This window comes from Cygnus olor, chromosome 1 (assembly GCF_009769625.2).
Source record: "Cygnus olor isolate bCygOlo1 chromosome 1, bCygOlo1.pri.v2, whole genome shotgun sequence".
In the NCBI taxonomy this organism is placed as follows: Eukaryota; Metazoa; Chordata; class Aves; order Anseriformes; family Anatidae; genus Cygnus; species Cygnus olor.
In genome coordinates this window covers 105,165,797-105,237,885 of record NC_049169.1, presented here as the reverse complement: position 1 = coordinate 105,237,885, position 72,089 = coordinate 105,165,797, and the positions used below count along the sequence as shown (strand labels likewise).

The 72,089-nt window shown below is 39.2% G+C and overlaps 2 protein-coding genes and 2 long non-coding RNA genes across 7 annotated transcripts in view; 2 read left to right on the top strand and 2 right to left on the bottom strand.

The window, feature by feature from the left end:
- C1H21orf91 (chromosome 1 C21orf91 homolog) overlaps nt 1-2,716 on the top strand; it is an 18,488-nt gene extending 15,772 nt beyond the window's left edge. For both annotated transcript variants that reach the window (XM_040576142.1, XM_040576135.1), the window contains exons 4-5: nt 1,153-1,215; nt 1,689-2,716. In XM_040576142.1, coding sequence (XP_040432076.1) covers nt 1,153-1,215; nt 1,689-1,849 — 224 coding nt within the window. In that variant the 3' untranslated portion in view covers nt 1,850-2,716. The remainder of the gene's footprint in view (nt 1-1,152; nt 1,216-1,688) is intronic.
- A 25,226-nt stretch (nt 2,717-27,942) lies between these two features.
- On the bottom strand, nt 27,943-29,577 carry LOC121079200. The gene is made up of 3 exons (XR_005824930.1): nt 29,545-29,577; nt 29,160-29,273; nt 27,943-28,504 (listed from the first exon to the last, which is right to left on the bottom strand). It is a non-coding gene; the product is annotated as an uncharacterized LOC121079200 (long non-coding RNA).
- A 74-nt stretch (nt 29,578-29,651) lies between these two features.
- On the top strand, nt 29,652-48,260 carry LOC121079198. The gene is made up of 3 exons (XR_005824928.1): nt 29,652-29,837; nt 41,426-41,548; nt 48,182-48,260. It is a non-coding gene; the product is annotated as an uncharacterized LOC121079198 (long non-coding RNA).
- Nucleotides 29,671-67,649, bottom strand: CXADR (CXADR Ig-like cell adhesion molecule). 3 transcript variants are annotated; one of them, XM_040576101.1, is made up of 8 exons: nt 67,507-67,649; nt 52,662-52,831; nt 51,278-51,482; nt 50,736-50,891; nt 48,591-48,713; nt 48,128-48,266; nt 47,620-47,806; nt 34,450-35,052 (listed from the first exon to the last, which is right to left on the bottom strand). In XM_040576101.1, exons 1-8 carry the CDS (start codon nt 67,583-67,585, stop codon nt 35,011-35,013), a joined length of 1,101 nt encoding a protein of 366 aa, XP_040432035.1. In that variant the 5' UTR covers nt 67,586-67,649; the 3' UTR covers nt 34,450-35,010. The 3 variants fall into 3 exon arrangements, with proteins under 3 accessions (XP_040432046.1, XP_040432035.1, XP_040432024.1); XM_040576112.1 differs by lacking the exons at nt 34,450-35,052; nt 47,620-47,806 and adding an exon at nt 29,671-29,837 and having other exon boundaries at nt 48,182-48,266; XM_040576090.1 differs by lacking the exon at nt 34,450-35,052 and having other exon boundaries at nt 46,564-47,806.
- Nucleotides 67,650-72,089: the final 4,440 nt, after the last annotated feature.

The window sequence follows — 72,089 nt, the reverse complement described above, 5'->3', positions numbered from 1 at the left end:
AGCTTAGCGATATGGTTTAGTGGAGTGCTTAGTGTTAGGTCAGAGGTTGGACTCGATGATCTTGAGGTCTCTTCCAACCTAGAAATCTGTGTCTGTGTCTGTGTCTATGTTTTAAAATTAACAATACAGAAACTTCTGGCGTTCAAAAATCCCTGAACAAAAGCTGTGTGATTGCGGTATGGTCCCCGCCCTGAGGTGTGCAGTGAGCTTTGCTAAGCTGCAGCACTCAGGGGCAGGATTTACAAGGTCTTAAAGTTTGTTTCAGCATCCCGTAATCTCCTGTGTTGGCCAGGCTTGTCAGTTTTTACCATCCTGCCCTGGGGCATTTCAGCAGTAGATGTGGCACCAAGCTCTGCCCACCACACCTGGGTTGAGGGACTTCTAGGAAGGAGGCCTCTGCTTCTTTGCTTGCTACTGTTGATTGAGATCTATGTAGAATACTTTCAAAATTCCCTCCTTTGAGGTTTAAAGTGCATTTTCTCTGAGGATGAGCAGCGTGCATGTCTTAGAATAGTCTTATATATATAGGAGGAGTTTTGAATGATGCAGAGGGTCTTTTAGTTCTCACTAGGAATGTAGCAGAAGAAAGTGAGAAGTAAACTTTATATTTTTTTCATTGTTTATCACCGAGTTACAGTATGGAAACTGTATACAGTATTTCTATATGCATAAGGCACAAAACTTTATAGGTAACAGATGTAGCTGCATGCTGAAAAGTCTGTTCAGAAGCAATTTTCTAAGGGCTTGCAAATGAAGCAGGACTCGCTTCAGTATTGTCCACTTGCCTGCAATTAAACAGATGTACTTGCAGGGATAACACTGTGGAAAACATGTTTTGCTGTCAGAACTTAAGTCCAAGAAGTGTTAAAAGGGGACAAGCAATTCTGATTCTAGACACTTGTATTTTGAGTGCCTGAGCTTGCATCTTCTTGATGCCAAGGAAGGGGCTTTCCTATGGAATAGATACTTGTCTATGTCAGCATAAGAAAATTTTCAAACTTTCCAAAATTGCTAATAAACAATGTGGCCTCTAATTTACTGTCACACACCTGTTGATCATTTGAAAGCAAATAAAAACAATTTGATAAAATGGCAATCTGTTTAGAGGTACTTATGTTACTTTGGAAGTGATAATGGATTTTATTCTTACAGTGAATATGATGACTCCTGGAGAGTTAAAGCAACTTAATGAAAAACTTCTCAAGCAAATCCAGGGTGAGAATTTTTTGGTACTCTTTGTTTTGCCTTTGTGCTGCTTTGTGGTAAATAAAATCTTGTTTAAAAAGAATCTGTAATGGCTTTGCTATCAGTTAAGTTTGGAATTGAGATCTCATTACATCTAATTCCTACATAAAGCAAGAAGTTTCTGTGTGCTTTTATTGTGTAACCTTACTGGGTGAAACAGATTTGCACTTAATGTGTATTTTTGTTATATATGTATTTTTTGCCATGGATTCAACTTCGTTTCAAGTTACAAATTGTTCCACCTTGACTTGGGTCACCTAAAACAAAACTGGAGATCCTGTTCAGTTTACAATGCATATACCAAGCTGTGCTGGAACTAAACAATGTTCTTGTGAGTGAGCCACTTAAATATCTGTGCCTTTTTAATAGTAATGTTCACCATTACTTGTTATCCCTGTAAAAGTAGAGTGATGAAGTGCATTAACCTAATAATGTTCTTGCAGATGTGTTTGAGGAGCTGACGCAGCAAGTCCAAGAAAAGGACTCTTTGGCCTCAGAACTGAATGTCCGTCACATTGCTATTGAGCAGCTGCTGAAGAACTACTCCAAATTGCCATGTCTACAAATGGGCCGTGCAGGAATGAAAACAAATGTCCCCATATAATGGGGATACAACTCGTATCCCCTGTATAGCTAACTTTCCCTGATGGCTTTGGTAACTGCTACACAAATATTTAGAAGCTTTTGAGGAAACTTGGGCAGCTTGCTCTTTGCATTCCTAATCCATAAGGAGTCTTATTCCACTTTGGTTTTAACAGAATAGGCAAATATCATAGGTATTAAAATCACTGTAATAAGGCCTATTCCCACTCTGGATTTTTTCTTTTTGCCCATAAAGACGCATGACGCTTGAACTGACTTTTGTTTTGTTGATAATAAAATTGTTTCTAACAAGGAATGACCTGAAGCCTGTAAATCTGCCTACTTTATACAGAGGAAAAAAATGAGTTTTGATCAGATCTGATCATGTTACATCCAAGAGAGCTTTAAGGGAAGAACAGTATTAATGAAACACATTTTCTTATTTATTACAAGCAATATTTTATTATTGAAATTTTATACTAAATATTACTATTTTAGGTACTTTTCCAGATCTCTTTATAAAATGTTTGAATTACTCTGTGTAATGTTTATACCTTGTGTATGATTGTTTATCCTTTTTCAGGTCAGTATCTTTCATGATACAATTTAAAAAAAAAAAAATCTTGTTTCCCAAAGAGATGAATTTCACATGTTAATTCACATGAATTTCACATGTGCATCACTTATTTTTTATCAAATTTATAAATGAAGTGAAGAACTTAGTTCATGAGATGTTTAAAAAAAAAAAAGAGAAAAAGCACAGCACTTCCATTAAAGAAAAAATCCATACTTCGGATTTAATACATAAAAGTTGTTTTTGTATGTGTGAAATTTTCAATGCTGAAAAAATGATTTCAAAGAAACTAAATAAATTTGTAATACTACAAAACCGTGTTGTGTTTTCTATAACGTTGGATCCAAGTGTGATAGGACTTTCATTTTTACATTCTAAAAAAGCAGAGACTATTCTGTTTTATAACTTGTATCAGTTAATATCAGTTAATCATACTGAAAAATTCAAGTTAATCTTTGCTGAAAAGACTGGAGAGTTATATTTGTATAAATGAAAGTTAGAGAGTTAACCTGAAAAAGTCAGGGATGGAGGGCAGAGACTCCCCCTTCCCCCAAATGTAGTCTTTGTGCTTTCAGACTTTAATGACTTCAAGTGAAAGCAGGGAATGTTTAGTGGGAAGAAAGGTTTAGATTTGGTTTTAACTTAAACTTTAGCTTAATTTGCGCTTTTATTTTTTGATTGCTCTACCTGACATCTGAACTACATAGGACAGGTTTATTAATGCTTTCCTTGTAATGCAGTTCTGGATGGGCCCTCTGAGGATTTTGGAGCAGCATGAGAGAGGGTGCAGGGACTTGAACTTGTCTCTCCAAGTATTTAGTGGTGTAGGAGGGGAAAATACGGGTGGTTGTGTATTGCTTGCATGCAAAAGTGGTCCTATATAAGTAAACGTGTACTAGCTAATCTGTGATTGTGGTTGTCAGAGGATGGGTTAATCTCCATATGCAAGTCTATTAATACAATACTAAGATGGCTGCAAGTATAATGTGAGAGCAGAAATACCATCATTGCTTACATCTGTGAAAACAATCATCACAATCTGAAACAGACTGAATCTAAACATTCCCAGCTGTCTGATTAGACTGTGGTGAGGATTTGAATTTCTGTTCACATGGTAATGAGGGGCTCTGAAGGAGTAAGTTGTACTTCCACTCTTGATGTTTCCTTCTGTAGGAATTAGAAGCATAGCATCCACATGGAGTCCTTCCTGCTATCTTTCCATGTATTTTATTTTTGTTACATTAGATTAGCTTTTTGATGAAAGCAAGGTGAGGGGAATTATTTTGTTTTTAAGGTAGATTATCACAAGGAAGGATAACTTCTAGGGCCCAGAAGCCATGGAAACACATGTACTGTTTTTATACTTTGCCCTTGATCTGACTGTGAGTCAGGGGAAGAGGAAAGCAGAATCACAGAATCGTCTAGGTTGGAAGAGACCTCCAAGATCACCTAGTCCAACCTCTGACCTAACACTAACAAGTCCTTCACTAAACCGTATCACAAAGCTCAACATCTAAACGTCTTTTAAAGACCTCCAGGGATGGTGACTCAACCACTTCCCTGGGCAGCCCATTCCAATGCCTAACAACCCTTTCTGTAAAGAAGTTCTTCCTAATATCCAACCTAAACTTCCCCTGGCGCAACTTTAGCCCATTCCCCCTCGTCCTGTCAGCAGGCACATGGGAGAATAGACCAACCCCCACCTCACTACAGCCTCCTTTAATGTACCTATAGAGAGCGATAAGGTCGCCCCTGAGCCTCCTCTTCTCCAGGCTGAACAATCCCAGCTCCCTCAGCCACTCCTCATAAGACTTGTTCTCCGAATCCCAGCATATGTGCTTAGAAGAAAACCTACCTATAGGTTAGCTGCTGCTGCTGTTTCTTAAGCCCAAAGGGAAATGCTGCAGGTTCAGAGGGGTTAGCGTGTGCCCCAGCTGCCTGGCAGCTCTGACCTGGAATTGCTGCTGCGTATCATTTTTCTGTAGCCCCGAAGGAGTTCAAGAAGATAGATGTGGTTGTGCTCTTGGGTGTTCGGGTTCAAAATAAAGTGCTGTAAGAAAGTGCTCACACCATCACATGCATGGGATTTCTTTCCTCATGACTTCCCTGACTTTCACTGAGAAATCTATCTGGTGTAAATCTTGCTTCAAATTTTGAATTGTTTCTCTACAAGAAATGTAGATCCTTAGGGTATTCAGTCACAAGGTTATGCATTTTGAGTGAGTGGTAAACAAGCTTTACCTAAGGGGAAAAAAACAATTGTGTTTGCAAAAGTGGTGTTTGTGGCTATGAACACCTATCAAATAATAAATAGCCAGTGTGAGAGTCTTAGCAGCTTAAAATTTACTGGTTTTTATTTGCACTGCAAACTATTGCTTACTGAAAACGGTAGCAAAAACTGCCTGGAAAATGGTGTACTTTATTAAAAAAAAAAAAAAAACAAAAACCTTCATGAAGTGCTCTCTAAAAACAAGCAGAATTGCTACTGATTCCTCCTCCCCAGCCAATTCCTAGTAGTAAAGGGCAAAAACTGTTTTTTTTGTTTGTTTTTGAGGGGGATGGAGGGAATGTCATTTTGTTTTTGTTTCCTTTGTTTTTTCCTTTTACAAAGGGATGCATTACTGGTAAAAATGTTCACTGCAACTGAATCTGAAAACCTTTTGTTACTTTATTTGTATTGCAGTGCCTGGAGACCCCAACAATGAGAACACAGCTGGATCTAAGGCTCAGTAAGACAGTAATTAAATTCATGAGGAGGAGTCTTGTTTGATCAAAATGAGATCCTTATGAGTATAAAAGAGTAGACCACAAAGTTAGATCCATTTAAGAGCTTAATCTGTTATTTCCATGCAGATTTTTTTTTTAATTTTTTTTTTTTTTTTTAGGACCAACTCAGTAACTGCATTATGAAAACATTGCTCTCTCCCTTTTTCCTTGGTTGAGTTCTCATGTTGGGCTTGATATTCAGTTAGCACCCCGAATGGTAATGCATGCTCTGGTTTCCATGCCAACAAGCCATTTCCAGAAAGTGGGCAGGGGGGTTGGGGCTTGTTGCTGCTTTTTAATTAATCAAACCCTAGGAGCAGAATTGATTTTTTTGTTTTTGCTAGAAATATTTCTTCCATATAATGTTTTCTAGATAATGCAACTGTTCATGTCAAAATTGGAAATGCAAATTACATATAGTAAATATGTATTAGATTGCAAGGACAATAAAATTGGTTTTGCAGTTGTAAGATTTAGGTTGACTTATACGTATTTAAATACTGAGACTTAATTTTGAGGAAAAAATAATAAAGCAATCAGTTAATTTATTTTCATATTAACATATTGCTTGCTTTATTGTTTTTTCCCCACAATTGTTGTTTTTTAAAATGAATAAAATGTTAATTTTCTAGGTTTTACTGAATATAAAGTCAGTGATGTACAGCTGAAGCAACATTAAGGAAACTCTATTAACTGCATTAAAGCTTTCAAATTAAGTTGGGTCATAAGAAAACTTCCACAGGATAGCTCTGGTTTTAAAATGTCTCAAAATCATCATTTTCTAGCTAAAGAAAGAAAGGGGTTAAACTTACAAAGACTAAAAAATGTTTTTATAAAAAATTCTTTTTATTGTGTTGTGGGAAGCATCCATCTGTTTTGCAGTGATTAAATCTTTGCATCTCTTGGTTCAAGATTTTTAAATGTTGATTTCATAAGAATATGTTACATTAAGAATTGGTATTTGGATAAAGGGAAGTAGGAATGCAGGAAGCAGTAGTTCTCTAGGCAGATTAAATTCTGCAGTAGGGGGAAAAAACAAAGATGCTGCTAAATTACTGTCGTTTGGTAGTGTAATAATAACGTGAGTCAATTGTGGATCCCACTGTGAAATGAAAGGCAGAATTTTATTGCTTTTTTCTCCATCATTTATTTCCTATACAGTGCCCATCACCAGAGAATTCTGAAACCTGCAAGAAATGTCTTGTAGTCACTTGTTTATCTACCATCTGCTTAAAAGTTTATTAAAAGGATTGTTTTCCTCTATTAGTGAGAACAAGTTAATTTGCCAGTTGAAAGCACAGTTGTGTAAGTGTTGAATTCTTTTCCATAGGCCTATCCTAAGGTAAACATTTTCGACACCTCCTTGTGCTTGCCTGTACTGACTTTCTCCATTGACATGAAAAGCCTGAGAAACACCATGTTTTTTCTGTCAGCACAAACCACAAAAAGTTCAAAATCATAGTTAACTTCTCAGTGACTGTAATACCTGAACCTAATTTCCCCTTTGCCTCTCCAACACGTAACTTGCCGTCTCAGTAACCCACCAGCTCTCCACAGGTCCCCAGCACAGCTGCCTAACCCAGGCACAAGCTCAAAACCTCACCACCATGTGAAACAGCTGTGAGAAAGTTTGTAGACAGAGGAGAGGTAAAATTACAGGCTGAGGTAGGGCTGTTGACAGGTGACATGTTGGTAGCTAAACAATTCAAGAGTAAGGCATGAATGTGAAAAAGTACAAAATCCTGAAGAAAGGAAGGGTGCCAAGTCCACGTTGGGTTGGTCAGGTTGGTGGTGCTGGCAGGATCGGTGGCTGTGGGGGACGTGCAGTCTCAGCAGTCCCCATGCTCTGCAGCTCCACTCTGCTCCCAGCTCCACCATTCCTCCACCCCCGCCATGCGTGATGCCTGCCTGGTCAGCACAGACTCTTTGGGCATCTTACCGGGGCATCGTCATGCTGATGCTGAGCCAAGGAGCTCAGTAATCATGTGAGAGAAACAATAAATAATTGCTTTATTCTTTAAGTTGTGTGTATCTCATTTGCAGGGCTACAGTTGGCCAAATACACTGGCGCAAGTAGTAAAAGCTGTCTGCATTTGTACAACAAACACAGTAAGTTTGCAGGTATCTTGCAGGTACATCTTGCAGGTATATTATTTCATGCTGGCTGAACCTGAGCTAAGCACGCAGCAGATGTCCTTGATGCCACATATGCATATCCATGCTACAGGTCAAATACTTCAGAAAACAAACAAACAAAAAAAAAAACCTGACTGCTATGTATGGGTCATGCAAGTTTGCAGTGAAGGTGATCTCTTACAAAAAGTTAAAATTTGTTTGTGTACAGAGACAAAAATATTCTAAAGGTGAAATTTAAAGTTGGCACTAAATATGCAGCAGGTGTGCTACTGGTGCATCTGAAAAGCAAAAATCTTGATATTTCATTTGCAATAGCGTACCTACGAGCGCCTACTCTAGCAGAGTTAACGTGCACTTTTTGTGCATTCTTTATCTTTTGAAGTTATGTGGTTAAACTTCAACTTTGTTGTTATTATTATTATTTATTATTATTAAAAAGAGGGGAAAAAACGGCAATACTCCTTCATAGTCTTTGGCTACTGGAAGTGCCTGAAGGAAGATCAGGTCAGGCAGTTTATCATAAGACAAAAAAGAGCCTCCCCGCAAGCTAAAGAAAATGTTTAAATTGCATTATTTTCAGGAAGATAGCATTTGGCACTGATGAAAAGTGTGTGTGTTCTTAAAAATCACCTAACATAGGAAGGCTTATGCAGTTCTATGCGCATCTGTCCTGTTCTCTCATTCTGCCCCAGTAGCTCATGACACCGGAACAGGCTGCCCAGGGAAGCTGTGGATGCCCCATCCCTGGAGGTGTTCAGGCCAGGCTGGATGGGGCCCTGGGCAACGTGGTCTGGTGGGAGGTGTCCCTGCCCATGGATGGTCTTTAAGGTCCCTTCCAACCAGAGCCATTCTATCATTCTATAAATATTTGCTAATTTTACTTGATAGAAAATTGACAGCTAAAAATATAATAGAAAACTAAAAATCTCACCATCTTTACAAGGTTATGTGACTCGAGATTTTTATGAAGCCATCTACAGGTGTTCCACTTAGAAGGAAAAAAAGTCTGCAGGATAAGGTCACACCAAAGCATCCACATGGAGAGCATGCGTGCATGTGTGTGCACGTGCCCCAAGCACAAGGAAAGCTTTGCTCAGTGTTTGGGATATTCCCAAGGAGTCATCACAAGGTAGTGAGCAAAAAAGCTTCATTTCTTAACCGCTGCAACTGTGGTGACATCATGAGATGTTCCAATGCTCACATGCCCAAGTGCAGTCCCATCAAGCCAAGACCAATGCGCTGCATTTCTGATCGATTTCCTGCTGCGGGTTGAAGCGGCAGCAGGGCAGCTCCTGCTGGGTTGCCGAGACAACCTTGTGATGTCGCCTTTTCAGAGTGCATTGGATCTATAGGTCATCATGCCATCAGAAAGGGGCATTAAGTGGACCAGCGATGCGTCACTTGAGCTGCCCTTCGGCAGCAGCAGAGTCTCTGTTAAACTTGCACAGCTGCCCTTGGCCATCTGTAAGGAATGGCAGAGGAACACCAACTTACCGGGAGGTACGTCCCACTAAACGCTTTTCTTTTCAGGATGTCGCACACAAGAAACGAGATTAACAAAAAGAGTACTTAAATCTGATGCAAAAACACCATGAGAATTTGGACTGTTTTGTAGGATCATCATTTCTCAGCAGGTTTAAAATCTGACAGGACCCAATGATGCCTTTTCCAATTCTTTAAAATGTACTCTGTATTAGCCTAGCATTTGAAACACACCCTCACTATAGCATTTAGTTTTACTCACAACAACGTAATTAATGCAAGTTCAGTCCAAGCCCCAAATATTCCTAGGGTGCTTCATTGACTCCAGATAAAGATGCCTCTGAGTAAAATCCTCAGCAGTAACAAAATGCCTACCAAGACTGATCCTGGAGCAACTTGTCTGTAAACCTCTGCTACAACAGTTTCAGGATCTTTATCATCATCTTCATCCATATTGAAGAGGTAGATTGCAATGCTGAGGGACCAAGCAGAAACAGGTTATTGGCTAGAGGTAACTTTTGCAATCTCAGTTGCATGGTACAGTCTAAAACAATTTGTTACTTTTTTTTTTTTCTTTTACTTCTCACTTGGCTGCTTTAGTTCATTGATATTAGTATGGAGAAGAGTGAGTGCAGGCTTCTGCACAGCTATATTCATAAAACGAATGATATAAATCATGTAGTTAAAATTAGAAAATAAGACTTTTTTTCTACCTCTTATTTGCAAGTGTTTAAATAGTTATTGTGCTTTTCTGCGTGTTTGGCATGCATGGGAATCAGTGTGCCTGTTGGTTCTGTGGTCAGTCTAGAACATAGGAGAATTTAATGGCTTCTACACAATACCCCTGCATATAGCACGTGATTATACATAGAACAGTAATTGTTGCAAAGCATTGACCATTATATCCCATAAGTGAAGAAACAGGGCTAAAGATTGGGTTAGGCAGCCAAGGGCAGCCTAACTTCTTTTCGTTAGCAACACTGGTTTGGTACAGATTCCTCAGCAGAATAGTTCTAATAATTCCTCTTTTTAAGATTTAATTTTTTCCTTCCTAATATAGTAGGAAAAAACCAAAAGTACTCTGTGAAGCCAAATGCTGGCTTTAAGTGATAGGCTTTCCTTAATCCTCCTAAAGAAAGATGAAATATTGAGAAATACTTTCCCACTTTCTGATTTTTCAATGATTTTTGCTAATCTACTGAAGCTAAAAAATACAGTGGGAAGACAGTTTACCCTGTAACAGTTTTAAAGTTTTTTTTTTGTTGTTTTTGTTTTTTAGGTAGGAGTCTGTGGCTTCCAGTGGGTTTTTTAATTAGAATTCAATTAGAATTCAAATCCAATGCAGCTAGACTTTCAAATGAAAAGATCATAAAGTGCAAATTATTCTGTTTAGAGTTGCTCATTGAAATAAACAACGGGGGATTTCTTTCTCAAGATGTTAAAAAACATCTTAAAGATGTTAAAACATCTGAAAGATGTTAAAAAACATCTCAAGATGTTAAAAAACGTGTAAAAAGTGATTTTTAAAAAGTGAATAGATGTTAATGTGGGCTGCACTTTTGAAAAATAGCAATACTTCTGTTTAACTATAGGTTTGTTTGAAGTGCCATTGCTTGAAGTTCTTTGTGTGGCTAGTCTGGAATGAGGCTCTTGTACAGGTGACAGTATTTAAGGATAGATGGGTCTTTCAGTATGGAGATAGGTGAAGGAATAATAATACGAATGTGCAATCAACTTGGGAACATGCAATATTTTTCTTCTCTCATCATGACTTAAAGGACTTGATAAGGAACAGCGTCCTCCGTAACACTGGTGCAGCTGCTGCTCAGAATAAGCTGGACTGTATTCTTTGTCCAAAAGCTCCGTCATGCAAACATAGGATGATTTGCTACAATCTTTTGATAATTACTGCTGCCACCAATGTGCAGCACAAGGCAGTGTGCAGGGCAGTGCCGGCTGGCATCTGTGAATACCGCGGCTGCGGATGCTGGGTTAGAGGAAGGGTGCTGATCGCCGTGGGGAGCTCACCAAATATCCTCTCCTCTTGCTGCTGGTAGGGTCACACTACCGGGCTGAAATTACCACACTTTTGCACAGTAGGGCATTTCTAACATTATTCTCTCTTTCTAGGCAGATTAGTTGGAGCACAGCAATGGCCAAGTAACATACCTGTTTGCCGTGGCTGAAGCTATTTGTTTTTCCTTCCCACCCTCCCACCCCTAACATCCCCTCCTCCCCTCCCACCCCCCCCCAAAAAAAAAAAAAAAAGTATGACTTCCCTCTTTCTTCAAAGACATGCTTGAAAAAAGTCATCTCTTCGTGGATTCATAGCTATTGGGAGAAAAACAACAACAACAAAACACCCTAAAGTTTTAAAAAGTGCTGAATCCAGTCATAGGAAAGACACACTCACCTACAATATTAACAAGTAGGCAGGTCAAGCTGGTCTCCATTAGCATGGAATCATCCCGTATGTTTTGTTTTGTTTTGTTTTCCCAGCAGCAAATAAACACTTTTTTTTTCTTTTTTTTTCTTTTTTTTTTCTTTTTTTTTTTAATTAGTATATGTACTTATAAAACATTCCGTTACAATAGTTCTGACCAAATTGCTTGGTTCTCAAAAATCATATTGTCTCTGCATAATCAACTCTTGAGAGGGAAAGGAGTAATTTTTGAAGGTACTGTGATGCTATGTATTTGCAAAGCAAAGGAAAGGGAAGCAAAACACTAGGCAAAGGTTTGTTTGTTTGTTTTTTAAAAGATTTTAACAAGATTCCTCACTGCAGTGTCTAGCAGGTGATCTTAGATTGAACCTTAGCAGCAGCTGTCTGCACAGAACCCCAGGGAGCGTGGGCTGGCCTTCAGCAAGCCCATGTCAACGTTAACTGCCTTTGTGGCTAGCTCCACTAAGTCTTTCCCCTGAGAGGAGCAAGATGAGCAAGACTGGGAGGAAGTCTGGTCTTTTCCAGCCCCCATCCCTCCCACATTAAGCTCTAACTCTCCTGCACGTGAAATAGCTCTGTCTAGACCCGGAGACTTCAGCTTGAGAGCAGCAGGCATGCCGGCTCACTCAGCCAGGCCTGTCCTCCTGGAGGGGCCGCTGTCACCGCGTGGTGTCAGGCAGCACACCCCACATGGCCGTGGCCTTGCCCGAGGAGGAGGCTGGACACGGAGAAGAGGCTCTACACAGGGCATGTTTTTCTGTTGGGTGAGGGTTGCACCATAACATTCAGACTCTGGACTCAAATACGCCACAGCGGAGCCGTGCAGAGCAGCAGCTGAAGCGCTTTGGCTCTTGCACAGAGACGTTACGCAGATCTGTCCTGTTGTTCATGAACAATCCCACTTGTTTTCCTTATTGTGGCAAACAGCCATGGTTCGCTTATGCTCATTTATTTTTGTACTTGTTAAAATAACAGCATTTACAAAAGAATTTGATTTTTGGCATGCAAGTCAAAGACATTGATCCAACAGCAAAAGCAGACCAGTTATTACTGCCAGTAATGTGATAGTGTCTTTTAGTGCCAAAAAAATAAAACTGGTAGCCAGATGCTTTTGTCTTTTTTCTTATTTCTGCTCTGTTGTATTTGATCACAACAAATCTGTTAATTAACTGCATTTATCAAACTTAAGTGCCTAATGTTTAAATTCAACATTTTAGTTGTGTGACATAGTTAATGTAATCTCCTTGTTAGTTCTAGTTTTGTATTTATTACCTTAAACTGCACATCATTTAGCAGAGGAGGTTTTTCACACAGGAAATAGCAGATCACAAAAGTATTCTCCTAAAAGCAGATAATTTGTACTCAGTAATAGTTAAGTGTTTGTGTAAATAAATCACACCTACACTCTGCTAACATCAAATTTCAATCACAGGTATATTTGATGTTTTGTCTGGCCAAGGCACTTTAAAACAGTTCCAGCAGTGATAGCCAGGCTGCTGTGTGCTCTCCAGCAAGATACCATCAAGCCCCGTTCAGAAGTCACTGTGGGTATGTTTTCCTTCATACTGAAGGTCAGCTCAAGGTTTTGTCTATTTAACTTTGGTACTCTTCATGTTGTTATCAGAGAGGCAAATCCTAGGGAACGCATTTATATGTGAAATGCAGCTTTTCGTCCTGCTAAAAGCTCACGGCTTAATCATCATTTATGTTATTTATGTCAGCCTTCAACTTCATTGCATCAATTCTTCAGCATGCAGTGCCATTTTCTGTAGGGCTATATGGCAATTTTAGCTTCATTTGCTGATCACAGACCTATTTTAAAGTGTGGCTAGGGCAAAGGTGTTCTCATTAAAAAAAAACTTTGCTGCTGTATAATATCTCTTGAAAACAAACAAACAAAACTACATTTTACTTAATATAAGCAAGGAAAATAGTATTGCCTAACATTACAATTTTCAAACTCACCCAATCATAACATTCTGCCTCATTTGCTAGCATAGCTGCTAAACATTATCCTGTTGGCACTAACTCCTCGATGCCGGGTCTCTGCTTTAGAGAATGTCCTTTCTTGCTTCCAAATCCTGGTGACAGTAGCTCTGAAGAGCTCCAGAGCATTTTTACATTGTCATGAGGACAAAAAACAGACCTGGGACCTTGCTTTTTTTGGAAATTCGCTTTCCAGTACCCTGCTGAGGCTGCACCCAAAGCTGGCTAACTTACAGACCTCTGAGAAAGCTCACGTTCTCCATGCTGGTGTCTGAGACAAACACTGAGCCTGGCTGCCAGGGCTGGCCATGCTGTGCTGAGGCCTGCTGAAATCCGAGTGAGGTTTGCTGTGTGGTTAGGCTGGGGAGCACTAAGGCACGAAGTCATGTAGGTCAGCTGCATCTCCTGTGCACTCAGGGCTTGGCCTGGAAAGGTGACAGGATCTTCTGCCCCAGCAGACCTTGGCCATAGACAGGGAGCATCTGTTCCCAACCTATTCACAGCCATCCCGCAACAAAAGCAACAATTCCTGGTATTAAATAACATCAAAATTGAACTGGCTCATCTAGAAAGCAAACGCATCAGAGGCTAGCTGATGTGGGCTGTTACCCTGGCAAAGCCAAGGAGGCTGCAACTGCCTGACTGCACTAAGCAGCTGGAGACGGCTGGGACCAGCAGATGCTCAGTAAAGCACCCCAAAACTGTCATCAGCTCATTGCACTTCTGTCCTCAAAGAGCTGGCAGGGCACCAGCTGACACTGCTTTGTACCAACACCTGTGTTAGGGGGTGGCAGCCTCAAACCAGGATGATGGCTCCTGCTCCAGCTCCTCCTTGTCAGGCCCTCCCGGCCACCAGCTTCCCCAGGCTGCAGCCCTGTGCTGCAGTCCTGAGTGCCACGAGGCACACGCTTTCCAATCCAGAAGGTGCAGTGCCTCTGTCCCCGACTAGCCCCATCCTGCAGTCGCAGCAAGGTGTGCTGGGCCATGCCAGGGATGGTGACTGGGGCTTGCCACAGCCTGGCCATCCCCAAGCCCTGCTGCAGGCCCCGGGCCTGGCTGGAAAGGTCAGGTGTGCATGGATGGGTATGGGCATGGGCATGGCTGGGGCTGAGCCCAAACGTTGCTCCCCAGGCACTGGCTGGTGGGTGCAGAGGTGGGTGCCTAGCTGAGGCCTGGCACAGCTCACATGAACAGCTTGGCTGTTTCCACAGAAATCTGATCTGAGGTTTTACAGCTGCACTGTGTCAGACTTGGTCTTGAATATGGGCAGTTGAGGTAGGGCTAAGGAGGACTGCAGGAGGGGAGTCACCCAAAAAAGAGGTCAGAAGGTGGCCTTGGCAAACAGAGCCATATTTATACACGTGGATCAGATGTTGCTGCACCTTCTCTGCTCCAGGCCAAACAACCCCAGCTCTCCCAGCCTCTCCCTATCAACAAGATATGCTCCAGTCCCTCAGTCACCTTTGTGGGACTTCACCGGCCTCACTCCAGTGGACTCTCAGGCTAAAGTTATTAACAGGAATGAGACCCCAATACCATCCATGTTATTTCTTCGCCCTGCTGGTGCACAGACTGGATCAAACATGAATAATGTTATAAGACAGTGTCTGATTGCCCATGAGCTCCATCTATCATGGGAATGAGGGGGAGGAGGAGGAAGGCTTACAAAGAAAACATATGCGATCATCTCAGCAATGACTGTCTCGCACTGGCTAACCACAAAGAGACAAACTGCACTGCTTTGCTAGCTTTACCTCTGCCAAACCAGAATACCTGATTTCGCAAGCATAGCTGCATGTCCTGTGTTTTCTACATTGCCTTGTTGCTGTTTTTAAGAAACTTTTAATTTTTAAACTAAAAGAGGGAAAGAAAAAAAAAAAAAAAAAAAAAACCAACGTATTTTGTTCTTGCGTCATAGTTTCTTCTTGCTGATCAGATCTTTCCAGGAACATTTATTACACGAACATCTTTACTTACACTCATGGGAAAGGCAGATTCAGAGTAGTCTGACAGAGCCCTAATTCCCAAGTTAGGCTTCAGGCTTGTCCAGCAATCATCTTTGTGGCCTTTCCCTAGACTTGGTCCAGTACCTCTCCTGTACTGCACTTTCATTGGCCTTTGGCTCATTGGAGCCAAAGGTGGTCAGAGAAGGTCTGAGAAGCTGTCTTCAACTGTGAACTCTCTTTCTAGCTGTGTTACTGAATTTTGGATGGTGACACAATGCAAATCCATAAAACTATTTGTTCTTGTTTTTTCAACTACAAAATGTGACAATACTGAATTTGATTGCAAAGCTTGATTTGTTTACATCTGAGATCCTCTACAGCTGTATGCTATGCAATCATGCCATTACTCACCTTTGTGGAGGATTAATCCTTCCAGAAAATCTCTGAAATGGACTGCAGGGTTCTGCTGACTTACTTAGAAAATGTGGAGCCCAGAACACGAACAGAAGTTGCTTTGTGCAGTACAGTCTTTGCTATGATAAATTCAAAATTGCTTGAGACCCAGCGGCAACTACTTACTTTTTGCAAATTTTAAAGCAGGCTTGCTGGACAAAATGTCATCAACCAAGTGCAGTGCCTGGTTGCACATAACAGGATGGCTTTTTCACCACCTTAAAGAGGTAAATCTGCTTCTGTTGCCGTGTAGTTAGAAACTCATAACCTTCTTCTCCCCCTCGCACCCACCAACTGATGAAATTAGCTCTAAATATTCCTACTATTTTTCTCTCTGATGTGAATCAGCTATTTGATATCACAAGGCTGTATGTCACTTCTGTTCTGAACCACTGCTCTCTGGATCCAGTTTTTACCTTGTGGCATATCTTGAGCTAACAAACATGCAGAAATTGGAAGCCTTGGGTTAAAGCACTGACAGGAGAGGAAGAAAAGTTTTTTTTTTTTTTTTTTCAGTCCTCTGCTTCAAAAATCCAAAGTAAACTCTCAAGCTGGCACTGGCATTTGTGAAACCAGGGCAGAGCAGCTAGACTAGTGTGACACTTTCCCTTTATAAACTCTGCAAAGGTACAGTTAGAGATGATGGTGGAGTCATTGGCAGGGAAAAGTGTTGAAATCTATCAAGACAGATCAGACACGCTGGGAGTGACAGTGTAATTGAAAAGACGTCTTGAGAACTGAAGTCTCTGTTGTTTCCAGGGCTTTTCTTCTCCACTGTCAAATGGAGGATACTTTCTCAGCCAGGTCCAAAAGCCCTCAGCAAACAAGGATGCTGATCCACTAATACCTCACTCTCTTGGCAAACCAAGAATTTGCAAGTGAGGCAGATGTTGAAGTCTGCTACCCTACTCCTGCATGGTGCTTTCCTTGGCATCTGAGCCAAGTGAACACATCCTTGCCATGAAGAGTACCTTTCCACCAACACCAGAGTACCCTGCCTACCTGCAGCAGGAGACTTTGCCCTGGCTTTTGCCAGCCCCTTCAGGGAGCCGCTCATTAGAGAGGCAGAAAACCAGTTGCAGCCTTGGTGGTGGTCCCGCTGGCCAAAGGGGCAGCGAGAGGAATGCCTAAGCCAGGGCACGGTGGGGGAGGTAGGGCAGGCAACAGCAGTGAGTTGCTGCACTGGTGCCACTCATCAGCTGAGGCTCTGTGCCTGCCTGGAGCACACGGCAGCTGAGGAGGTATATGCTGCCAGCTCACACCTTGCTTACTGTGCTGGCTTCTCTTCAACAAGCAATGTAAAGAGGCATAATGCTGCTTGCATAGAGGCCCATTTTAACATGCGGGTCTATGTGCATTTCCTGGATTCTTTTCTTCCCATTTTTTTCAACATTTCCTTCCCTGTGCAGCCTCTTTGGTTTTTGCAGGTGTGTAGGCACAACTGTCCACAGCGCTGTGTTTTGCTGGGTTATTTTTCAAGGAAATCAGTTCCCTGAGCTGATTCATAGTGCAGTCCAACAAACAATTGTGAGTCGACACTACTTCAAAGGACAGCACGGCATGGCTGGCCTGAGAGAATGTGACATTGGGCAGAGGGAGAGGACATGCCTTGGGTAATATTCCTCTCCAGTATCACACCTTGCCATACTTTACAGCTGGAGATTGCAGAGCAATTGCAATAGCTCTGAACTGCATCCACAGAAATAGCTAGACAGTCAGTCTGCTGAGGTTTTGACAGGCTTTGTTTGGCACCCTGACATCATCACTAAAGAACATGGTGGCCTCAGGAGACTTCAGCACCTGCACGCCCAGGTGCCCTGAACACAGACACTTGCTGACACGTCCAAGGGCATCCTGACTATTTTCCTAGTGAGGGATCCCCTGGGGCATGTGCTTTCTCAGCTGTATACTTAATGTCATGAGTGAAGGAGGACTTCTGTTTTGCTCATACGCTGAACCCTTCATGAAATTATCAGAAAGATTGTAGAAGACTGTGAAGGCAGACTGTTGACAGGAGTAAAGTCTTCTCTAATTATCATTAATTCTGAATGACAAAAGTGGCTAAGAGGAGAATTTCACGTTATCAAAGGTGTTCAATATCTTGCAGGGTCAAATCCTCTATTATCTAAAACAATTTTTCACCTTTTCACTAAAGCAATCTTGAATTCTAACAACTCTAAAACCTCACTAGGCACTGCTGAATTTTTGATATGATCAGCCCTGATTACATATCTGGTCAATCAAATGGTGCAGCAATGTGCCTGACCTAATTGATGTCAGGGTGTAAAATAACACAGCTTTCACAGCAAACAGCTAACACAACACTCATGGATAAAGAGCTCATGTTGGGGTCAAGATTAGGGTAGAATAAATTTAGGATGCCCAAAGTTACATTTCTGTTAAAATAATTTTTTTGAAAATATATTAGAATACATCTACTCTCATGATGTTTTTCTGAGTAAGCAAAATAAAGCAGAGTCTAATTCGTTAACAGGATATTTTAGCACAGTCAACCACTACTAGGAGGAACCTCTGTAGGGTTTTTATATGAATCCCAAGCCAAAATTAATAGCTTAGTTTTTCAGGACTTCACAGAAATTGTTGGCTGTCAGTGTTGTTATTTATTTATTTAGTGACACACACACACACACACACACACACACACACAATCCCAGAACATAGCATTAAAGACAGCCTATAATTAAGTTGGCTTGATGCAGCCTGCCAGAATAATTCACCACGTGTAGTATGCTCTTTTCCTTTAGGGCTTCTTGGATATCCACACATATGTGTGGTCAGATCACGTGGACTTTTGTTATGTGTTTTGCCCACTTGGAGGATGTGTGTTGCTTTGGTGGCTACTTGATATGCTCTTTGATCTGATTCAAAAAACAAAACAAAGCAAAAAACACGTTGAATACACTTGATCTTTACGATGAATAATAACTAAAAGACACTAAGAAATCCGTAGATCAGGCATTCCTGGAACCAAACAGTTCCTGGAAGAGAGTAGAGGCAGCTGTAATTATTCTACCTGCAGGTAGAAGTGTTTCTTGCAGGCCCGAACATGCATAGTCCTCTGCACTCCCTGAAGTTTTAATGTGAGAAGGACCAGCGAGGGACAGTTAAGCAAAAGGATTGAACTAGAAAAGTCTTCCAGTTAGAATGAAAGACATCGCTTCACTGAAAGTTTCCATACATTTCTGCGTGGATCTCAGGAGGGTCACTCAAAGATGGAGCCATTCACCTTCAAAATTGCAAATATTCTTACAATAAGAGTGGAGAATGGATATTGGATGTGGGAAGGGTGAAAAGGGGGCTACTTCATCTGAAACCACGAAGTTGGTGGAGCTGCTGGGCAACAGCAAAGGTCTGTTTTGACAGGTATCCTATTTGCGATGTCATAGACCCAGGACAGAAGCTGGGAACCCTGCAAATCTACTAGGACGTGTTCCAGAAACAGCTTCAGAGCTTTGCCCCACCTGCTGTTCTTCCTGAGCCAGTGCTGGTGTTTTTGCCACAAACAATATGAGACATAAGGTAAAATACACTCCAAGCTCTACCGAGCAAATAAATAAAACGAAAAACAAAATTTTATCTGAAGTTGTGTCCATTTTATAGAGATAGGTTTTCTATTTCAAAAATTCAGAGTGATCAATAGGGGTATTTTTAAAACGCAAAGAAGTTATCACGTACATGGAAGAAATATCTTTTTATTATGTCACATGTTAATGGTGGAAACCAAAAGACATATTTCCAGAGCAAGATTACGCACATAATTTTGTAGCAAAGGAGAAATGTGGGGCTTAACCCTCAACTCAGTTCAACTCTGGGTGCAGGTCTACCCTTCACAAAGCACCCTTTGCTCTCAGCCATGCCAATAGATCAAGTTAAAATCCAAGGAACTGATATCAAGTCAGGACCTTTATAGATACAAGTCATTCAGTAAGTACCAGTTTGCCCCCATTTACACTAGTTTTATGCTGTCCTGACAGATGTCACAGGACCAAGTGTGCAATTAAAATGAATATAAAATTCATGTGTACACATACACCCACACACAGCATTTATGTTTTCTGCTGGTGCTGTCGATTTTGATTCATTATTTTCCTCCTGATACTTAAAGATGAATAATACAATACTTATGAAAACTTCCATTATGACACTAGATGAAGTACAGCTTTTTTGCCATCTTCTGTTAATGTTAGCAAGACAAAAGCTCTCTCTGGTGGTAGATTTCAGTAATTACAGTTTTCTTTTTTCCTCCTTTTTTTCTGCGGCATGTCAAGCAGGCCAGCATTTTAACTCTGTTATGTTACTAAACCCAAAGTGTGCTAGTGACAGCACCAGGGGAAAGAAAACACTGCACTGGCCTGTTTGAACAGCAAAACTTGAGATATGATAGCATATAGGTGGTGAACTGGAAGTTAGATGTAAAACTGTGATATCAGAAAACTCATTGTGTATTGATGTTTATGACTGCTTGATACATATCACATTAAACCTAAAGACATTCAGGAGCTCAGAAAATAGAAACTACCCTGGATTTTGTTGATTTACTTGTTCTTACAGGTAGGCTTTCTTACCATAGCAAAATATAAACTGGTCATGTTTTCAGCTGCAGGAGGAGGCTTGGAGCAGAAAACATGCTTACTTTCAAATCCTATTTTTACACATATCCCCAACTGCTGAGCAGCTATCACTCTAAATTAAATTGCCACTTACCACATGGAAACATAACTATGAGTAAGTAAACAACCTAGGAAAGAAGAGGGAAAGAGATATCCTTAGCTTGTAAAATTTGCTGCAATTTCTGAGTTCAGTTTACATCAGAGGAAGATTTATGTTTCATATGAATAATGTTAGCGAAGCTAGCAATAAAGGTACTATGTCTTCCCATCCTTTCACATAATAACACTATGCATCTTCTCTTTGGGAATGTGCTCTACAAAATAACCCTCATCCACAAGATCACAAATACACAATACCAAAAACATCCTTCTGTCCCTAACTGACAGTGTTATTTCCTTGCATGCATATAATATTTACTTGTCTGTCAACTTGTCAACTACAGCCTGGTTATGCCTGAAGATGGGGGGGGGGGGGGAAAAAAAAAAAGGTCACACAAAAAGGCATATTATGGCTGTGTCCTTATCAGAGATTTGTCTGTATTCACTGCAGGTTTGTCACTTAGTCCCCATGATATTATGTGAACAACAGATTTCACAGAATTGCTTTCTCATTTCACTGACCTGTTATACATTTTGTGAACATGTCTGAGGAAGCTGGGAGAGAGAGGCTGGAGAGAAATACAATTTGCTAATGCTCAGAGATGCATCTAACTGCTAGTGGGCTGCCACATACATCAGTGTCTTTTATACAACGTTTTATATATACATTATATTTCATTTTTACTTTTCCATATAGGGAACTAACAGCTGCCTGAGAAAATCACATGTAGAACTTCAGGCATAGGACTTCAGTAAACTGTTCATAAATACAAAGTAAACATTTTTTTTAAGTACTTGGCTATGGTGGTACCCAGACGTCTTGCAATGATTTGCAGGGACAGAAGGAATTTTATAAATCAATCAATTTACTACTTTTTATAATAACGAATTAGCGCATGTGCAACTCTCAGATGTGTTTAGCACCTTGTCATGAGTTTGAGTAATTTTAAAACCAGAAAATAAGTTTTATAAAAGTTGGGTGTCACCTCTTTTTCTGTCATGTACACATCTACAGGCTGGCAATCTCTCACAAGACTAAACTTGTGAAGTTGTATTTATTTTTCTTCTGAAGTATGTCATTAATGTTTTACTAAACAATGCATTCTACATGTAGCTTTACAATACTCCTAAAGCAATCAAGGACCTCGAGGCCTGTATCATAGTTCTTATATCAGTTCTTGCGAGCTCATATTTTCTTTGAAGAAGTGTTTCTTGTATTAAAAAGACAACTGCTGATGTTTCCAAAAGATCATTTATGTGGTCCAGTAGAAGCACTCTGTAGATGAATGAGAATATATAGAGCTGTATTATGAATGTGCATGAAAGACAATATGTAATTATACTGCCTTCAGTGAAAACATACCTGAACATCTTTGTCACAGCCTCAGTGGAGAGAGGCTTTCAGTGAAGGTTTTGAACAGGAAGGGTAGGATGCATACATAGCATGGCCAGTAATAGTCTTACTTTAAAGAAGGATTTCTGCAGCTGACTTAATGCATTTTGCCAAACTTGACCTCATTCCATCTCAGCAATTTAGAGCTGTAAGTCTCCCTGTCACTTTTCATATTACTTTGTTCATTGCTCAAATTGGTGTCTCACCTAGGTCAGTATGCACCAGGGAAAAAATCTTTTTGCTTATTTCAGAAGAAGCTTCAAGAGCAATTGTGATCTTGCCCTCTTGCTTACTCTAGGCTGCTGCAGAGTCCAAAGGAGAAAGCAAGCTGATGACATAGGGGAGGAAGCCTCCAACAGCATGCTAAGTTTGGGACCGAATCAGGAGCAAACAACTGAACTTTATCTGGAACAAGGAGCAAGTTTCACAGGGTTTGTTCAGTCTTGCCCTGGCCACAGAAACAATGGTGCAAATTGGATTTTCATTGGTGAATCCTGAAATTTTAGCTTGCAAACAGCTCTCCCCAGGGTGTGTGCGTGTTAGAGGTACCGCCAGGACTATGGTCTGAAGCTGTTATTGTCTAAACAGAAGAGACATTAGTGCTGCTGGATCTGGACTTGCCTTAATGAGAAGCTGCCTGGATCTGGAGCTTCAGTGCTTATTTCCCTTGTCAGAATAACAGCTGGCTAACTTCTGCTCTTGTTCCCCAGGAATTTTATACTGTCCACAAAGTTTGATCTTTCCTTCAAAGACTGCCTTATTTGCATACCAAACCAGATACCATTTCATACATAGAACAAGCACAGATTTTCCTTCTTTCAGCACATGATGTCCAAGTGCATTCTTGTTCTTCATTACTCTTCACTTCCTTTTTACAAGCCCCCCAGACCCTGGTTCTTCTTAATCCAGTAAATCAACTTCATGAGATGGGGAATGCAGTGAATAATGTTTTTTTATCTGTCAGTCAACAGCCAGAACTTGGGTCAACAGGGAGGAGGCACATCAATTTATTGCTGGCAGAGGCAAGCAATATATCACTGGCACAGATGTGGGAGGCCCCGAGTGGAAAAATTATGACAAGAGATGTCTGTCCATATGACATGCTTCCTTATGCTGCACCATGAGTTTAAGGAACTCAAGTATTATTATGTGTGTAAAATAATGACTCGCAGCTATAGGCACGATGGAGTAAAACATCGAACTACAGAAACAGGAAATTACTGTTTATACAGAAATAAATGCTGTTTCCAAGCACCTTGTTACTTATATCACAACATCCCTACTAAGCTGAAAAACATTAATTAGGCACATACAATACCAGTGAAATGATAATAAAGCTCTTCTTCAAGCATCACTAAAATATGAGTGACTTAAACAAGTAGAGACCCAGCAGGACTGAACCCTGGTCAGATACCAGTTGTCTTCTCACCGTCTCAAAAATCAAACTGCAATGCACAATCAAGGCAGAATACTGTCGGAATAACGTTAATTAGTGTATTAAAATCCATTTGGTAAAATGATGTTAAAAATTTAAAAAACAAACAAACAAAAATCCCCAGTGAATTGGCTCACGTTGGAGCTGTCTGGTGCATCACACAAAGTGCCTGCTTCATTGGGCAACTAATCCAAAGTAATCCTCTTTTGAGATCATTGATTCACGATCTGATTTGTACTCTGATTTGCACTGGGAATGTCTGCTACCGCAAATTATTCCAAAGTGGCAGATTACTTTATTTTTCACAGCATACACTTTGATCTCCAGAAACTGACAGACAGCACAGTCTTTCCAACAGCTGAAGAAATACAACTTAAAAAAAAAAAAAAAAAAAAAAAAAAAAGAAGAAAACCACGTTATTATAAAGTCTCTTACTGGAAATAAACCTATAATAAACATCCTATTTTGGCAGTCATACCTCAAATAGATATGGGAAAGTTCACAGGTTAAAAGCTTCGCTTTTAGCTTTTCCATAATCCTACCCTTTGGTTTCCAGTTTCCTTTTTTTACCTACTGACTTACAATTCTGTCAGTCATTTCAGCGAATGCCTAGGTGTACCTTCTCTTCTTAACTCGTACAGCTGCAGGAAGAATGCTGATCTGGTGAGTGCACTGGGCTTTTATGCAAGTAACCCGGGCTGGGGCTATCTGTCTCTTGCAAGGCTTCTTTTTGGTCTGTGCTACTTAACGGACCTCGGGCTCAGTTCCTTATCTGTAGAATAAAGACAACAATGTGCCTTTCCCTGTATCTCCAGCAGCTGGTAGTCTTCGCTATTTAGACTATGAGGTTTGTGTGGCAGGACTGCTTTTTTACTGCTGGCCTGTAGAGTCTAAGCCAGTGAGGCCAGTCTGGGTTGGAACATGTGCACTCAACTCTACCTTAAGTATAGCAACTACACAATTACTTGGTAGTGTTAAGAGTAAGCGTGTTGAACAGTTTAATCAAACAGCATCTGAAAGAAGAGCATTAGTATGTTTCTCTTTTACTACATTCATGTTCCTTAACTATATCATAAAGTAAATGTGAATGTATGTGTGGTTTTTGTATATACTTTTTTATAGTAGTTTAAAATTTTGATCAAATATCCCCTCCATAAATTGCTCTTTCATTAAATAATTCTAGTAGACTGCAGAATCCAGCGCTTTCTTCATATTTGTATGTGCCATTCCACAACCAAGCATAACCAAGAAGGTATAACATAAAAATTCATCAGTAAGGAGGAAACTGAGCATGTATTCTGCTCCCCTCCCCCCTTCAGTTATGTAGATTAAGTCAACAATAACTAAGGCCATAAGATAAGTCAGGGTCAAAAACTGAGATCAAGGGAGAACAGGGGAGGTAAAAAGAGAGAAATATTTTTGGATTTCAGAAAGTTCTTAATCCATGGTCATGATACTGCAATATCTAGCCAATACACAGATTGCTGGTCCCCACATGCGTTTCTGAGTGATGTACAGTAATAACAACAATCATTCTAAAAACATTGACATTACTAATTAGCTTGAGGCTAATTTTATGAAGCTTGACAGATTTCTTAAAGACCATACGATAAATCCAATAGGACTGAATATTGGCAAGATGGTATTAACCACATTTCTCTCTTTTGTGTCTGCCAAAATACATTGCAGAGTCAATGGATATTCCCTGCAGTAAATTACAAAGAGCAGCAGTGCTCAAATGCATATAAACTAATACAAACCAACTTCCCATTGCAAGCTTTGCTGCCTCTGCAGTGAAGTAGAAATAAATTGATGTTTTCATAATGCATTCAGGTTAGATCTCAGAGTCTGATCAACACACATCTCCACAGGCAACTGTACTACATCCTTTGCATTGCTTTTAATGAAGCTGCAGTGTTCATTCTTAGCTATATCTTGTTGCCTGAGCAACAATACTTTGAATTTGGATTGCTGTGTTACACAATTTTGCTCAATCAAATTAAATGAAGAAAATAAATCAGAGAGCATAGAGTTCAGGAAAAAAATGCAGTGTTTTTCTAGCCTCACCTCCCTTTGATTTAACACCTCATCAGTCCACAGGTTGTGCTCCAAGAAACATAAAAAAGAAATGAAATGAATACGTGCTACAGAAACTATGCTGAGATGGGCTTACAGTCGCAGAGCTTCATTAGCAGCATCTATGACTTATGGTATACATTGTGTACATATGGTATACGTCATATACATATATATTCAAATAATGAAAGATGAAAAATTAAAAAATAAAAAATAAAAGAAAAACAAAGACAGAGACAGGAACATAACAAGGGGGAAGGGGAAGAACAGCAACAGAGTCCAAGAGGCTTATGTGGCTCTCTGCAGTGCAACAGTTGGCAATAATGAAGGTGATGGGGATGACAATTATTTCTTGCTGTGTTTTTCCTTTGGTACTTTATACTTTTTGTTTAGGACCTGCTCAAATTCCCTGCTGATTGCTCCCATTTAAGATGCTCTTAGTGTTGACTGGAGTATGCTAATCGGGTGCAAATATTGCACGTTAGTTGTGAAGCTTCTCTGCATATTATTTGGATATGGAAAATATCCTTATTGGCAAATATTTATTGAGAATTTAAACGACTGTTAACTACTTTATTGTGCACTATATTTGTTCTTCACTAATAAAAAAAATAAAAGCCACAAGAGAAGAGGTAAGGCAAAAAGGGGGCAAGACAGGTGATTGCCACACCAGGGGTAGTTGTTTCCCATGAGAACCTGACATAACAACAGGTTTGCAGGAACAAAGCCACGAAAAAAACACAAGCACAATAAAAGAAAAGAAGACCACAGAGGCTCTGGAAAATGCTGGCTAAGATGAAAGGTTACAGAAATGCAAACAGCAGGCACCATGCAGCGGTTTCTACAAATTGGCATTAAGTAAACCTCTTTGACAGGCTATTGCCTCTTCTCAGTAGCAGCTTTATCCAAACGTGCAAGAGGCTGACAAGTGGTCCTAGTCAAGAGATCAGCTCATATCTCTGACAAAACCAGAGTCATACGAGCTTTCTTTCGTAACAAAGAATCACACACCTGAAAGCTACGTGACCAAACAAGCATCTCCATTCTTCATTGGCCTCCTTCTCCCTGTGAGAGGTGCTGGTGGCCTTTGCAACACATGCCACTATGTGTCACTGCCTGTGCACGACATTCAATATCCCAGAATAAAAAAAATAAATAAAAAAAAATCCCTTAAAAGATAAACTCTGCTGACAGTGTTGATAGGATAATTTGGGAGGAAGGAGAGAGCTCTTTTTGTCTTTTGGTATTTTATTTTTGGAGTAGTGGCCAACATTTACTCCTGTAGTGTTATAATTTAAGTCTTGATGAGTTACTTAAGAATTAATCTCACTAAAATCTACTGCATCTCCTATCTTGTAGCCTCTGACTGATGACCCAGAACAGCAACCAGCAGTCACATCAAGGGATCTGCAGCAGCTGGAGGAAGGTGCCTCTCTGATGAGGTTACCTGGCCACTGGGAACCAAAATGAGAAGAAACCTCTACGAGGTTTGCTTCTGCCAAGCAGTCTTCCAGTGGCATTAGCACTTGTCTTTTACCTGCTTAGATAGAAGTCAAACTGACAAGCTGAAGACAACTACAGTATTATTTATGGTTTTGCTTTGTAAAGCTTACTTTTCAGGGCTTGTATACCAGAACAATATAGTCATGCCTGGGTGGCTCACAATGAAGATGAGAGCTGAAATCTGTGCAGAATAACTGTTTCTAGCTTTCTGCTTATTTACTGCATTTTTTTTTCTTTTTCCTAAGGAGACAGTGCAAATGTAGATTTTCTGAAAGTGTCTGTTTAAGATTAACATAGCACTGTATTTGAAAATTAGGCACATCTATCTAAATGAGAATCTTTCAGAGAAGGTTTTCTACTGAGAAGTATGTTAAGCTTGATGTTCCCTTTTACTTCAGAATAAATTAGTTGTACAGAAAGAAAATCAGCCAAACCCAAATGCAAAGCTTGTTATATCCTATGAATTTCCACTTTGCCTTAAAAAGACGTAACAAGGAACAGATACAAAATGCATTTCCTACAGTGCTCATTGCTGGATAGAATTCATGCCAATTACAGGGTTATGTTAACATCTCTGGGAAAGCATGAATAATATCAATATTGGGAAACACTTATTTGGCTAAATATTATTGAAATAAAAATGTTACATATTTTTACATAAAGGAAGTAACAGTTTGACATCTAGTTGCTGTTTAACTTTAAATATCCAGCCCTATTCTAATATTATGTAAGCTTTTAAATTGTACTAAAGCAAAATCATATAATAAAATTGGAAAATCACCTCAGGGGATGAATATTTGTTTTATATGTGTATGCATACATATAAAATAACATCTAATATAAATATGCATTGATATGTATATATTACCTAGAATCAAAGAATAAGTTGTATACCTACAAAATGTATTTTCAAAAAGAATGAAGAACAGCAGTTTTAACAGAAATGATCAGAGAAGCAACCATAACAGCTTGATTAAAATTACTTAGGTTAAATTTCTTTTATTAAATCCACTTTTCCCTGCTCAGCTATCAGTTTATTATTGATTCCTATCAACAGCTCCTCTCCAATGATTCACTCTTGAAATCTCTCTCTTTCTGAATATGCACATTCTCCGTACATGAATCATCTCACAGCAGGACAAATCTAATCCTTATTCTTCTGCATGACCGTGCAATGCCAAACACACACATTCAGAGCACACAAAGGAAGAAAAGCCACGACCAATATCAGCATACAATGTATTGTTTATGCTCTTCCATACATTTTCTTGCTTCAGGCAATCCACTGACAAGCCCAAATCTGGCTTTTTAGCATAATACAATAGGACAACAATTTGTGTGTGTACACTGCATTTTATGAATAAAAATAGTATTATAAGCCATATAACAGTTGGCCTTATTCTGCAACTAAAGAGAACAGTGGAGCTCTCAGGGTACGTACATACAACTAAGAAAAAGAGGGCAAAGGCCTGCTCCCTGCACTAGAGCTTGTCCGCCTTGATTCCTTATTTTATTTTATGGAAGAGCTGTCTGGAGAGATCAACCGGAGCATCCAAAGCAGCACTAGGGAGTGAGGAACCCCACCACACACACCCCGGGCAGTCAGAAGTCCTGTGCCCCTGACCATTTCTCTTTTACTCAGAAGCATACGTGCACACTGGTTCCATGGCAAGGCCATTGTCCCGCACCGATTCCTTGTGGGTGGCCATGCTGCCTCAAGCTGTATCATTCTTTCCACAAATAATAATATTTCGCTACAGGAGACAAAAAGGTTCCTTTGGTCAGATATCCTTCTTGCTAGCATGAGTTTAAGAATATCAGTAGTCAGGGAAATGGCTGTCCATAAGGGGACATATTACACCAGAAAGACTGAAAAGGTGTTAGCCATAAACATACTACCTTAGTCCCTTGTGTGGACATGTATGACGACTGTATTCTTGAGCAGGGTGCTCAGTTGACCTCTGAGTCCCTGAGCCTCAGTGTCCACTATTACAGATCACAAAGCATCTAAATACCTGCCTGTGGTACAATCAAACCACACAACCATGGTCAAGCCCTGTGAGCTGCTTGGCACATAAGGATCAATGGGATTCAGGGCCTGCCATTGCAAGCACATTAAACAAAACAAAACAAAAACCCATCTTAATCACCAAAAGAGCTGATTAAGCCTTACTAAAATAATTACAATGTTTTTTTTCTTATGTCTCAAAACTTTTAGGGATAAATTACTACAATTTCCTGTTCTTACCAGCTATGTACAAAAGCGTGTGTGGTTCTTCACACTAAAAATACAGATTTTTTATGTATTTCCATTGCTTACTGCCATATAAACTATACCAATAGTAGCTCTACAGAAACTTCTGCACAAGTCATTAGAATTGAAATTGTGATGTTAAATCTGTTGCTTACCACTTCTTTGCTCTACATAGATGCTTCCCAACAGCATCTCCACTTCTGGATCTAGGTGTAAGAGCTGCAGATATTTTCTACCTACTCGCCAGCTTATTTTGCTGCCGTATAGTTCTGCTGGCATAATAGAAATTGTATGAACACACAAAATTTCCTCCAGTGAAAGCTTAATCCAAGCTAATTTAAACCAACTTAGTTTATTCCAGTGATGCCAAAGCAGTAGCTATGGAACTACAAACACTTCTCTGATGGTTAAATCCTGGCCACTGAAATACAGCCCTGAGGGCTGAGAAAAGACACCTTTTACTTTAAAAGAAAAAGCCAAGGAACTTAAAAAAAAAAAAAAAAAAAAAAAAAACATGAAAATGAGGCAAATGTAAGACACCTGCTGTCCTAGAAAAGTAACAGCAGCTTTGTGTACCACATAGTCCATGGCAACAGACCAAGGGCTAAGAACTGCCTGGAATCTCAGACACCTTATGACAGGGCAAGATTCTGATTTGAGAGAGGGGCTGAAGGGAAGAGAAAAGAAGACTGCCACATCCATCCTGGTTTGCCTGTCCAAGAGCTCTTGAGCCACCCCACCGTGACTACTGGGACCAGAACTGCCCTGCAGGGCACTCAGCAGCACTAACTGCAGGGCTTCCACTCTGCAGTTTTGGTGTCACATACTCACAGGTATGAAATATATATAAATTTGGATTTGAAAGTGTGAAACTCTTCTGCCTGTCACAGGACAGGCCTCAGTGTGTTAGTACTCTATTTCACAGTTTCAGCAACTCAGATGCAGCATTCTTCAAACAGTTCTGCAAGGATTTCATGCACTTCATTTCCATGTTAAAGCATGATTTGATCAGAGATGTATCAAATTTACCACCTCCTTTTCCATTAACATGAAGAGTAGGACTATCAGAACCTCTGAAAAAGTTTGTTTTCTGATAATAGAGAGGGCTACACAGAAAAGGTTCAAAGCTGAGAAAGACAGGTGTGAAGGGAACAGGGACTTTTCTGCAAAGACAACACATTCTTGTTGCATTAATGACATCTCAGTTGTGAGGACAGAGACCTGGCATTGACAATTTAGACACTCAGACGTGGTAAAAAAGCAGCATGAGACAGTGTTAACACAGAAGGCAGTAATTCCATTATAATTTCTCTGTCAAGCAAAACTTTCAGTTTCTGTTGTGACATTTTTAATTAATGCAATTTACTTTGTAACCGGGGAATTACTTATGCAGAACAGAGTACATACAGTGCATTGTAAGCACGTTGACATATTCAGTATCAGCTCAGGCTCCTGCTCATGCCTTGCTGCTTCCTGAACGTTAAAGCATCCTGCATTATATAAGCAAACAATTCAAAATAAATTACTTGCAATTCTTAACATATTACATTTTCCCATAAACAATGAGAGTCATAAGGGGAATAGAAATGAACTAGAATGAACCACACTCAACTCTTACTGTCAGTGTTTAAATTTTATGAGCTGGGCCTTGCGTATGTGGATTAAAGGAAGCAGTATTTGGATGGTACACCACATTGTAGAGAGGGATGCTGGTTTTTCTTTTAATGTTTTCCCTCTTTGCCTTCCACGTTACTGGAGCTGAGTTTGAAGTAAATTATTCCTCTTCACTTGAACTTGAGCCTTTTACATCTTGTAAACAACAGTAGACCTAGAGTTTGCACAGAGAACTGCACTACCAGTGACCTAGCTACACTGCCCTTGAAGATAACGGCGATTTGCCCAAGTGAATCTATTTCACCAGATGCCTTAGGGAGAGACTTGGAATTACTTTGCCGTCACAAAGAATAACTGCATACATTTTTGCAAGCTCATAATTGAGGACAACATTAGCATTATCAACAACCATCTCCTTTAAGTATTAAAAGTGGCAACTTCTGCTGACATGTTTAGTCCCAACACTGGCTGGGGCGGGATGTCCTGAGAACACACTGGATTTGTATAGACTGGTTTGTACGTGTGGTAGCCCACAGGGTGCACGTGCAATACAACACAGCCTGCATCCCATTCGGACTAGCTGGTTTCTGAGCAGGCAAGGAGGGTTAAGGGTGCCTGGAATCACCAGAGTCGGAAGCAGAGGTAACTGTAGCCTTCAAGCACCTTCAGATTTACACGGCTGCTAAGAATCGCCATTTTTGATGCAGGGAGAATTTGGGTATGTGTGTCTATTCCACAGAATCACAGAATAGTTGGACAGCATCTCTGGCGTACATCTAGTCTAACTCACCGCTCAGAGCACTTTTAGCACTGCTGCTGAAATAAGCTGTCCCACCTTTCTCTTGTACTTTGATCCCTGTTTCCACTTTCACACTGCCTCCTTCTCTTCCCCTTTTGTCAGCACAAATATTGGTACAGCTGCTTGGTGAACTGAAATGATGAACATATCTGAGTTAAAACTAAACTACACTATATGTAAGTAATTTTAAACTAAATCATGTCTCTGATGTGGTTCACAGCAGCTGCACCAATGCTTATGCTGACAAAAGATAAGATATAGCCCAAGGCCAGGAATGAAAAGCCAAGAGCAAGAAGGGCTTGGCCAATTCAGCTTCTAGCATGCTGAGTTCTGCCACTTAAAATGCATATGCTAGAGTTAGTCTGGGGTTTCTAATTTTTATGGAAATAATTACAATGATATAAGTTCAGGCCTGGATAGAGTTGTAGCAATGTGAAATTGCCTTGTGGTGGCATAGCTCGTTCCCATTTCTGAGCCTGTTGCAGCCATATTGTCTGTAGGGCAAAGTTTGAATCTGGATCAGCCCCTAGACCACAGGAAAGTTCATCTCATGAAGGATCTGGCTTGCTTCAGACTCCAGGTGGTGTAACACCCAGGCAGTCTGATCCGACATAACCAACTCCGGTCTTAGATTGCAACATATGATTTCCAAAGCACACATCAAATCTAAAGGTCTGCATGACTAGAATGCTTGGTAACCGTGGAGAAGATGCCAGCAAGTGTGAAAATGGATGAGCACAGTGCTATTTTTCAGATGTGTATAATTAGAATGGCTGTTGGAAAAATTATACTGAAGAGGTCTGAACTAAATAGAGTACAGTAACAGCTCAATTCAAGAATTCACATTCAATAGACCTGCATATTATGCAGGGACAGTGGGAAAGCACTGCAAGTTAGCTCATCCATTTTGCAGCAAAGATGCAGGCTGCTGAGTATAGGCAGCTCTTAGGCTTTGTCCAATTGTCCAGGTCAGCTAGCTTGCATATGAAAAAAAAATACAGAGATTTTTGGGTGTGGACAAGAGCTCAGTTACCAAATAAGCGCTGCTTGAACTTTCTTGTGAAAAGCAAGCCCTGGCAAGAAGATCTTCTCATTTAATAGTGTTGGCACAAGAGCCAGGGTGTTTCCTCCACCCTCTGACCATGTTAGCTATTCTGCATGCTAGATACAAAGATAAAAGGTTGAAGACTTGAACCATATCCAAGTAAAAATGCCTACTGACATATATAATTCATAAACAGCCACCAGGTCACAGTAATCTATCCAGGCATGATCTCCAGGCTTCATTATTTTACCTTCTAAGCATGAACACGATGGCAGAATGCAGACAGAGTTAGTCTCAATCTTCAACCTGCCTATATAATATCAGGCAGGCTTTCAAATTTGTACCACATTTACACCACGGTAACAAAATTAACATTTACTTGGCCATCTCACTGAGGTAGACTTCTGGACTAAATAGCCAATATTCAGTACCTTTTGAAAGACTCTGTGTTGGTATCTGGAAGGCTAGTAAGAAGAGCTGTACTGTCACGTGGATTAGACATGACAAAGTAGTTCTGCAGCTACTAGCTTTCTTGAAGAAAACAAATGCAACACACATTTAACTTCAAGAGCAACAGTTATTTTTCTTTACTCAAAATATATTAAAAGTTTGTTTAGGTAGGAATTTGAGTACAAAAATGGCTCCTTTCACTCCAAGGACATACTTAGGTGCATGAAGTTTCAGACTTTCCCTGAGTTCTTTTTACAAAACTAATTTTTTAACCAACTAGCCAACACTATAAGCTTGCACAGTAATTCCTGCATTTCTCCCCTCTCCTAAAACACTAGCAGTTAATCACTTAAGATGATGGGGTGTGTGGGGAGGTGGGGGTGGGAGGGAATATCTATTCATCTTAGTTGGAGCAAACTCTAGTGAAAAAAGTTTTATTTATATATTACTGTCTTATGTGACAGTCTTATGGAACCAAACAGGCAATTGGTTCTTCTTGACCAGGCAACTTTCCCAGTGGAATTTTACCATGATTAATTACTTGCCAGATTTGCTCACAGACAAGTTTAGGCAGCACAGAGTCAAAGAGAGGATGAGTAATGTAACGTTTTGGCATAAAAATAAGTGTTTCTTAAAGGCAAAGTATCTTTTCTGCAATTATAATATTGAAATTAAATCAAATTTGAAATTACTTCCAAAAAAAATGGCTACTTAAGCAACTGTGACATTTAGAAACTCCTCTTTCCTTTTTTTTTTTTTTTTTTTTTAACTATTTTCTTAATTTATTTTCTTTCTATGTGCAGTGACAAAAATGATTGTATGGATTTTTTGGTCAAAAGCATCTCAGTTTGAGTTTATAATAGAATTAGCTGTGTTCCTTTCAAAAACAAAAACAGAAGCAAAAATAATTGAGTAAGTAGTATACTTTTCAGCATTATAAGCACCAGTATCACCAATAAAGTTTATGGTTGCCTTCAGAGTACAGCATAGCAGATATCACTGGATTAAGTTTTAAATTAGTAACTACGTATTATAATAGTAAAACAAAAACAAACAAAAAAGCACAGTATGTGCACATACACTCTGCATTTCTCAAGAGCAGAGAAAGATGTAGTGTCCTTAAGTTGCTCTGATTTATGGGGACTGTGACAATAACCAAATAACTGTTTTCAAAACTGCCTGAATATCAGTGGGGTACTATGCTCCCACCAGTTTCATCTTAGCCACAACTTTAAAATAAAACAAAGAAGAAAGTGAATTATTAAAACCTCTGATCCACAGGATCAGTCTACTGTGATTTCATTCTTACATGGTTAGGTAGATCAATGTTTTTATTATGAACTCAAAGTTTTAATCAGTACTCAAAGTCTCATGTCACAGACTATAAAAGATCATGTACCTAGCTTGGTTTAAAGAGTGCACTCTTCTTTCCTCCATTTTTTTTGCAGGGTAAAAGTTGAGGAACAGAAAGAACGAGACAGTGTACAAACATGAATTACCACAACATCTGCATTAACAGATTATGCTGAAGCGTGCATTAACTGTAGCATTCAAATACATTTTATTGTTAGAAAACATATATACAAGCTTAAAATACAGTACATTTCAAACACAGGTTGCAAGTCCTCATTACAGTAATACTGTAGTAGCACTACAGTATTGAATAGGTGATATACTTCCTATCATATCAGCTGAACAGAAAGCTAGGAAAAAAAAACTACTCTATTTAAGATTAGAATCTCTTTCAATGCCCCACTGCTTAAGGCTGTATTTCTACCACCTGAGTTGATTTTGTTAACTTGATGAATTTTTAAATCTACGTGATGGTGGGGCAACGGGGAGTGATTGTGCGTTCTTTTTAAAATACAAAACTAGCAAGAAAAATGCTGGTAGTCACTTTGTAAACTTTGCATTAAAAATATATAAAAGAAAATTTGGTACTTACAAAACCAAATACAGCCTACTTTACAATCTTGAATCTAAAGTGAGATTAAGTTAAAAACAAAAAACAAACAACAAAAAAAACAGTACTTCATTATGAACTTCAGTTTCACTGTACTTGAAATTCATGCAAAAAATGATGCCTGTTTCTTCATGTTTATACCACTGTTACGTCACCAATCTTGTGTGCGATGCCATACTATAAAAAAAAAGAATATCATTAATCTATATTAAAGAGGGGCCAGACACTTCAACATACAGTAATTAAATGTATGATTCAGATAATCATCCAAATGATGGTCATCCCGATTAGAGTTCATACCAGTGTCTTACATAAAACCAGTGCAGCAGTGTAGCAAGCTAACTTGATTTATTAGTTAATTTTAACAGAAATTATTTGATATTTCGCTTAAAACATGCTTTAACTCCCACTCAAGTCAATGCAGTTGGCTGCAGCTAACAAAATTGCTCTCCATGCCATCCAGTAAGTACTGTGATTTTAACTTCGTCATAAGTTTTCTAGTATCTTCACCTAGGTTATTGAAAATTCTCATGATTTCCCAGTATACACCCACTACAGTCAACTTGTAAAGTTTCTGTGAAAGTTTGCTTAGATGGCAGTTTTCTGTTTCATACCAGTAACCGAATTACCAAAGAACCACACATTTTTGCTTAGAGCTACAAACACTCAAACAGGCTTTTCAAAGTACCCAATGACTCACCCATACTTAATAAAACATACTTAATTAAAAATTTCTTTGTTCCAGTTGCTGTTCTTTACTAGCTCTGTATTCTTTGACCTAATATTCTAGATTGATATTCTAAGAAAAATGATAACTAAGCATTTTTGCTACCACTCTGTGCTGCAAAGCTATTTTTTCTACATTGCTAGTACTCAAACTTTGCTGACAGTCACCAATATTCATTTTCAAAACTTGATACTCTAACACAAAACAAATCTTAATTAACAATCCACACATGTGTATGTATATAGTGCATTTACTGGAAAAATCCCACTTTCTTACTCCATTTCAGCCTATTAAAGGCTTCTGTATCGCTGTCCCAGTACTGACAGATATTTAAAACATGCCTCAACTCCATGACAATTCATCTGTAAGACCATTAATTGAAAAACTGACTCAGGTTATCTCTGTAACAACTCACATTCTTCTTCGCAAGCTGTCACATTTCAATTAGAATTACACTTTGAATAAATCTTCCACCTGCACATGATAGTGAAAATAACTGAGCAGCTTCACAAATCTTGCTTGGAAGCATAATTCAAAGCAGTGCCAAGTACTACTTGGCCAAGTACTACTTGGCACTAAATCACCATATTTGCTGATCTGTTCAACAACCTTATTCTGTTTACAGTTTATACAGTCTGTTTTCAAAAGTTATTCTTTTAAGGGATAACAACATGCAATAGTCACAAAGTTAATTTTAATTATCATTTATCTACTATTCTCTCAATTTGCAAAGATTTTAGTAACTTTTTTTTGTTTGTTTGTCTCTCCTGGAACTTATTTTCCACCCTAACTTAATGCATCTATGCTCAACTCTAGTACCACAGGAACAAGAGCACTGCCATCAGCCTGAAATTGTATTTGATAAAATGAATTGATACTCTGTAAGAGGCATATTAATTAGAATTGTACACTAAGGCAAGAAGTGTCCTTTCAATCTGTATTCCTGTCTTTGCGCTACAGTTAACATAGCACTCCTATTTCTGACATTTTTCATCAACAGCTCTCAAATATATCCAGTTAATAATTAGTAAACATAAGTCTTCTAAAAAAGATTATCCTGCTCCCCCCACAGTTCATCTTATCTCATTCTATTGCAAAAGCCTGAAGAAACAGATCTTACGTGCCAAAAAGTTTATAAATCTAGCTATTCTGAAGGATAAAACAGGCACACAAGTAGGGGCTTACTCAAGGAGGGCTCTCCATCAAGCCCGTCCTGTTCACACCTTTTCACAAATGAGTTTAGAGACAATTAACATAGCCTGCTTATGAAAAACAGTCTGCTGTGTGGTGCACAGAGACCAGATTGGAACAGGATGATAGCTTTTGATCACCCAGTCACTGTCACCAGACAGCGATCACCAGATCACTGTCCTGATACTTTCAGTCTTTGTTTTCTTCTCCTTCTCATTTAAGTAAATCTCTCTCTCTCAAAAAAAAAAAAAAAAAAAAAGTCTGGCAAGTGAACCCTAGCATGAAGCTAGAGGTTATTCATGCAGTTGTGATAAAGGAACACCATCTACAAATATCTATCTACCCACTGCTGTTGTAACTTATAAACAAAATGTGGTAACTCTTTTGGATCTCATAGGACAAATATTAATTAATTAGAAACTGCTGTCTGCCCAGGTACCTGGGATCACAGCTTTATGTTTAACCTGAGTAAACAGGTGACGGTGTAAGATACTACGTATATTTAGTTTACAGTACCTAATACCTAAAACGGTACAAAACAAGTGAAACTGGTTAGGAACAGAAACTATGATAGAAAAGAACAATAAAAAATTATGATCATCCACAAAAGCTTGTTCAACAGCAACATACAGAAAAGGGAAAAGCTGCCTAAAATCCATCCTGCTCCAATGGTGAAATAAATCCAGCAATCAGAAATAGACAGGTAGCAATAGAAAGAAAGTGGAAGGTCAGCCATCGGTGCAAGTGGGGAGCTGTAGGTAAAGCAAAGATGTATAGAAAGGCAAACCCAAGGAGTAATTCATTGCTGACAGGGCCAATGATGACAAGGAGCTCTACTTCCCTCTTTATGTACCTCAGCCTGGCAGTGTAAGCATACGTGGCTAGATTACTACAACATCAATAACAATAAAGAGAAGTACTCAATATATCTTAACTCTGTATTTTCAAAATAGATAGGATGAACTACCTTATTTTGAGAATACCTTTCATTACACCCGTGAGCAGCAGAGGAAAAGGGTGGGAAGGGAGCATCAAGTGACCCAGATGACTAACAAGGGACACTGGTCTACGTGACTACTCTCTCCTAAATGCAGTTCAGGGGAAGGAGAGAGAGGCATGCTTCCTGTGAAGGTGATCCCAAGCAGGCATCTAACCTGGGTTCTGTGACAATGCATCTGGAAGAAAAGTGTTCCCCTTGCACTGGCAATGGGTCTGGGGGGATCCTTCACCCCGAAGAAGTTGCCTAATGAGATCTGACCTACAATTCTTTTCACTACATCCTGAAATACCCAAGTAGTGCCAGAAATACTGGAAGAGCAATTATTGTTAGGACAGAATTAACAAAGAGCAAATGGTAGGGGGCAGACAACTACAGATAGTCTGACCAAGGTAACTACCTTTAAGTGCTGGTCATTTGAAGGTTTAATTCGACAGTTCAAATTGAAAGCAAACATTAGATGGGTAGCTGATAACCACTAAAAAGACTGGTCAAGGATAGCTTTAAAAAAATGAGGTGGTGAGATGGAAAGTCTAGCTCTAAAGTCCCAGTAATTCAACAGAATTGTCTCCATTTTAACAAACGTGGAAACTGAGGAATACGGAGATGCTGTCAGTATTCAAAAAAGAAAAAATAATGATCACATGGCTAAATCATGACATAGCCAGGACCTCAACCCTAACCCTCTACTTCATTAATCAGACTTCCTTGCCTTGGAAATCTTTTGTTATTACTGCAGGTGAGAGCATTTCTGTTGGCCATGTCAAGCACCAAGCATGTCCTAAGGTTCCTTGCATTTTCAGCAGTTTCACCCCGTGTACAAACCATACAGCCAGCAGCAAGTTAGCTAGTTAATATGGTTGGCACAGACACAGGATGTTGTTAGGATAAAATTCACATGTGTAATGTAATGACCCAATTTCCACCGTCAGTTGGATACCCCTTTTAGAGTGCTGATTAAAATCCTAGCTTGCCCAGGTATAACTGGGGGCAGGGAAATTATGCTAATTCGGGCAAAATAGGACTGTTGAGCATAAAGGCTCTAAAGCTCCTTTCAGCTCTTTCATCTAGGAATAAAGTGTCTTAGCAGGTTGTTGGAAACTCCTGCCTGCCCACCCATATCACGCACTATTAACAAAAAAAATCATATTAGTATATCTTATTTAAATAATACAACTAAAATACTTGAAGTGGAAATGTAACATCAATTTTAAGATGTAATTAATGTTTAGAACTTCAATCTCTTTCAATTACACAAGGCTATCATGATCAGAACTGTACTTTTTTTTTTTTCCAAAAATCACAGTTTTCACTATCTTGCCCCTGAGAAAAGCCTACAGATGCAATTAAAATGTCTGAGATCCTCTCCCTCCCCAAGGACCTCTGCAAATGAAGAAATATTGTTGGTGACCTTAACTGCAGTCTCATGAAAACAGATATTTCAATGACTAACCCATACTAGTCAATCAGGTTTCAGTTACGCCTTTTTTTTTTTTTTTTAAGAAAAGGATGTAGAAGTTTTTACTTCTAGCATAGCAACAGGGTAACATAAGAGTAGTATTTTAAGCCAAAACTGTCAAAAGCTATATTCATACCTCAGCTGTACATTTTTTTAATGATATCCGTACAATTTACAGCTTTATGCCAGAGCTTACGCAGAGAAATAAAGTGTCTGCAAATAATTGATGCAGATTAGAATAACAATTTTCTTACCTAAATTATTCTCCTGAATAAACAAGAAGAAAATAATTTTCTGGTATTTAAGAGTCACTTTGCTTTCTGTTGAGAAACATTTCTTAGTAAGCTACAGTCAACCATCAGTAGAACAGTGGCCTTTAGCCAGTCAGAAAAGGACTAAAGTTGCCTACAGGTCAACCACAAGAGGGCAATCGGTATTGTCAAACAGAGAATTTACTATTTCATTTCAATTCAGACCACTCCATTTATCCACAAAATGTTTTTTTTTTTTTTCTTGAGTAGGCTAGAGTCAGCATGGGAGACGACAGCCTTTTTCAAGTTGTGTTTTAAACACAGTGAATTTTCCATCTTAAGTAATAATAACAAGGTAATTAAATTAAATAGCTTATGCAAAGTTACTTGAACCAACATTCAAGTCTAACGCAAGAGAAAGACATTGCAATTCCTAAGCAATTTCACATTATAGAATACAAGGACGAAATTAGGGCAACAACAAATAGTCAATTTGAAGCTGTTGGTACCCAAGAAGTCAGTGTACTAAAAGGACAGAAGGAACGGGGAAGGAGATACTAAATAAAGCAACTTCAAGCTTTATTTTATATTTTACAGCTCTTACAGCTTAGACGAACTGTTTCTGCTCTTGACAGTTATAGGATTGGAAGTGACATAAAAGGACATTCTATTTATTGGGATAAAAAGTACAGTGCTAGCAGCCACAACATAAGCTTTTTGACAAGTTCCACAAACCACCAGCTGTGCCCCAGAGCTGTCATCTTGTTCAGAAGTCACAAGTAATTCAGTAGTTTTGTCTTATCACCAACTGTCTTTATTTCTGGTCTAAGGATATCAGTTTCCCTCCCACCTGAGCTATTCTACTACTAGTAAATGGAAATCTTAAGTAAATATTTTATCTTAATCTCCTATCGTTAAGTATGGCACAGCTCAAGTGTTTTCACTTCAGAAAACAGTTTCTTAGAAACACCGTCCATTCACAGGACTAGCAAGATGCTGCAAGTTGATGCTGCTGCCAGTTGCTGACAGAGACCTTGAATGCTGAGAATGGAAGCTCTGCTACACATTTTTAACTTTGGTGAAATCTGACTAATCCTGACTGCTGTTTTACAATTAAGATATTAGCAAACAATATGAAATAAGGAGATTCAGATTCCTGTATGGGAATCTCACTTATAGATCATGGAGCAGGCTAAATAATCATTAGCTATGGAAAAATGTTACTTTACTTTTAACTGCCCGCAAAAAGACAGATGTTTCTCCCCAATTCACTACGAACGTAAGTGGCAAAACTGACACAATTGGAAGCTATTATACTAACAGTACTAGATGAAGTTACTTTCATAGCTCTTTATCATCTGATACAGTGTTCCTTGATACCACATTCTGAATTCTGACACCAAGTTCTGCTACGTAACCCAAACGATCACTGCATCCCTAGGGATGTTTGGTGAGCACCAAGAAACCTGGGCTCTCATTGCTTGCACCATGTGGGCTGTGCAGACTTCTGTCTACTGCGGCTCCTACCATTTCTCACTGCTTCTTTATACAGTATTACTAGTAACAATATAACCGGAGACATCAGGTGCAGAAATTATTCATGGTAGGAAGAGTACCTGACACTGCATTATTAAGCAGTGAAAATATACTGACTGCTTAAACAAATCAAATACAAAAAGGTGCCGCAGATTGTCTGAAAACCACCAAATCAGACATTGCCGGAAACCAGAGCAGCAAAAGGGTTCAAGAGGTTGGACAGTTCATTTCTGTTTCCAGAAATCATATCCGTTTACAAAATTCCCAACACGCTGATCAGACTTGCTACTTTCCATTTCCCATTTTGTAAGTTGGAAAAGTACTCCTGGAAAGAAGTCCCATGCCCTTCAGCTACTTCACTCAACTTTTACCCTGCCTGCCACTTACAGAACCGAGGCTTCCAGCCCTGAGAAGTGGGACAACTGTCATTGCATCACACAGCTCTCTGAGCTTCCCAGTGGGCATACTGCCTCAAGAGGTTTTACCCTGAAGAAAAAATTAGATTACTGAAGGTAAAATGATGTGCTTTCAGATGTTAACGTCTATTCTAATATTGCTGTTTTAAAATTGTTACGTAATCAAGTTGTGTAACTGACCTACTCAAATTCTTTATAAAGATACCCGTCTCCTTCCTACCATCTAGTAATCCTAACATCATACAAGGTTAGTAAAAGTTGCAAAACTTTTATGTTTCTGAATATTATGGTAGATTATGGTAGAAGTGTCCTTCATCTAGTCAATACAAGCTTGATAAATAATTCAATGAATATGCTGATTCGCTAATGAGAGAAACTAACTAGTAGCTGCTGCCACTGAATTAATTTTGCTATTCAAAGCACCCTGGCCAGTACTAGGCAGCTGAAAACTTCTGTCTTTTACACTCCAACATAGGAACGTGGCACTAACACTGCCTTAGAACAACATAAAAATAAATTCTTTAAACGATCCCTGTTTTCAGAACATTTTTTTCCTCTCAGGGTAATCATCTACAGTTATCCCTCAAGTGAAAGGTAATTTTAAAATATGATAAGACTTGGAAAGGTAGGCAACACTCATAAGCTTGTTTCATTCAACTCTTACTCCTTGATCAGCTATTTTCTGTACAAACGGTTTTGTTTTGTGGATTTTACAGACAAGAAAGCAAAGCTAAGTAGCTGGCATTAGGTGTTTTCTGTAACACAGTCTAATAATTTATTAACTATCAGCATAATTATAGAGTCTCTCCACCTGAGAAAAATTTGAAATAGTAAGCTCAAAGTACACAGGATGTCTAAGAAATTCAGCAAAGAAACAGCAAGACAGACCTTTTAAGAAACTTTATCCAAGGTGTTGTCTAATACATATGTGAGGACAACAAATGTTTTGTAGAACTCTATGATGAGCATCCTCTCTTCTTTTATGACACTACCAGCAAAGTGCTAGTTGCTTTGCTGGAATTCCCACATTCATCAGTTCCTCTGATTCACAATCACCTGTCTCTAAATAGAAGCAGCACACGAGCTGCAGCATGAAAGTTCTATTTGAGAAAAAACTGCCAAATTAGGAAAGGACAGAAGTCTTGAAATTAACATTATGAAGGTGCAGAAAGATTTCTTAGGAGTTCTATAAAATAACAACAATATGAGCTTTTATTTTTTTTAGGTATCCTTTTGTATTTAAGCACAAATCTTAATCTGAAATATAAAAAAAATTAAAGGTTTTCTGCTAGTACACTTAACTTCATATGCTTCTGTACACACATTAAGATTTTAAATATACACAAAGAAATGACATGTCATGGCACAAGTATGCATTATCATATGAAGATATGCATTCATTAAGAATGAATGTAAGCAATTTTGTCTTCTAATGGTATTATGGTGTTAACATACAAAACATGCTACTAATGCAAACCCATGCCAGGCCTTGTTTCCTGAAAATAAATGTAAGCACCCAAGACAACACTGAAGAACTTGCATTTGTCTTTGAGAAAGTTACAAAGAGAGAAAAGCAATTGGTTTGCAAGGCCAAGGGGTGGGAGGTGTCCCAGGTCATCTTTATTTGAATAAAAAAAAAAAAGCAAGTTGGTTGACATAAAAACAAGTATTTTGTCAAAATGCTTTAAATATAAGCCTACTTGTTTGAATTCTAAAGACTTTAAAAAAACAAGAATTTATCAGATTCAGGAATACTTGGTTCTGCCCAAAATAAAACCAGGACAAAAATTAAATTCCTTCCCAGCTTTTTTTCAGAATTCCTGTTGAGGCTGCCCAGATGTTTAAATTCATTACTACATCTGTGTTATCTACAGTTAGAATTTCCATATTAAGTGTATGTTCTAAGATATCTATAAAAAGTTTTACTTCCTTTTACTTAGAAATCGGGGGGGGGGGAGCAAGAAATTATTATTTCCAGTGTGGTATACACATCCATATTTATTAGTTCGCTTCCAGTTACAGAAAGAGTAAAGTTGAAGCCATAGTAAGTGCTGCTTTAAAATAAAGACAGACTACTGTTTTCTCCAACAGTTTTATTTCAAAAAGTACACGAGTCTGTCATGGAACTACAGCATTTTAAAATTTCAGATTTGTTTTTACAGATTCACAAACAATACTTGTATTTTATAATACCATTCCCCCAAATACGTGAATATAAAACTTCATACTGGAATTCATATCGATATTCAAGTTCATGCTTTGTGCATGAGAAGCATAACATAAGATTTTGGATTCCAGGAAATATTATTGCTCCAATTTCATTTGAGCTGTGCCTCAGTGCTAGAGGACCAACACCCAAAGGGCCTTATAAAGCACCTATCAAGTGTATAAAACAAGGTTTAAGTGATACAAATAGAATTGTGTCTTTAGACTGCCACAGAGATCTAAAGTGATCCAGAACATACACAGTCAAGAACAAAACCAAAAAGCTATCATGGAAAACAGCAATATACAATACACATTATTACAGAGAAAGCTTGTAATTAAGAAGTCTTGTACTATCAAGCAGGAAGCATACACCTAACGTGAATGTGACTATCACGGTTGATAAAGATGTATGCACTGTACATTTGCTTCAAAAGTCATTTTACCTCTCCAACAAGGCATTTCTGTGCACTACATAATTCAAAAGTATTCATTTTCAGGTAAGGAAGGTTCACACAAATATCTTTAAATATCCATTTCAGAAGTTTATGAAAAGGCTTGTAATGTATGGACAAGTGTTACATAACCTCTACAGTATTACAAGTCTAATACTTTATTCACACCATACTATAATTCAGGGGTTTCTTCTATATATAGTAGTCCTCAACAGGCAAGTTTACAGTCATGACATTAACTAGTAATTTCTCCAGTTCATTTAGAGTATTTACATAATGCTATCACCACCCACCCACCCCCATTCTTTTTTCTTTTTTCTTTTTTTAAAATCAAATGAGACATTAAGAATGCCACCTTCTAACAGGTATATCAGCTGCCACTACTTCCTAGAAAAGTTCTGTTAGCAGGTTTATTTGTAACATTTGACACCTCATGTGCTTACTCAATTCACGTCCTACACAACTAAAAATCATTGCTAAGTATAGTAGCTGCTTTTCAGAATCATAATCCAGTGTAAGTTACGAATCTAGTGACTAAAGAAATAATTTATAATAGTGGTATTAAGTTTATATTGTAGTGTTTTATTCATTCAAAAAGGCATGATGATAGCAACTTGAGGCAAAGTTTACCCCAAGTCAGAGGTTCTTTATTTCAGATAAGGACTATGTCAGATTCCATTCCTTTTATTTTCCATGCAATTACATAAATAGACAGACACTGTCAAGGCTGCTAAGCCTAACAGCGAGGCTCTGAGGGCATATCATGCTGTCTTTCCATTCTGTCCATTTATTGTTTTGTGCAATCTGACAAAGCATTAAGTATGTGTAAACTCTGCTCTGCATGCTTGAGTGAGAAATTTGAGTGTCCTAGGGCTTACCTGACGGAAAGCACAGGGTCTCAAGACAGGAAAAAAAAAGCAGAAGCAAACAAAAACCACACCTCATCTCAAATTATGTTCACAGAGGGCTACGAATTAAATTCAGTAGGTTTGTTGCCTGTTTGCTCAGGTGTCTAGCTATCTCTCAGTCTGTGATTCAGTTCTAGTTTTGTACTCAGCTTGTTTTTATGATCCAAATAACCATACCCTTTTAATTAAGGAAGGCCTTAGTTGCAAGGTAAACAACCAGTTTATGATCAAAATATCTTTAAAGTCTCTTCTGTCACAGTAATTGGATGCAAAATGTCATCTCATCTATTGTTCTTCATAAGCTTGAGTTTGGCACAGTTACTAAACCTATTATTTACCACACAAGTGAGAGTCAATCATCCATCTCATTAGTACAACTGAAGAGTTTTCAGGAATATAAACACATTATAACTACCAATTGAAGGAGTAACCCACAATTTGAAATACAGAACAATACAGAGAGTCACTGAAATCACATCCAAAAATAGGCATGAAGAGGTATAAATAGTACATAAGAATCAAAAAATCAGATCACAGTGTCATGTTTTAAAAACTGTACCATCATCTAAGCACCTGTCCGAACAGTAAATTTAGGCACCAGAAATTTCATTAAAAACTGAAGATACAATCAAGCAAAGTTTATTGAAAAGGCACACATGAAAGATAAAAAATCTGATCTCTAACAGTATCAGTTTACAATCTAAAAAAGTCCAAAATATGTAAAATTTTAGAGTCTAGAATACTTAGTAGCCATTCAAGTATCTAAATTCGGTATAAAGGGTATGTTATCTACGTTAACAGTGCCAACCAAAAATGGTGCACATAACTACAAGATAGGGGAAACATTTAGTAGTAAGCCAAATAATTTATCACAGATGTAAGCAGCTACAAGAAAGCAGACACTAAGCCTAGAAGTTTGGGGAAATCTTTTATCTCACTGTTGCTACATACAAACAATACTAACATCTTTCAACAGGCTCTTTCAGATATTTTCTCCATCAACCTCTGTGCCACATACTATACTCATTTAGAGTTTTCCAGAATAATTAGTAGCCTAACATCTATAGCTAGAGTAAGCTAAAGGGACTCCCCCACACACACACCCAAGCACAAGGCGAGAAGGAGATAAGAAAATAGGAAGGAAGGAAAAAAAGATTCAAACTGCACTTAACTTTAAAATCTAGCTTCCATAGATATGTAGTTTCAGTAATCAGAAACTATTCAAAGTCCTTAAGCAGGTGTGAAACTAAGATAAGGAATTGTTCTATTCCTCCTGTAATGCTTTAAGATAGCAAAACTGGGAAGGCTTTTTTTTTTTTAAATAGACGCTTGAAACATGTTCATATCAGCAATTCTGGATAACTATTTTCTCCTAGATTCTGTCCACATGAAATTTTTGGTGGTGAAAATCTAAATGTCCATTAATAAGAACATTTAGGGCCATTAAACAGGCAAGGAGAAGTAAGCTTTAAATTCCTTGCAAATTCATGTAAAAATGTATCATCATCTTAAGGCTAACTACCACTTAACATGAATGTGGAGAAGATTTTTCTGAAGAACTGTGAGAGCAAGAGAACAGATATCAAATACCAGTTAATTAACAGCTTTATTAAAGCCCAATGAAACTTCTAGGTAATTGGTTTATTAGAAGTAAGAACACTGCCTTAGAACCTAAGCAGGATTTGGAAAATACAAGCTACAATTAACTTAAGACCTGTAGAGATACATATTCATTCTTACTGTGACAATATAACAGTTGAGCTACAGATTTTAAAGCTTAGATACCACTACTAACAACTTGATAGGATGTCTTACATCAGATAACTTAATATTAAGTTATCTGACATGACTAAAACTAGTTATTGCAGTAAAATTCGAATTTCAAAGCGCTCACAAGGTCTCCTATCGCATTTCCAGCCACTGAGATTTTAAACTCAAGATAGATTCAATTATATTAACTGAACCAATCAGATAACTGGCAGCCCCTGAAATAAAAGCTCAAGAAGCACTCCAAATAAACATTACGAAGTTAAAGAGCTGCATAAATACTCAGAGTTTGAACAGAATTCAAAGCCATCCTCGGTATTTCAGCCCCACTGCAACTTCAGACAGTGGCCAAATTAAAATACTTCTATTACTCCAAAATTGAGGATGAAATTTCAAGAACTCTGAGGAACTTCATGGTCTACATACGAAATGGTTTTGTTACTTTTCAACTGTGTATTACTGTTTCATATTCAGAGCTGCACATTAACAGACAGTGTCTCTTCAGGAACCTACCAGAGGTCCAAACACCTTCAGTGTCTGGTATTTATGAACTCCTGTGCTTTCAGCAAATAGTTCAACTGTTATACACTAATAAGTTTTAAATTTAAAACGACAATTGGTGGCTTTTCAAACTAACTTTGTTTTCTTCAAGGAAAATTGCATGCTGTTGTTTAAATGAGGGATGGAACACCATAGTTAGTTCTCTAATACTTATAATGAACAATTAAAAAACAGGATTTAAATTAATATTCTATACTATGGACCCATCTTTGCTTTGTGCTGGAATCATCACTGGGACAGCTCCCATTCTACTTAAATTAGGTGCGGCTACCTTTGAAGATGGAAAGGTTTGGTTTTGACCAGAAGTACGTTCAAAGTCTTCACTTGGGACTTGACTATATGGAGTTTTGGTATATCCTTCCATATTTGAGGGAGACATTGAGCCCAGAGAAGAACGATTGCTGCCTATGTAGCTGCGGGCTGTTGAACTGCGACTTTTTGGAGGCGGAACATCTTCTCTGGAATACAAGAAAAATTCAGTTGCAGAACAAGAATTCAGTCAATGTTACTATGCAGGAGCTTACATGAGTTTTCCATTTGTTTCTTCCTATTCTAACAGAGCAGCCTTTTTAAACTGAAATAATGAAGCATTTGTTGCCTTTAAGATCCTAACTGAAATTACAAACATGACATATTTAAAACAAGTTCTCAGACAAACTGTTAATGTTTTAATAAACAAATTAAAACAGACATCTCAACCACTAAGTATCTTACTCACAGAAAGACATTTAAAAGTTAATTTTCAAATAATACTACTCAGAAATTAGGTATGTCATTACCTAATATCATGATGTACTTCTTTCTCATACTTCTTCTCTCTGTGTTTTTTACAGCAACAGAAGACGAGAAAAGCCAGTAAGGAGAGACCCAGCAGAGTTCCTACAATAGCTCCAGCAATTATACCAGCTGTATTTATAGCTAGAATAGATAAATTACAATATTTTTCAGTGTTAAATTTATATGATCATTTTCTTTTCTCTCAACATTAAAAACAGTGTTTCCACATGATCCAGGTTAACAGCATATCACTAAATCAGATATGCTTCAACCCATGATTTAGAATGACAACAGAGTTGCAGATTCCTGCATAAAAAAGGCAGTATTTGGAGGGAAGTACAAACTTAAAGCTGCAACCATCAGTTGCATAACAGTTTTTTGTTGTTTTAAACCTTTTTAGGAATTTAGAGAAACAAGGTTATTCAGTTACACAAAACACAGTATGACTATACAGTCAACACTTACGAGGGGTGACATTCAGCTCAATAGAACATTCATCTTCGCCAACTCGGTTTGAAGCAACACAACTGTATACACCAGAATACTCTTGAGACGCATTTTTCAAGAGAAGTTCGCCCGTATTTCTATCTACAAGGAACAGAAAGCGTTTACTATTTACCAAAGTTTAGTTTCCTATTCAGTGCTACAGAATTATTATTCCCGCACATACATGAAATCTTAAAAATACCATGTAAAAAAAATCCAAAAGTCTACTTGTGCCACAGAACACTATTATTTCAAAAATACTTATTCCACAAAATTTGACTTCAATACTAAGCCTGCAGATTGCTCTGTCAATGGAAGGAACAGATGCTTAAAACGGCCAATTCTCTCACCTTAATGTAGAATACTAAAATATAAGAGATTAACTGCATCACAGAGGTACCCTCTTCTCTTCTGTGTTGAAACCAATTCTGCACAACCAGCTCAGATGTCTGCAGAACTCATGTTCATCATGAAAGACAAATCTGACCTAAACCTTGCACTCCAATGGGCAACTAGTTAAGTCTAGCTATGCTGATAGAGTGAAAGCAGGAAGAACATTTCCCTTAAGGCTTCCAAAGCTATTAACAGCTACCTTTGCAAGATTTTTAAATTGCTAATAGATTCGCGACCAGCACTTAAACCCTAAAGCTGCCAAGAGATTACCTCATGGTAACAAAGAATCACACACATACTTAGCTCTTCCAGCTGAAGTTAGGCAGCATAGAGGTGCTTGAGAGCACGTTCAATGCTCCCAAACCTACAATCACAAACCCCAAACAACTGTTGTTTCACTATATTAAATGCCACTTTTGCATACTTCCTAAATAATTCTTGTCCAGCACTATCAATTGATTTTTTTATTTATTTTTTTATTTTTTTCTCCAAAACATAAGACAAATTTGGGATGCATAAGAAGGAATAACAACAGAACAACAGAAACTTAAGGCCTTGAGTGGTAAAGAGAGAGACATTACTGACTAACTTCATTGTCAAAACAAGAAATAGGACATAAACAGCACTACCAGGATGCAAAAGTTCAAAAAGAACAACACAAGGCTCTTCATATATAGTTATTTTTTAAGCAATCTGACCCTTAAGATATACAGATACTAAGAGACTACAAAAGTTCTAAGTAGACTGGAGAAGTTCCTCTAAGTCAGAGGTTGTTCGTTGTTCTAATCAACTAAACTGGAACCACATCTCCCTCTGGAAATTCCTGAACCATAAATTAAGGGAGGATAAAGAGACTGCTATGAGGAAGAACCACGCAAGTTCCTGTTCCCTCTTCCCTGGACATCCACTTTTTAGACACATGGTATCATGATACCCTTTTACCTATATGCCATGCACACTCCACATTAAAATACCTCTCTTTGTAAGCAGATTCTTAAACTGCTCCAACTGCAAGGTGAACATACCTTCCCCCAAGGATTAAAATTTTTCTAACTACAAAGACCAACAAGAATTGGTACTGAGAACTATAATTCTAATAAATATTCCAGAATAACTTTCACAGTCAAAACTCACAAATTACTAATAAACTGGCTTTACTAATAAACTTTCACAATGAAGCTTTCACAAGAAAATCAACATCACCACAATATTTCTGAATTCAGTCAAAATTTGTAACATCGAATTCTTTCCTGGATGTCAGCTAATGTAAGAGGGAAAACCTCCTTTACACATAGGAACTTTCCCCCTAAAGACACATAACCTCTTAAGCAAGAAGTTCTATCACCTGATCAGAAATTGAGAACAACTGTGCAATCTCTAATGAAAATCAAGTTTTTATTTCCACTTTCCCAAATGCAGCTGTAATCACTGGTCTAGACTATTCTGACTCTTGCCTGCTGCCCATCTGAGCAGAAAGCAGCCAAGAATCAGAAAGCAAGAGAAGTCAAAACATTCATGCAGGGGTGAACATGGTTCTGCAGTTTAATGGTAAGAATTTTTCTCAACTTCAAACAGCTAATTTAAATGTCAGTTTTATTATCCAGTGAAAGGACAGAAGTGACACTTCTATAGACTGCTCTATACTAAAACTATGCATGAGATGCTAACAAGTCAAAATATGAATACAATCTTTATTATTTATAATTCTGAAAAATTAAAGTTTGACAGTACTCAGCGTGGATGTGGCAGGAAGTTCTTGTGTGCCAGATACTCTTCTCCAGTCATAAGACAAAAGTGGAGATCCTTCTTGTGATGCACATTTCAACGTAACGTCCTTTCCAATCTCCTGTGATCCTTCAATGGAACATTTAGTTCTTGCTGGCTTTACTAATAAATAAAGTATTATTGAATTAATAAGTCACAATCAAAAATGCTAGTTACGTTCTAGTAGGTCAGACTGTTTTGCTAAAGAAAGTTTGTGAAACAAAGCCTTCGCAAGTATGGAGAGGTTTTGTATGAAATACAAGCCAGATTTAAATTTTTTTTAAAGTGCTTGTTACTTTGAATATTACTCCCTTTGCCCACCTCCCCCCCCACCCCCCCCAAAAAAAAAAAAAAACAGAACAATGTCTGCGCCCACCCTGAAGTCTCAATAAGGGATGATAGATTCAGGATGCCTTTGCCCTATCTAGGTTTTCATTTTATATATCAAATATAAGATGGCATAAACACAAAAATGTCACCGCAAATTCAAGAAAAAAAAAGTTGCTTACCAAGTACAGTCAACTGTATTTTTTGGCTTTGAACTCCAGGAGCTTTCTTCACTTTGCACTGGTATGTGCCAGTATCTGCTGACTTTAAATTCAGGATATCCAACGAACCATCACCAGATCTGGGATCAGAACTGGTAAACTGCATTCGCCCAGTCATAGCAGCATAATAATGATTATAAATTCTGTCTACAGCATACATAATTATCTATAAAAGAATAAATATGATTCAGAAATCTACTTGGCATGTAAGCACTTGAAAAAAATATTATCTTCAGATTCCTAACAGTGTCTTTCTACTGTTTAAAATAATCATGACAGATGATCACAAAGATGATCAGAAGGCTGGAGCACCTCTCCCATCAAGAAAGGCTGAGAGAGGTGGGGATGTTCAGCCTAGAGAAGAGAAAGCTGCTGGGAGAATCACAGAATCATAAAAGGTTGGAAAAGACCTCCAAGATCATCTGCTCCAACCATCCTCCTACCACCAAAACCACTAAACCATGTCCCTAAGAGAGAGAGAGAGAGGAGACCTCATTGCGGCCTTTCAATACTTAAAGGATGGAGAAGGACTCTTTACTCAGGTAGATAAGGATAGGACAAGGAGGAATGGTATTACACCAAAAGATTAGATTTAGATTAGACATTAGGAAGAAATTCTTTAACATAAGGGTAGTGAGGCACTGGAAGAGGTTGCCCAGAGAAGTTGTGGATGCCCCATCCCTGGAGGTGTTCAAGGCTGACTGGATGGGTCCTTGGACAACCTGATCTAGTGGGTGACATCCTTTCCTATGTGGCTGGGGGGGGGGGGAATTAGATGATCTTGATGGTTCCTTCCAACTCAAGCCATTCTATGATTCTACAAGTAGTACCTCCGCTTTCAAAGTAACACCTCATACAATGGTCTAATGAATGCTCCAACTCAACACCTGCCCAAGTAACGAGATGTCAGCACTGATTTATGGCTTAAAGAAAACTGTTTAAAATTGCTCAAATCTTCATTCTGTAAAATCTCTATTAAAAAGTCATCTTACCGATAAGGCTTCAGAAGAAATGACAGCCTTAATAACTAACAAAGAGTTAATACATAATACAAAATTCTCAAATTTTCAACCAGGAAAATAATACACATACACGAGCAGAGTTTTCCGTACTCTGAAGCATTTTTAAAGTTCTTTAGTTATTAGATTAAGTACAAAATATCATAACATTCTCATTATTCCAAAACTTCCACTACATTTCATATGACTGGTGTTTCAAAGTTATTTAAAACCACAAGCATCCCACCTTGAAAATTTTAACAAAGTCAAAAAAGTCACTACCAAAGTTCATATACTGATTTACTTTAATAATTTAATTAGAACCGTGCAGAAAAGTCTCTACTTACTATTTGTTCCTTCTTTTGATTATCTGCTGGTATCAAGACCCACTCAATATCTAGTGGGCCTTCATCTTCTTCTGAGAGTACAAAAGTACATGGCAACGTAACTTTTTCTCCTTGAGCTTTTTCAAACATTGATTGGTCAGCTGAAGTTATACTCAGGCTTCTCGTTAGACCTATAAAAAATATTTTTATGTTTTAAAAATCACTTCACAGTTCCACAGCAAGTGTTCTTAGACATTACTATATTCTTTCCAGAACAGAATGCCTAAAACCAGTCTCTGTACAACCAAAATGCCTAGATAACCAGACAGCTAAAATCTTAGAAACTTATCTCGACACAATGAAAGCCCAACTTTTTTGAAGTTCCTACGTTCATTTAAGAAAAAAAAAAAAATATACCAATTCCTTTTGCAAATCCATCATATACTGTTTCTTCCTGTATAGAAATCAACTTTAAAAATCAACTTTAAAAATCATGTCAAATTATCATTAAAAATCATTTCAAACTTTTATTGCTGCTTAAGAAATTCTGTGCAGTATGTTACTGAACACAATGCAAAGTCGGGTAGTCTTAGTTTGGAATCATATCCCATAGGCAATTGCATCTTTGTTTGAAAGGTCTTTTTGTGCAATTTGAGTCCCATTTGAAGCTAAATAAATGAAAAGGCTGCTGCTGAAAATTTTCAAGTTATTGAAAACAGAAAATATAGAATATTTCCAATAACGCATTTGGAATGAATTAAAAAAGTCACCTAATCAAAAGCTAGTCACTCATTGATAAAATGAGAGCATGAAATGGTGACAAAGCCAACCAGGACTGTGTGTTAGATCAAGACAAGTTACTTTGTGATGAGTTATAAGGACTGGACAAATGAATTCCTTTCAAAAACCTCAGGGAGTTTTCAGATTTGTTGGTCCTTTCTACTTGACTTACTCCTCAAAAAAGGCTGTGTAATCTTTATCTGTATGGGTGACTAAAGAAAACATGTTTCTGAATAGAATTTCCCCACTTCAACCCTGTAAAATAATCTATATAGTGACCCAAACAGACTTGCTGAAAGGCCTGAAGCAAGATTCCCTTTATTTTATAACAAGTATAGGCTTCCCTCCTTAAGTGTATAGGAACATACATCACAATCAGGAAGTAGAACTCTCCATTGACTTGTTATGGAACTAGGTTTCGCATTTTTACATCCACTGTTTTGTCCACCTTGCTGGCTATCATGTTCAGGTTTTTGGAGTCATTTTTGTACGTTGAGGCTGCTGTCCATCGTGGCTATGAAGTAGTCACTTGGATGTTACCACTACAGTGACAGATAAAAGGCCACAAGAAGCTTGTCCAGCAAGAATAAGATTGTTTTGGCACATCTGTAGAATTATAGCCTCAGACATAATAAAAATTATTACAAGCAGTGCACATAAGCTCTAACTTGCACTTTCACACTAGCTCATGTTACTATTCAACTTGCACTTTTCCATATAGTGGAGAAGCTCTAGCTGAACTCTAGAAACTCAGACTGTACCGCAGCACAAGGACATGGACTTATTAGATCAAGTCCAGAGGAGGGCCATAAAAAGTTGATCAAGGTGCCGTAGAACCTCTCCTATGAGGACAGGCTAAGAGAGCTGGCGTTGTTCAGCCTGGAGAAGAGAAGGCTCCAGGGAGACCTCATAGTGGCCTTCCAGTACCTAAAGAGGGTCTACATGAAAGCAGAAGAGAAACTATCAGGGAGGGTAGTGATAGGACAATGCGTAATGGTTTAAAACCAAAATAGGGTAGATTTAGAATAGATATAAGGAAGAAATTCTTTACTCAGAGGGTGGTAAGGCACTGGAACGGGTTGCCAAGAGAAGCTGTGGATGTCCCATTCCTGGAGGTGTTCAAGACCAGGCTGGATGGGGCTTTGGGTAACCTGGTCTGGTGGGAGGTGTCCCTGCCCATGGCAGGGGGGCTGGAACTGGATGGTCTTTAAGGTCCCTTCCAACCCAAACCATTCTATGGTTCTGTGATCCTAAGAACACTTGCAGATAAAGCTATATTTCCACTCTGTCCGTTGTTTGGTCAATATTAGATTGACAAGCAGAAGCAGCAGGCATCTTAGTTCAAAGGAGATGTCAGAGCCAGCTGGACTTGAATCAAGCATTAGCACTAGGAGGGAGTAGCAGTTAATACTAGCTGGAGATCCCCTTCTGCAGAAGAGACACCCATCTGCTGCCAGATACGCTGGCAAAGGAGGTTTAGCCAGAGCAGGTGTGCTAAGAGACTGCTTACCTTCTATGACTCTTGGACTATTATCATTGCGTTATTACTACTAGTAGTGTTTTTGTTGTTGTTTGTTTAAACTATTACCATTACCTACTCATGCTATTAACGGAGACAACCTGAAATAAGTCAAAATTGACCACAGAACTGGGGGCGAAGGAAAAGGACGTGGGAGTGCTGGCAGTGAAGGAAGAAAGGCTTGTGGAGAAGGATCCTGTGAGTGAATTGGCTGCAGGATTGGCCAGAAAAGCTTCTACTAGCACATGAGCTGTAAAGAACCAAAAAGGAAGTCAGGGCAGTTGATTTAGTGACAGCTGACATAAGGCAAGATTGAAGTACTCACTGTTGACTCTGCTTGGAGCAGAAGGTTAGATGATTTAGGTCACTCTCAATGCAAACAATTCAGTTAACTGCATTAAAGACCTATACGAAGCTAATGCCCACGGTGATCGGATGGCATTGTCTCCAAGCTTTCCCCAAGCCTCACCTCCTCCAGTTTCCATTCAAATCAAAGATTCAATTTCTGTTCACCCCCCTACTGTACTCCTCAAAACATAAGAGGATCATCTGTGGCATTTAAGTGCTAGTACGACATTATCAGACTGAGCAAAGATCTGTATTTCATAGAATCATTAAGGTTGGAAAAACCTTCAAGATCATCTGGTCCAACCATTGCCCTACTACCAATGTCACCCACTAAACCATGTCCCTATGCACCAGGTCCAACCTTTCCTTGAACACCCCCAGGGACTGTGACTCCACCACTTCCCTGGGCAACCCATTCCAATGCCTGACTACTCTTTCTGAAAAGAAACGTCTCCTAATTTCTAACCTAAATTGTTTTGGTTAGCGGAGTTTTATGGATCAAGTTTCAGACTTTCCAGACTTCTTTGAACATACCAGAAAGATGGTGATTCCTCAAGTTAGCTAACCCATTTATTCAAAGGTGCTAACATGAACTTGTCTGATTTTTAATTATAGCTAACAAATCACTGTGAAGAATAGGAGCGTGTAACAGATTCTCAAAAAAAAAAAGAACACTGAAAACTATCAACATAGAAATGCAATTGTTCCAAACACACATATATCATTCCCAAATACTTTTTCAAGGAAAAAACATTTCAAATTCAGTAGGGATAATCAGAAGAATGAGCCTTTGTGAATGGGTAAGAAGAGACGAGTACCATTCCTTGATCTAGTTAGTATTATCCCTTATAAAAATTTCAGAGGAATGTAAGAGGTCAATACACATTTTGGTTCTGAGCATTTAGATTTAAGGTTCTCAATGAAAATTAACTAATTCCACCTCTGAGAAATTGACCCTACCGCAAGTCACTGACTGAACAAGTTTTTCACATTATTTCTAAAGGAGTGCAAAACAGTATACCATTTTTCAGGAAACTGTAGTTCCTTATGAGTATTTGGACATACCATTAAATAGCACTCAGGTGGAACACAGTTTAGCAAAGTACATTACTAAATTTTTAATCTAGGAAAAATGGTATATGTGATAAAACTTCATGGAAACTGATTTTTAGTATCATTTAAGAGAGTTTTCAAAACAGAAAACACAACAAATGTAACAGTGCATTCTCCATTCCAACACAAGTAACAGAAGACAAATTTTCATTAAATACTAAATGCAGAAATGATAAATATTTTTTAGATTAAAAATGTGAGGAGTTCAGCATACACTGGAATTTGGGGCTACTTGCTTACACAAACTGAAGTGTAAATTTAAGCTTGACCGGAACATTTCCGACAATCAGATAGCACTATCTTATGGCAGTGTTGCATAGCCCACTGAACACAATCCCTCTCTAAAGAGGCAAGGTGAGAAAAACCATCAGCTGGCACAGAAGGTAAGGCAAAGGCAACAAAACTACACAGAGAGGGCAGGAGTAGCAAAGCTACAGCATAACAGCAGGACTGCCACCAGGTTCAAACCAATGTCTGAAATAGCAACTGCTACAGAACACAACTGCAAAGAAGCACAGACTGCTTCTCCATAGAATAAGAACTGAGTTCACACATCTTGCTGCACTTAAAGTCATATTTGCACAGTACTTCACCTGTACTAGCAGGCTCTCCGCAAACTTTATGGTTTGCCAATAGCAGCTCGTAAACAGGGAATGGCTGTAAATGCATGAAGGTTTCCTCACAGAATGAGGTCTTCAGAAGTATCAATCAGAAATGCATGCTACAAAATTCACTTAAGAGACTCTTCTTTCAAGTATAGTCTATAGGTGATGTTTGTCTGCATAGTTGTGATCAAATCTTTCTGCTTGACAGACTTCAGTCTCAAGAATCAAATCCCCACTCATTTTACTTCAGAATATGCCTCTCAACTGTAATGAGTCTCTTATTTTAAGTTAGTTCTAATAATATAAAGCAAAATTTGCCAACTGCCCCTTTTTCCCACATCCACTTTGACAAAACTGCATTTCTGAAATAAAACACCATAAAACTTGGAATGTCAACTTACACCAACGTCCTTACCAACTAGTACCTAACAGAGCGAGTTTCCCACTGCTTACTGGCACAGTCTGACACAAACATTGTAAGCCTTCCTCATAGCACAAATCCCCAGAAGTCACCATCTCACAATCTTCTGCTTCCTGACTCCACAAAGAGTCAGTATCTTCAAGTGATGCCAATGAACATCTCTGCAAGGCAGGGTGCTTCTAACAGAATAACTGGAGTAAAAGTTGCCTTAGCAAAAATAAAGTGAAAAGAATATTTAATATTATTCATTTTTAGTGATTTTGATATTACTAATTTTAGTGATTTTACAGCACCCACCATCCAAGTCACATCAGTACAGCCAGCATGGCCACAAGCTGTAGAACTTGCTTAGGGTTTTTTCCCATGATATCATAACTGACTGCAACGCAAACTGAATCCTAGTTTTACCAGTGTGATCCTCAAGGGCCACAAAGCCCAGCTTCAGGTTTGGGTTCTCACAATTTCCCAGCATCTTGCCTCAAACAGCAAGAGTAGAAGCCCATTATAGTCAAAACTTTCAAGAACTTGGGCCAGATGTGTTATGAAGATTCGTTGCATCTATCTTTCCACGTCATAAACCCTAGAACTTCCGGCAAGCCTCAACACATGGCAAAATCCTGAGAACATCATGTCCCTTAGTCATAATGAGGTCTGACAGATATTAAGACAAGGTTAACCTTGCCTTAGTTTCTGAGGAAGTTTTACCAGGATTCAGAAAAATCAGGCTGATCAACTGGGGGGGGGGCGGGCAGTGAATGAAGGGAAGAGAGTCAATTCAACTTTTCAACCGGCTCTAGTCACATATATTTTCTCAAATTCACTGTTTTTCCGAAGACATGACTTAGAACAACACAGAAGAAAGGCCACTAAGGAGCCTTTTTTAAGCTTAGTAAGCATTACAGAAACAATGGCAAGAAAAAAACCTACAATTTAATAGAAGGACACACAGAAATAGTTGTCTTCCCTTTGGGAGGGAAATTCAACAGATTTGGAGAATTCTGATGTGAGAATAAAACTCTAAAATTCTATTTTACAGCCACAGTACACAGATTCTCATGAGATGTTTCAGAACAGTATCCAAAATCCCTAGTAGCTCAATACACATCTTCTTAACATTTTTAGTCAGACTCCTAGTCACTGAAGATCACTTAACCAGCACAGCAACCTCATCTTAGCTAAGAGGAATAAGAAAGGAGGGACAGAAACAAGCAAGCAGTCAATGAACTGTTGGTAAAAGCAAACTGTAAAGCTTTTCTAACAAAGGAAGTACTATCCAGCTAGTTTTAGAAAGTTAATATTTAATATGTTCTACAGAGCAGTGCTTGATGCTAACTATGGCTATTGTACAATGCTACAGTACAGATTTCAAAAATAAACTCAGTTCATAGTAAGTAGAAAATAAAAAACCCACCACCACACCATCTTAGCAAAAGCATCCAACACTTAAATCTGGTATTTCTAAAATTATCAACATTAACAAACTATGCCTTTACTTAAACCTCAAAAAGGCCCAATCAAAAAAGATTAGAGAGAAGATAAAAACCTGCCTGCCTATACTAGCCTAAGTCCACCATGCAGAACACTTGTTAATCCCTGAAGAAAGCAGACTCAACATTCGAACAGATGTTCATACCTGCATCTCTGATCTCCTAGGTGAACGTTCCACAAGCTAACCAGTCACACAACTTACTGAAGCCCTTCTACTATGCAGAAAAGATCCAAAGTTTATGGAGCCAGAGAAAGTAAACATCTCAAAATAAAAGCACTAGCCTAGAAAAAGTTGAGATTTGGCTTCCAGTCTTCACTCCAAACACTGTTTCCTCCTTCCTAGCCTATTTAGTCCCAGATTCAATATAGTAGCTCAGGAAAATAAATCCACAAAGCAATTTCTGAAAGAGCTTCAATTCAAGATAGCATTAGTAGAGGCACGATGTTAAACCTTTCTGTTTCACATTTCATCTCAGCTGCCTCCCCAGTAGCAGGATGAAGCTGAGTGATCAAACTCCCAGAGATCTGGTCTAGGTAAGCTTTCAGGACACACTGCACACAAACTGAAGCAGTTTACCAGCACAGAGGAAGTTTCTGCCATAAACTACGAAGAGAAAGCTGATGAAACAGCAGGAGCACTTAAAGCACAACATGGGAAAAAATCCATGTCAGAATGATCCCGGCAAAGTTCTATCACCTGGACAATCGACTACACCCCTGCTGGGTCTCCAAACAGTGGGTTTGTCTTTCCAAACTTTACTTCATCTGAGCAGCCAGGGTTGGGAGAACCACTTATCGGAGGCACATTTGCCAGGCAAAGTCTCCCAGTTGCACTTACTCTCAAAATAACCAGGGTGACATGGATTTACTTTCTCCCTGCTTATTTCTGACTTCTCATCTGCTTCCACATTAAAGAGGACTCTGCTATTAAGAATAAGCCTTATTTTCTTATTTACTATCCAATCCCCAGACTCACAGAAATGTGTTTTTAAGTAGCACGGAACCTGAAATCTGACCAGTTCCAGAAATGGAGGAGTGTTGCCAGCCAAAGCTCCCGATTTCTGCAGAACATCTCAAAAAGACTGATTCTGCTTCAGAATTCCACAAACAACATCTTAAAGGTATCTGCTTTGAACAGAAACTGAAACAATCCTGCATTAGCCTAGTCTAAGAAATCTGACAAAAATAAATCAATTCAACAATAACCATTAAATTACTGAATTTCTACCTGAGTTCACCTGAATCCCCAAATCCTCTGTCAAGTTACACAATGGAAAAAAAGAAAAACTGCACTAAAACCAACATGAAACAGGCTAAGCATACTGCCTTTCTGAAGACAAAAATATTCTCTTTCAGTTTGGACGTTACTTGTAATACAAGAGTTCTGTGGCAGGATCATATGAATAAGTTGCTCATGTAGAGTTGCATACTCAAGCTCCAGTTTAAAGCATACTGCACAGTAACATTAGAAGTTATTCTTTCTCACAGTCTAATATTTTTTTTAAGCTCTAAGACTCAAACAGAACTACAAACAACCCTAATCCTGTAAATACATAACATGATCTTAATTTCATTCCCAACCGTAATTCACTGAAATCAATTGGAATAGCTATGCAACAAGGAAAATCTAAAAAGCATGGGCTAAAGCTTTACTGATCTTTTACTCATCTCCCTCAAGTTTCACTTCTTCCCTTGATATCCCATTTGATTCTACCCCATGTTCCTTTCCTTTTCCAACTGTCCTTGTGCTCCTAACTTGCTCAGCACATTCTTGAAGCTACTCTTGTTGCTAAACCCAAAGTCATTAGCCAAGTATCCTAGCAACTACAGCAGCAGATGACCTTACTTAAGAGGGACGTACTTATCAAGTTGGGAGCGGGTGAGTTTGTATCTCATTACTGAACTAAAGGATATGCTTGGGGGATGGGGTGGGGGGGCAGCCACACATAAAAAGGGAAGGGCTACTATAATAAAAATTGGGATTAAGATTAATTTTAAGCATGGGAATACTGTTTAGCCCAACATCTGTAGAAGACCACTATGAATTCTGAGTTTTAATGCTTGGTCACGTTCAAATGGTCAAGTACGACTTTGCTCAACCTGCAGTATTTAGGAAAAGGCAACCAGACGACTTCGGACTTACTGAGGTCCTGCCTTCTCATCCTCAGTTCTGAGTGTCACCTCCCTTCATGCCAGTAAAAGGCTTCATGAAAAAAAGCACAAGTTTCAGTAGCACAAAGCCGGACACAGAAAAGCTGAGGGGCTGTTGTAGCCTCAGTAAGGGTTTGCTTACACTGCCATGGAGCCCCACCCCATAGAGAAATTTTGCGTTACACCTACACCAGCCAGGCTGCTGCCAGCTCTCAGAGTAAGCAGCAGGGCTCATCCCCACACTGCACAGCCACGGAGTGTCTTGACTTAATGAACTCATCCAGTAAGAAAATAACACACTCTGTAAGTCCTCTGTTGTACCAGCTGAGTGAATTCAATCAGCTGCACAACACTGACTCTGACAGCAGGAGAGGAAGAAGGAACCCAAAACCGTCACTGAAGCAGCAACAGCCTAGATGGACACGTGCAGTCACACCAGATGTAACCACACCACATCTTTAATGCACCTAGGTGCAACGTGAAACTGTACCTTCACATTGCACTTAAGATGCATTAAGGAACCATCGCAACATACCATTTAGAAGAGTAAAAAGAAATGGCGTCCAACCTTTACAGAGACTTTTTTCAAAGACAAAACAAGAAAAAAAACAACAAATCCTGACACTCCTTACTTATCCATACAAAAACCTGCCTCTCCTCTACCAGTCCACACCAACTGCAGCAGCTGGTTTGTGCTTTCAGCCCTGCAAGTCACATGTTTTCCAGCTACCCGACTGATACTGAAGGGTTGTACAGCCACTAAGCAATCAAGTCACATGATTCTTTTTTTTTCCTGCCAATTTGATGGCATTTAAAAGGAAGATGAATGAAGCAGCCCTTTTGCAGTGTGAAAGCATTAGGCACATCTGTCAGTCAATGCATTAGGGAGTTTAAGTACAATCAAGCACTTAACTGAGCAGCCATATTACTTTCACTTGAGTAAAGGGGTTTGGAGTCTTCCGAGCTACTGAGCCATGTTTTTTCATAGCACATGCAAGTTTTAAATTAAGATTGAAAGTTATTTTATTCAGTAGTATATTTTTGTTGCTGTTGCTTTGTGAGTTGTCTTTGTTGTGGTGGTGTTTTAAAGTGACTGCTTGTTTTTGCCTCCCTCCTCCCCACTGCAAGAAATAGCCAGAAAGGAACATGTTCAAAGAACTAGAATATCCACCTTAAATAGACAGAAAGTTAATGAGTCATTATATGTATACATATTCATTATTTTATAGGTCTTAACTGAGAGGGAACATTCCTCGTAGCTTAAGTGGTTAATACATCTAGAAGAAAAAAACAGAAAATGCAGGATCTATAGATATATGAAATTTCAACTACCTATACAATATCACTCCACGCTAGTTAAAACAGCTGTGAATTTAAGAAATTTTCATCCTTCTTTCTACACACACACACCAAATATTTCTTGTTGATTAATCATCTTTCAACATGCCAAATGTAGGTTTTAGCTGCAGGGCATGAAAGATACAACTCTGTGTGCTAAATTAAAAAAAAAAAAAGGTAGCAGCAAGCAGAACTGCAAAACTTGTGACCATTGAGCACTTCAGATGCTTCTCAAAAGCAGCTAAAGGAAATCATGTCACTGCTGAACAGCTCAGGACTAGCTGCAGCCTACAGCCACCAGAGCTGCAGATCCCACTTGTCTATCACACTGCAGTTTTAGAATACCCGATTCAACAAGCACATGACATCCAGAAACAAACTTATATACTCCACCCACACGGGTTTGAGGTTACAGCTGATCCTTTGCTTACAACTAAGACTAGCGATCCCATTGAGTTGGATCCAGAAAAGGAACAGGTAAACAGTACAACCTTACAAAACCTTACAAAAATTTCATGTTTTTCTGACTTTAGACCTCCCTGAAGAGGCTCACCATGGAGCCAGAAGAATGCCAGCTACCACCTGAAACGGGTTGTAAAAATAATCCTTGAGGTAACACCTAGCCATACAACTGACCAATTGCCTGACTTAGTAATGTAGTCAAACTCCCCAAAAAAGCTCCCCAGGCCAGGGTTACATATTTTTCTCACGTGGGAGAATACTGATCACACACAATTCATCTTCTTCTGCCATCTTCCTGGTACTCATTCCTGCCTTGTAGCAGGACAGATTGTTGGCACAACTCCTTCTTGTTCCAAATCAGGCAATCGTAACTGGTTAAAAAAAAAAAAAGGTAATAAAAGGTAATGAAAACTGTAAGGATTCTCAGTTCAGACCCATTCACCATTCACCCACACAACTAAGACAGTTGTGCAGTAAATAAAATTACCAGCAAGAACGGAGGGTTTGCTATGATGAAGCTCCTACTGAAAGGGGTTTCCATAGAACTATAGCTTCACTGCCACTTACTCCCATGACAACAGGCTGAAGTGGCTCTTTTAATAACCACTCCCTGTCAGATGCAAACTAGTGAAAAGATGAATTTAAATAAAAGGCAGCATAAGCTAGCTAACTGTATATTTAGCCAGCAGTGACTAAATTGCTGTAATTGGCAGGGGAGGTATTCTTACAAGCTGCTGAGACACACAACTGTTGAAATTTATTTAATGTTTCACACAGCATCTAAAAGCTTCATGAAATGAATCAGAAGTTGCAACATGAGCAAAAAGGGAGTCCCTGACATTAAAAGCTGATGAACACATGCAAGCAACAACAAATGATGAAATTAGTTAGGCAGTACTATGAATCAATACTGGCCCCAAAAACAAACTCCCTGTTGCGTATGCATCTCCTGGGTCACTGTGGCAAATGAGTTTTAAAACACTGCAATAGCAAGACAGATCCAAAGATGCTTACAAGGTTACAGGGAACTTCTTGAAGCGTGAATGGAATCAAAGGCAAAGCATACAAGTACTCATAAGAAACTTTTTTTTTAAAAAAAAAAAAGAAAGAAAACAGCAATGGAAGCCAAAAGAAGTCATTTATATAGAGATGAAACTACCACTGCTGAAGTGGAATCCGCTTTGGAGAATGCTGCGACAAACACTAAAAGTGAAGACAGGCAGCTGATGCTTGATGCAACGCAGGGGAAGCTAGCAAGGGGAGGCAGCCAAAGGAGAGCAAAGTGACAAGCTATAATCATTTTTGCAGCAGCACACTGAATGCATAAAATACTTTCTGATAAACAGAAGATTAGATAAAGCAAAATGATTGTAATTCAAATCTCAAGGCTGATGTCACAACAGTAACTAATTAAACCCAACAACCTCAGCTACTGCTGATTAAAGTTTTTCATATGACTTGAAAATATTACGATTTGGGAAATCTAGGAAAGGAGAACTGAACATCATTTAACTGTCCACTGACATGAAAAGCTAAGAAGAACTTGAACCCTGCAAATTGTTAGAATTATTCCTCAACTGACCAAACATATGCAGCTTAGCAATAAAGATACTAGGATGGGAATGATCCTGTGGTATCAAAATTCAAAAGTCAAATTTCTCCTAGTTGAAGCTTCTGTAAGATCCTGGTGCTGCATAAAAACATGAACAGGCTTAAGTCCCTTCTTACCCATACTTGACAAAGTGTACCAGCCACCAAATGCTGACGGACTTAGAATGCATCAAAAACAGTTGCATAACCATAAGACCTAACAAAATGATCTGCCAGTGGTAACAAATTACCACCTCCTTAAACCAAAATTCTGCATTACCCTTTGGAAAACAGTTTAATATACATTTTCTCATTAAAAAAATATTCAGGAGCTGAAGAGTATATCATTTTGATTAGCCTACTAAAGGATTTGTTGGTGACAGCTACACAATGTTAATTTAGATTAAAGAGAGTTTGCACGTTTTGGGAATCCCCAACTACTTGAAGTGACCAATCATACTTAACCAAAACACATAACAGACCTTGCAGACGGCCATCAAGTCTCACTTACCACAGTGTTTGGAGTGCATTTTTAGATAGAGAAGAATTAGCAACATAGCTTTAGAAAAGGTCTCATGATTACAAAAAGTGATCCAAATACAAACTCATACTGTATGACCACAAGGCAGCCGAAGACTCAATTTCACTACACCAACCAGTTCTGTGGTCACATTGCAGTAGCACCAACTCAAAGAGAAACCAGCATGAGTTATTTATCAGTTGCACAGCCAACTAACACAGAGGCAGTCGCTAGAATCAATGCAGGCTAGTTACAACAATAGGGTAGAAGAGGATGGTTCTCCCCTTGTATCCCAGTGTTCAAGGATGAACTCCTTCCCTCCTGCAAGGGAAAGGGGAAGCTCCCAATTTGGTTATTTATGACTGTGAAATTGACCTTAGCACAGAGATTAAACCCCTGAGGTGGGTTCAGGGACGGCTTAAACCCAGACACTTCTCTCTTTCAACACAGAATAGCCCAGCCTGGTTGCCTGCTGAGGGTCTATTTTGTACAGTCAAGATAAGCCTCCTGATTTATACAAAACCAGTTATTTTGAATCTTCTACTTTTACCAAGGTGGAAACAAGGAAAGTTAGACTTACAGGAGAGGAGGAGGAAAAAAACCACAACTTTCAGTAGGAGCCCTGAAGTACCACGATAAATTACTCCACTCCCACAAACTCAAGTAAGGACTTGAGCAGCTAGACCATGCTCCATTGCCAACAGCTTTCACACAACTGCACACAAATGGCTTCCTCTAACTTTGGTCCATACAAAGAAAGGCAACTTACTGCTCTCTGTTTCCTCAAAGGAAACAATGTGTGTCTGGTCCACTGACAGAAATATTAATTCTATTTAATAGAGAAAAAAAAACAAGGAAGCTCTGATCAACTCCGATGATAAACTAATTTTTTAAATTGTTTCTTTCGGAGGACTATGAAATCTGTGCATCTTTCAGGCTAGTCATCCCAATAACCACGCTAAAATATTCCTAATCAAAACACACTATGAATATTTATGACTTTCTTTAGGAAGTCATCCAGTTTCACAGTGAAGTTTGAAGACACCTGTAACACTTCAGTAAAGCTGAGGTGTGAAATCTGGTTCTGGTTTTGTGTTTCATCATAATAATTATCTCTAGTTTTATAGCATTGTAACATTTGATATCTTAGCAGAGATGCAGCTCATTTACAGCATATAAAATAATTGTGCTCGAGACAAGCTTTTTTCCCCAGCTTTTGTTACACGAAGTGTTTCAGTACAAACCTTAATCACTAATCCAGCCACTAAATACTTGTAATTCATAGTTCATGCACAACTTCTGCTTAAAGAAAGTGAGTTAATGCAGAACTACCGATATCCCTTTACGCATGAGATTAGAGCCCATCATTCTGTTAAACAGGCAGAATTTTGATCCCATGAGTAATTTCCCCCGTGACATCAACACAGCATTAGCATTTCAACAGGAAACAAAATCTGTCCTCCTGCCAGTGCTGATGCATGCTCTGCCGTAAACCTTAACCTCCTCAGGTGTTCTGTCACCTTCCACAGTTTCACATAAATTCGGGCCACCATTAGGCGGAACACAACATGTTTTTCGAAGTCACTTGAAGGAAGCGTTGACATTGCACGCGGTTCAACCGAGTTCATGCCAGCAACCAAGCCAAGCGTTTGCCTACTTTTTGTTTCAAACAGGCCAGGCATGCTTTTGTTGCTGTTGTTTGACAACATCTACCCCTTTGTTCTCTCCCAGTAAGAAAATGAAATGAATTCGGGTATGTGTAATGCAGAGGCTTTTTCCCACCTCGAATTCCCTCAACTTTCCACCAGAGCTTCTGACCTCCCTCACTGAATCCAGAACAATTAGGCAGCGAGGGCTCTGCGAGCCACCCAGCCCCTTCCACGCCAAGACCAACTTCGCGGCTGGATGCAGGGTCGGGGGAGGCGTTAGGCGCTGATTTCTCTCGAATTTTTTTTATTAAATTTGATTAAAAGCACCCCTTCTTTTCGCTCCCATTCCCCCGGCAGGGCTCGCTCCCTCCACAGCCCCGAGCTGCTGCGGCCGTTGCTGGCAGCCTCGCACACACACCCTACCACCACCACGTTAAAGATTAATTAAAAATAAATAAATAAATAAGATGAACACAATAAGGAGAGGAGCGACAAAAATTAAAATTTAGAAAAGAAAAAAGAAAAAACGAAGCCCGCAGGTCGCCTTCACGCGGCGAGGAGGAGGAGGGAGCCGAACCGCGGCAGCCCCCCGCCGGCTGGCGGCGAACAAAGCCCGGCGCCGCCCGCCGCGGGGCTCCAAGCCTCGGCCACCGCCCCGGAGCCACGGGGGAGAAGCCGGGACACCGGCACCGCCACGAGGACCACGGCTACTGCCCCTTCTCCCAGCCCAACAGAGCCCATGCCCTGCCCTGCCCTGCCCTTCCCTTCCATTCCCTTCCCCTCCATTCCCTTCCCTTCCCTTCCCTTCCCTTCCCCTCCCCGCCACCTGCCTGCCTGCCTGCCCGCCCGCCCCGCCCCGTCCCGTCCCGTCCCGGCGCCCACCGGCGGAGCCGAGCAGGGCGAGGGCCAGCAGCAGCAGCACCGCCAACGACGGCAGCGACGGCGCGAGCGGCGGCTCCATAGCGCGGCGCGAGCGGGCGGGCGACCGCCACCAACGGCTCCGGCCCCGCGACTCCCCGCGGGCGGGCACCGCCCCGCCCCGCGCGCCCCGCCCAGCAGGTGAAGCGCCCGTCACTTCCGGGCCCTGGCGGCCGAGGTGTGAGGTGGTGGCGGCTGTTGGCAGTGGTATAACCATTTACTGTGCATAAGTAGCTACTACTATGTAGTAGTTTGTGTATATACTGTAATAGCAATGCTGTTAGAGGGCATAAGAGGGTTTCTGCCGCTATGGCTTACTCTCGTGAAGGGGTAAGTCGTGCTGGTAGCGTGTCCTTTTATGTGCCTGCTGCCCTGTCCGTGCTGAGAAGCTATGCCCATAATAAAAATATTTACACAAACACAAAACATTGCTTGTTTCCAACATAATTCTTTACAGGAATTGTGTTACCGTTCGTTTTCTTTGATGCCCATAATACATAAACTCCAAATACATTAATATTCTGTGAGCGTGGGGAAGGCGAGAGCTTAAAAAGCAAAGTCCTTTTTCCCCTTGTTGTAAATTTTAGATCAAATGAGCAGCTAATCATTAGGGTATTTTCCCGACTGCTTAGCTATAAAGGACGTGTTGCTCCTTTCATTCAGTCAGGGATTCCTAGTGATGCAGGTAGTGGTGTCTCCATTTCTGCTGGAGTAACGAACGCGTGAATGTGAGCTAGCATCTTTCAAAATGGTTGGCTGCTGTAAAGAAAACTGCAGCTTTTACCTACCACCTCACAATCTTTAATTATTTTTTTTTCTGATAAATGGGATAAATGCATTGCTATTTCCATGAACGTGCAGCTAAGTACTGCTTATTCCATCTTGTAAGGGCATGACAGTTCATAGTGCCTGTTAGATCTCCTTTCAAAAACAAACTTCCCCAGTACAATGCTAGAGACTCTACATAAAGGATAGGCTTTTAAATCAGGGGATTTTATTTAATGACAAAACAGAATTGTCTTTCCCCTCTATCCAGAAAAGAAAATAACATTAAAGTAATATTAATTGAAAGAGACTGGGACCTCAAAGTGGGGATATTCAGATTTCGTTTTCATCTGTTGTTTTATGTGTGCCACAGACTTGTGCTTTAAAGGGTAATCTGTTTTGAGCATCCTAGGCTGACTGGATGAGTGAGGTTTTTTGCTGTATATCCACTTGTGTCAACACAGAAATTATATACCATGGAAAGTATAATGAGGCAATCACAATCATTACAGAAAGAGAAAATGATTCATCATTAGAATGGAGATGCTCATCCTTCTGTGAAATAAATCCTAGCTAGTAATTAAAATAAAGACTGTACTGCATTTAGGAGACATGAAATCCACACTTTGTCTAGCCTAGACAGACCTATTCCTGGTCTCATTTAAATCAAAAGCAATACTGATGCACTTGTGTTCACACTCCTGAAAATTGTCCTACACTAGCAAATTAAAAGTACATCAAAACGCATTGTTTAAATAATAATAATTAAAAAAAAAAAAAGCTAAAATGTCCATGCTTCCTCACTGCAGACCAAAGTCAGGGTAATAGGGCATAAAGCTACCAAATTTATTAGAGGATATGACACTGTAAATTTTGAGTGGCCTATACTTCCTGGAACACTAAACAATATGAGGGAAAACACAACTGTGAAAATGACCAAAGCTATTCCACTCACAAAGGAAAAGGTCAAGTTCAAAACTTTTTGAACAGATTTCGACTAATGCTGACATTTTGGATCAAGCCCAAAAAAAAGGACCCGAGCTGAACACAGAATCTGCTCTACAGGGAAGAGATATCCACTAGAGCAGAGACCTACAGTCTAGACCTACGTTTTGCAAATGTATAATTGCTTACCATTTTGTTTATGGAGAATGCTGTCTTGTGCTCCCGAATCTTAAGATTTAAGTCAAATGTACAACCGTGCATTTCATGCCTTTAAAGTTAAGAAAAATCTCAGTATGACAACCCATACATTAGTGTCAGTCTAAATTTATGGATATCCTGAAGTAATACAAATAAAATCTTTTTTAATTTTTTAAATAGCTTTTTACACAAAAATCACCAATTCATAAGTAATTTTAAAAGAAGCTTACAAATGCTGAGGTGGGACAGGTCAGTATATCCACAACTAAATCTTTCACAGCTTGAATAAAATGATTTGTAACTTCCCTCTACTTTTGTTGAGGATAAACTATCCGTCAATTCAAATCTCAGTTTGTGAGTAATTTCTGTTCCCTGCTTTCGGAACACTTCCTTACCTACCCTTATCTACTTGACCTTCCTGTATAAGTGAAATAGCTTTTATTATTAATTCATTTTTTTGCGGAGAAGAGTGGATAAATATCAACTGAAGTGACGTAGAGACGTGATACAGAATCAATGACATGGGACTTATCTCTGTTTCTATTATACAAATCAAGAAAATGTACAGCACATGGTATTGTGACCCTGTCATGAAAGGAAAACAAGGACTATGTTTCAGTTTCCTCCTGATGAGTGGAAGGGCTGCTGTGGTCAGACAGCACAATTCTTGAGGGAAAACCGCCCATAGGACTATATGGCTCCTAATGTGGATAACTGTATTTCTCAAGAAAACCAAGAGGAAAAATAAAATAAAATAAAAATAAATTAAAAAAGGAAAAAAAAAGATAAAGAGAAGGAGCAAAAAGTCCCTTGGGACTTTGGTTTTAGATTTCTACTTGTAGAAGGGAGTGGACAGTGGACACATTTTTTTCCGGGACAAGTTTTCTTCTTGACCAACAGACTGTATCATTTATATTATAATTCAGGCCAGAGCCACACAATGGAAGGAGCAGGAACATTTGGCCAGGGGAGTGGAAGGGGACAGTTTCTGTTCAGGCTGCTGCTGTTAGGTGTGAATCCACCTGGAGGATGGTAGTTCAGATTAGAGGTGCAGCAGCCCTGCCCTCTCCCTGACACCACAGTACTGCTTCACGACAGCGCTGGGGCTTGTGACACTAGCCAAGTTAGTTCAGGAAGCCAGGCTGGCCAAAGATGAGTACCTTTTGTTTTCAGCCACCTCAGCTCAACGAACTGTTTTCTTCCTTATTTGCCTGAGTGCCAGCTGGCCTCAAAAATGGGGCTGGGTGGCAGGCTGGGGAAGGGCAGGACTGTGAGCAGCCCAGCTGAGAGCAGTTTAAGCTGCTGTGGAACCACATCCAGAGCTATCAGAAGGAAAAGGTCCACCTGACACAACCATTTTTTTTTCCAGAAGAATCCTCAGCGCTGCTTATGCTATGCTTTGTGCCCTGCTGCGAGGAGCAGGCAGTCTATACAGCCAATTTTTTTGGCTCTAGCTGCCATTATCAACGTTAGTTAAACCAGCCTTGGGCAAGTCAGGCTGATATGCTGAAAATAGCTACCAGAGTCAAGATATAGGCTACGTTAAGGTCTCATCAACATGGGGAGATTACAGCAAAGGATTTTAGATGGCAAATTAACAGAGCGCTATGTATTTCACAATAATGCTTTGAGTACACACTCTTGTGCTGTGTCCCAACTGGCAGAGCCTGGAGCAAAGTCAAATTCCTAAGTGTGGGACGTGCCCAGCATTCCAGCTTCCCAACTGGGATTGATCTAGCTAGGTATCACCACCCACTTCCTGACCTTAGTTTCCACACCAGGGTGGATGGATTGCTGACTGGGAGACCAGATGATTGAGGTCCACCTTTTTCTTTAATGACCTTGGGCTGTTTCCAATTAAGCTTTCGTGAAATTGCTACCTTTTATAATGATAACTAAATACAATCCCATACTGGGAAAAATAAAAAGAAATAAAGGAAAAAATAGCCAACAATAGCTGGGGTTTAATTATCTTTAATTTGGGTTAATGTTTTTCACAGACTGTCTTGTTCAGAGTTGAAATAACAGCTTTGAAATTTAACACCTCAATCAAGTGACAGTTGTTATCAGGGTACAATTCACACCTTGCTATACTCTGCTTTTGGAGAGACTGTTTCTGGAAAAGATGTCCTAAGAGGGCAACAATTTACACCTTTGCGTCCCTGTGATATTAAAGTTTAGAAATATAAATTGCCTCCAATTATTTTCTCTTAGGTTACTTACACTTGTGTGTCACTTAGGATGCTTAAATGGCAGAAAGTAAGAAGGAACACCACCAGTTCCCTACTGATGGCAGCTAGAGTTTTACCCAAATTTAAAGTTACACATTTACACTATAAAAGGGAAGCAGAACCCATGTAATATAAAATAGATTTGGTTTGTTTAAAGTCCAGAAGGAAAGTACACTGTGTAATTTGTCTTTGTAAAAATATTAACACTATACTCTATTAACACTATACTCTATTAACATTATACTGTATTATATATTGGAGGTTTATTTGTATACAGACTTTCATTGTATATGCACATCAGTAAAAATGCAATGGTTGCTGGTTGGAACAGTAATACAACTGAAAATACAGCTGTGTACAGTGATAAACTATTTTTCTGAGCTAATATTCACCACGAATATACCTTGA

What these genes read in the sequence shown, in the direction of transcription:
- CXADR (XM_040576090.1), bottom strand. Translation starts at nt 67,585, where the DNA reads ATGGAGCCGCCGCTCGCGCCGTCGCTGCCGTCGTTGGCGGTGCTGCTG. An exon ending in TCCTGCCACATCCACGCTGA is followed by an intron (nt 48,714 to 50,735) that starts GTACTGTCAAAC and finishes TGTTCCTTGTAG; the next exon opens with ATAGAAATACGGGCGAACTT. An exon ending in GAAGTACATCATGATATTAG is followed by an intron (nt 47,807 to 48,127) that starts GTAATGACATAC and finishes CTTGTATTCCAG; the next exon opens with AGAAGATGTTCCGCCTCCAA.